Consider the following 72,089-nt stretch of genomic DNA (forward strand, 5'->3'; position numbering starts at 1 on the left):
GGGGAAGAGATGGAGCAGGTGCTTTGCAGCTTTCCTGGCCAGCTCAGCCAACCAGGGGATCGGGCTGGCCGCTGGAGCAGCACGCAGCTGCGTAGTTAGTGTATGGGTAGAGACGGCCCTGAGGAATGCAAGAAGCAATGAACTTAAAATGCAGCAAGGGAGGTTTAGGTTAGACATTAGGAAAAAGTTCCTGTCAGGATGATTAAGCACTGGAATAAGTTGCCTAAAGAGGTGGTGGAATCTTCATCATTGGGGATTTTTGAGAGCAGGTTAGACAAACACCTGTCAGGAATAGTCTAGATCAGGGGTTCTCAAACTGGGGGTCATGACCCCTCAGGGTGTCACAAGGTGGTTACATGGGGGTTGCGAACTGTCAACTCCTTGGGGCTGATAGCTCCCAGCCCCCATTAAATTAAATTACCCCTTCCATTTTTAATGTATGGGGGGCAGGGGTCACACTCAGAAGTTTGCTGTGTGAAAGGGGTCACCAATACAAAAAGTTTAAAAAACCACTGGTCTAGATAATACTTAGTCCTGCCATGAGTGCAGGGGACTGGACTAGGTAACCTCTCGAGGTTCCTTCCAGTTCTATGATTCTACAATTGCAAAGTTCTTATGTCAGATTTGAAGCTGTGATGGAATAAACTGCTAGTTTGCAAAATCTCTCTGGAAATTACCCAAACAGCTTTGGGGTCATCAGTCCTTGTTTAGAGCTTCCTTATTAGAAATCCAGTTCAGAGAAATGAAGGAGGATCTGAAGACAATATGGAGATGTTTCCAGGGTCTTTTATACCCTCTGCCATGTGGATGGAATTCCACTGTTCCAAACAAAGCCCACAGCATAGTTTGTGGAAAAGTACAGGCACAAAGTGGAGTCCAGGGTCACATGAGGAAGTCACATACCCTTACATCGCTTTGATGACTCAAAGGATCAGCCATTGCCCACTTGGAGGCTTAGGCGTTCACAGGACGAGTTTCTTCTGTGGCCCATTGTGCAAGTCAGTTGCTTTTGAGGAACCATCAACACAAAGCCGTCTGGCTTCAATGTAGATTTTTACCTGATGGGTGTTACCCCAGGAACAAACACATTTGGAATACAGATCTATAGCCAATATTAATAACTTCAGATACAAAAATGATACATGCATATAAATAGAATAATCACACTTTGCAAATCATAACTTTTTCATTGACACTTTACATGACACATTTTGTAGAAGTTTTGTTGTAGTTGTCTAACAGTGGTAGCAACAGTGATATACATGGTCACATTTCAATCATACAGCATCACAGTTGTCTGTAGAGTTCCATTGCTGAAGCTGATTTTGTATCCAGGAAGTTGATGCTAATGTTCCAGAGAGAATTTATAGGACGGGTGGTGGTTGTTGAAGTTGTGGGAGAAATCTATGAGGGAATTTGTCTGTCCAGAGGATGAAAATATCATCGGTTTATTACAAGTATATCATTGGTTTCATGGTGCATTTGTCCAGAAATTCTTGAAGGTGGCTTACGAAGAGTTGGTTTATTAGGCAGTCACCCTAGTATTCAGGGCTGTTCCCATGGTCTGGACAAAGTGTTCGTTGTTGAATGTAAAATTGTTCTGAGTTGGAATGAAATTGATGAGTGTGGTGATGTGTTTGGGGGGGGTGAGTTTGTAGATTTTCTCTTGGGGTTGTCTGGGGAAAGATTTAATGATATCCTTAAATTCCTGGGTAAAATTATTTTGTGGGGCCTCATTAACCTAGTCATCACAATTGAGAACTGCGACGGTGCCCCCTTTGTCTTCTTGTTTGATTACGATCGTGTGATCAGATTTCAGGGACTGTATATCTGTCTTCTTGGTGGTGGAGAGATTGTGGTGGATGTGATGTTTAAGGATTTCATAGTCTATTTTTTTTCTTGAAACAATCAATGTAATGATCAAGTGTGTGCTTTCGTCTGCTCCGTGATGTCTGGTCAGGTGATTCTTTCTTCTTATGATTGTCAGTGGTGGTAGTTATGAGTGGTGTCCTCATTGTTGTGAAAGAATTTGTTGAGGCTACACAATCTGTTCCACCTTGTATTTAGCAGTGACACTCTGAGTTAATTTCCCAGACCTGAAGAAGAGCTCTGTTTAAGCTCAGAAGCTTGTCTCTCTCAACAACAGAAGTTGATCCAATAGAAGATATTACCTCACCCACCTCTCTAATATCCTGGGACCTACACAACTACAACAACACTGCAAACATAAAATAAACACACATTATTTAAAGGTGAACTGTAACCCTAAAATGAAATTTGACTTAAACACAGAAATTTGTTCTATATGCCCCCAACAACTATGGTGTGGGGTCATTTAGCAGCTAAGTTTTAACTTACCTTTAAGAAGTTTACTTTCCCATTCTGTGAAATCTTTTTGAACATCCTGGCTTGGGAAAGGCATCCTAAGATTCATTTTTGCTATCAGAGATTTCACAGTTATTGTGGGTTGCATGAATTTTCTAGTCCAATGCTGCTGCAGAGTGATGCACCTTGGGCAAGCTAGAAAGTCTTGGGCAAGCTAAGGAGTATCAGAGGATTTCCCAGGGGCAGAAAAGAATGTTGTAAAAATGTGTAGGCATTTCTGTGGCCTTGTTGCCACAGCATCTTAGGCCCTGACATAAATTCATGAATTTACCAATGTAACATCCTGTATTATTACTATCCCCATTTTACAGATAAGGAACTGATGCACAGTTAAGTGACTTTTCCAGGGTCACAAAGAAAATCTGTAGCAGATCCAGGAATATAGTTCACATCTCTTGCGTCCCAGTCCAGTGCCTTAACCACAGCTCATTGTAATGCTAAATTCAACCACAGCCTGTTTCAAATACAGTGCTGGTAGTCAGACGGCCATGAATGCTAATCCTGGCTCTGTCACTGGCTCACTCTGTGGCCTTGGTCAGGTCACGTCCATCTTATTGCTTCAGGTTCCTTCTCTGCAAAACAGGGCTGATAACACCTCACAGGAGTGGTGTGAGGAGTGCTTAATTGATTGTGAAGTGCTTTGATCATGTGAATCTGTGTTTAATAAATGTTATTAATTATTTCTAATCTTGACTCCATTTTAAACTTCTTTAACCCACAACCAGATATAGTCACAAGTCATCTAGCAAAGTAAAAATGTCTACAGTTTGATGTCTCTTCCCTTCTCATAATAATGTAGTTCATTAATATTGTTACTATCCTGGTTGGATAAAGATTTAGTATTATCCCTGGAGAGGGAGAAAAAGCCTCCAAAATGCTGGTTAAACTGTCCCATATTGGAAATTGTGATTCTTTTAGAAGTTTTTTGTCTGAATGAAACAAGTCCTCCTTTCTCTATTTAAATTTCATCTTCGCTAGAAGGAAGATGCTACTGATAGTGGCAATAATCACAGTACTTGTGTCTGCTTTACAAGAAATGAATTTCTCGAGACAGCTCTCTAGGAGCTGAAACACCTGAAACACTGGCTCAACTATACATCTGGTTAAGCTACGTGCTGCATGGGAAGAAGTGTTGGTAATTTTGCTTAAGAATAAAGACTATAGGAAAGTTTAGATTCATGTATCAAAAACATCAATGTATGTGAGGATACCAGTATTATTTGAATACATACGTATATTTTAAAAATTTCTGGAAGATCAGTGGACAGATATTAGAAAAATGTATGCACATGGGCACATCCATTAATCTTTCTTAAGAATTGAGATGGCTCCCCTCACCACAGAGTGTGTGAACTGCATAATCTTTAATGTATTTATCCTCTCAACACCCCTTTGAGGCATGAGGCAAATAGGAAACAGAGAGACTAAGTGACTTACCCAAGGTCATACAGGAACTTTGTGGCAGAGCAGGGAATTGAACCCAGTTCTGCAAGTTCTATGTTAGTGCCCTACCCACTGGTGTAATGTATCTATATGAAATGAGTTTGGTTGCCTCAGTCCATTACCTAGTGAATATGGGTTTTGTGGTTTGGACACACCAGCTGGCACTGATCATCACCATTGTTAGTAATCTCAGCAGAGAGGCCAAGGATCAAATGGGTATGATGGCTGAACTCTTCTTCCTGCCAGGGATGGTCCTTCCAGGGCAGGGTTGAGGGATACTGACAGGTAAGGAGGGAAACTTGCACTGCCACTTTCTCTGCTGTACCTCCTCTGCATATCACCAAAAGGCTTCAGTCTCCAGGGTCAATCTGGCACTTTTCAGAAGTAGTAAATTGTCATCACCACCCTTACTATCTGGTAGCATTGCCCTAAGGTTCAGCATTTCTGGTCAGAGGTCTGGGGGAACTGCCATGGGATGCTAGATGTTACTTTTGAAGTTTCCACCACATGAAATCAGTAACAGTGAGGGGAGATCGTTTCTTTCACATGTATAGGTAGCTGCCCACTATAATACCATAGCAGCATTCTGGGGAAGAAAGAAATCCCCTGAGAATGTGATCTGGCTAAACCAAATAGAGGAGATGTTTGCTAAGGAGAAAAATACACAAGGGATCAGGAAGAGAAGTAGTTACATGGGCTGAGCCTTGAGGTGGTACCTCTAGGTTGGGGTGAGGTTCAGCATGGGAATACCTGCACAGTCACTGTCTGTGCTGTATGTAAACCCTAAATAAGGTAAAAGCTTCTGTTTCCACAGCTGTCATCCAAGCACCTTTTACCAGCCCCAAACAAAGATACCTACCCTTCTGCTGCAATGCCCTTTTATTTCATTTCTCCAAGGATGCAGACAGTCATGCAGCTGCAAAAACACAAATCACTCTTATCCATCTTTATTTCTGGAAGCTCTCTGAATCTGAAAGAACACTCTCACCCTGGGGACATACACACTGAAATGGGATCCTTGCCCTCCCCTATACCTATAACCCCCTTATTCTTCTGCTATCATCTTCAGCTTTAATTTGATTTGTTGATGAACATGTTGCATTTAAATGGTCAACGTTTCTTCCTGATCACTTTTTTATCTTATTACACTGCTCTGATATGGTTTGGGTTAGACATTCCACTCTGCAGGGCAGGCGTTGCCCAGCTTTTTATCTGTTATCACAGATTTGGGCTGGTCATTTACTAATCTGAGACAAATGCATGTAATAACCTATTTGTCCACAAAGATGGGCATTTCCCAGGCAATATGATTGCATCTGAATTTTGTATACATCATTTTTAAATAATAAAAAACATACAAGGAAACAGAAAACCCGAAAACAAACTGGTTCATGAATCTTTATTGCTAGTCAAATATGAACAAAGACATTGAGCCAATTATAGGAGATTGCAGTATATATCTTAAATATCACTGCATCCAACCAAAGGAATTCATACCAGCAAGTACAGTGCCTGTACATCCCCAGGAAAAGACAGGATCAGATGTATTTCATTTTGGTGGAAAAAACTGTGTATTAATTACTATTTATCTAGCTTTTTGGAGATCACCAGGCTGTCAAACACAACTTCCAGTGCTGAAATAATGTATCTGAAACCTGTTGGCGAGGCATGGACCTCCAGCAATATTATTATTTTATATATATAGGTTCTTGTACAGTACTCATTAATGTAGGATCAGCTACAGTGCAGTACTAGTTGCAGACACTGGTCAACAGCATTCCAGTAAAATAACATCACTCATCCTCCAAGAGTTCTCCAAGATACCTAGCAGTTCTGAGATTGCTTCAGCTTGTTCCTTAAGTACCTTAGGATAAATTTAATCAGGCTCTGCCGACTCTAATACATCTAATGTATCTAAATATTCTGTAATCTATCCTTTCCCTATTTTGGCTTCTATTCCTTCGATCTTATTGTTCATATTACTTGTGTTGAGTATCTGGAACCCCTTAACCTTTTCAATGATGACTGAAGCAAAATAGGCATTAAATACCTCAGTTTTCTCAATGTCAATTGGTTATTAGTTCTCCTTCTCTGCTAGATAGAGGACTTAGGCTTTCCTTCATCTTTTTCTTGCTCCTGGTGTATTTAAAGAACTCCTGCTTATTGCCTTTTATGTCCTTTGCTAGGTCTAACTCATAAGCATAAGAGTTTAACAAATCTTTCATCTGCAACCGGTCAACCTTGGCATGCGACTCCTGCCACCAATGCTTTAGCTGTCTTCTCTCTTGCTTGCTTGCAGCTCATCCACAAAAGAGTGTAACCTGTGAGAACAAATCCAGAGAAAGGGACACCTCATCAATGGTGGACAAAAGGAGTATTTTAATGTTCTACCTGACCACTGAGGGAGTAGTCTATCAGTAGAACAAGATGCTTCCTCAGAGCTCTCTGGAACCTTTCTAATTCCATTAATCTCCAAGGACGGATCATCAGCACAGGTGTTTTGGATCAAACTTTGTTTCTACAGTGCCTAGCACAATAGGGTCCTGATAGATGACTGGGGCCGCTTGGTGCTACCACAATACAAATAAATAATAAAACTTTAAAAATGGGGATTAAAATGAAAAACTGTAAAGGATTACTGCAGGAAAAGGCAGATGGAATATGATCTCCTATTAAATGTAGGTTAAGCACAGACACTTGCTCTTGCTTATATGGCTGAATAAAAATGAGCCTGTATCCAAACGCCATTGAATTTTGAGGGAGTTTGGATACAGCTCTGAACTTCACAGCTGTTCCTTTTCTCTACAGTGAGCGTAACCAAAACCTTGGATCCAAACGCTCCCAAACTTTGAAGAAGTTTGGTTGAGAATCAGGTTATGAATCTGATATCTGGATATGAACTTTACTGCTTAGCCTGCTTCTAGTTCTGAGTGATGAATAATTATGGCAGATTTAACATTAGGGATTTCAGTTCTTTCCGCTGCTTCTATGTTGTCTAATCTATCCCGTATGCATGAGGTAAAACATCTCCAGCACTGTGACAGCTATCTGGTATGTTCCTATTCAACACTGAATATCGTTTCATCAATGTTAAGAATCTTGTAATTTTAAGAGTAACTCTTTTTTTTGTGATGATATGAACAAGTATCTAAATTCATGGCAGTTGTCTGGGGCCAGCTCTGTGGACAACAGTATTTGGTAAATAATTAGCTATATGCTTTTCTTTAGTGATGATGCCATGCAGAAAGATAAGGGCATTTCTTAGCAGGGGAATATTAGGGCTATCTTATCTAATGAGAGAAACAGGTCTGTTGTTTATTATATGCAGGCTAAGATCTTGATCCTACAATCTTTGTGCACCCAAAGCTCACCATGTAGTAATCGATTTAAAGTAGGGCTGTCGATGAATTGTAGTTAACTCACGTGATTAACTCAAAAAAATTAATGTGATTTAAAAACTTAATCATGATTAATCGCAGTTTTAATCACACTGTTAAACAATAGAATACCAATTGAAATTTATTAAATATTTTGGATGTTTTTCTATATTTTCATATATATTGTATTCTGTGTTGTAATTTAAATCAAAGTGTATATTAATTTTTATTACAAATATTTGCACTGTAAAAATGATAAAAAAAATAGTATTTTTCAGTTCACCTCATACAAGTACTTTCAGGCGACATTGTAAACAAGAAGTGGGCAGTATTATCTCCTGCAAATGTAAACAAACTTGTTTGTGTGAGCAATTTGTTGAACAAGAAGTAGGACTGAGTGGACTTGTAGGCTCTAAAATTTTGACATTGTTTTATTTTTTAATACAGGTTTTTTTGTACATAATTCTACATTTGTAAGTTCAGCTTTCATGACAAAGAGATTGCACTACAGTACTTGTATGAGGTGAATTGAAAAATACTATTTTTTTTGTTTTTTTGCAGTACAAATACTTGTAATCAAAAATAAATATAAAGTGAGCACTGTATACTTTGTATACTGTGTTGTAATTGAAATCAATATATTTGAAAATGTAGAAACCGTCCAAAATATTTAAATAAATGGTATTCTATTATTAGTTAACAGTGCGATTAATTGTGCAATTAATTGCGATTAATTTTTTTAATCCCTTGACAGCCCTAGTTTAAAGTTACAGGAGATGGATATGGTTTATCCTGAATGAGTGACAGTAAAATCTCTATACCACCTTATGGTACCTTGTATTTTTTTGTATCATATTGCAGAAAAGAGTTATTCTAGAACACTTTTTAGTTTTAAAATTATATTGAGACTATTTTTGTACCCTTTGGCCTTTTAAACTCATGTTTCTTAGTTACCATGTGCAAGCCTCAAAGTGACAGAAAAATTAGAACTGGTATATTCTAAATTGATCATAAGTATTTTTTTTAAATAAATCCAGGTGCCACAATTTTATGGTATGGTATCTTGTGACCAGCTGGAGTTGAATAGTAGAGGCTTGGGATCCCAGATCCTTTATGGAGAAAGTGAAGAACAACTGAATATTAAGAGACATTCTTTTAGAAAATAACTGATTTTTTCAATAAGGGAAGTGCGGTAGGTCTAATGTACTTGGACTTCAGTAAATCATCTGACACAGTAGCACATGGGAAGTCATTAATTCAACTGGGGAAGATGAGGATCAGTACAAGCATTGTAAAGTGGATTAGGAATTGGTTAAAGGAGAGAAGGCAAAGGGTTGTGCTGAAAGGTGAATTATCAGACAGGAAGGAGGTTACTAGTGGAGTTCCTCAAGGATCGGTCTTAGGACCAATCTTATTCAATATTTCTATTAATGACCATGGCACAAAAAGAAGGAGAGTGCTAATGAAATTGGCTGATGATACAAAGTTGTGAGGCATTGTCAATAGAGAGGAGGATCGGAATATTATACAGGAAGATTTGAGTGACCTTGAAGATGGGAGTGACAGAAATTAAATGAAATTCAGTAGCACAAAATGGTAGGTCATTTATTTAGGGTCTAATAATAAGAACTTCTGCTGCCAGCTTGGGGCTCATCATTTGGAAATGATAGACAGGGCCAACGAGAGTGAAGGGCAGCCAGTACAAATTACCAGGGCCCGGTGGTCCAGAAGGGGGCCCAGGGCGCAGCTTCCCCAGCTTCGTCGGCCCTGTTTAGCCAATCCATCCTGGCTGAGGGGCCCCAAAAAATGTTTTCACTGGGACCTGAATCCACTCTCAGTGGCCCTGGTGACAGAGCAGGAGAGAGACCTGGGTGTGTAGGTTGCTAACAGGATGAGTATGAGCCAGCAATTTGATGTAGTTATGAAAAAAAGGCAAATGCGATCTTGGGATGTATTACAGGTATTTCCAGTAGAGAGAGAGAAGTAATAATGCTGTTGTACAAGGCACTGATAAGACCTCATCTGGAATACTGTGTACAATTCTGGTCACCTGTGTTCAAGAAAGATGAATTTAAACTGGAACAGGTGCAGAGAAGAGCTACTAGAATGATCAGGGGAAAGAAGGGCTTATCTTATGAGAGCAGACTGGAAGAGCTTGGTTTGTTTAGTCTAGCAAAAAGAAGGTTGAAAAACGATATGATTGCTCTTTATAAATATATTAGGGGGAGTTAATACTAGGGATGGTGAAAAGCTATTTAAGCCTACAGACAAAGTTAACACAAGACCAAATGGATATAAACTGGCCATGAAAAAATTCAGGCTGAAAATCAAAAGGTATCTAACCACCAGAGAGGTGAGGTTCTGGAACAGCCTCCCAATAGGAGAGGGAGGGGCAAAAAAATTAATTAGTTTTAAATGAGAGCTGGACAAATTTGAGTGTAATTGTATGGTAGGGGTTGCTTGTGATGGTAGGGTGCAGGGCTCACTTGTGAGCTCAGGAGGTCAGACTAGATGATGTGGTGGTCCTGTCTGGCCTTAAACTCTGACTGTGTTGTATAACCATTGTTGTTTTAAATGATGGACTTAAACAGCAGTGACAGACTAGATGTACAATATGCAGTGATTTCAGTGGGTCCAGGATTTCACCCCAGAGTTTTAGACACAGTTGTCTAAACGGCATCCACAAAATCTGCATGTATTCCTACTATGCACGGATGTATCCACAGCTGCTCCTACAAAATAGGTCATTCCTATGATTCTACAGAATGGCACAGCTGGTCATTCAGAATTCCCTGCTATATGTTTATAAAAGACATGGTTCTTCAGACATGGCAAGAGGTGCAATTATGCTAGATGCCCATCTAGCACACTTATTGGGAGGTATTTAACATTTAAAAAAAACCTAAACCCTAGCCTTGCTACCTGTTCCAATGCACATTGCAAAGGTAGGGCAGCAACTGGCAGGTCTTTACTGCCGTTTTAATACAACCCAAACAAGGGTAGATTGCAGTCAGGTTTGTTTACCAAATAAAACACACAACAATGGCTGATTTCCATTTTCTCAAGCTAAAGCCTAAACACGTGACCTGGACCAGGCTAACTGTGTAATGTAATTATAGCTTCGGGGGGGGGAAATTAGCTATCAGAGCAGAAAGGTGCTTCCTCCCCCTGGAGAGTAAATCTTTCCAATCCAGCCATTAATCTGGATTCTTCCCCCTCCGCCCAGTAGCAAATGCCAGCATGTCCCTTTAGCTCTAGGTGAGTTTTGCCCTTTTCCTGTGACCTTCCCTAGCCCGCGCTGATGGGGAGAGAAGGGTTGCTTTTCGGAAGAGGCTAAGCCTATCTGTGGGGGAGGATAGGAGGGGGAAAGGAGAGAGGGGTGTGATTTTTACTGCCCTGGTATTTTGATACTCCCAGGAGCAATGACATCACCCAGCCTCCTCGATGCGAAGAGACAAAGGCAAGAGGCAGCTGCAGAAGGAGGCTGCTGCTGCTGCTGCTGCAGAAATCACCACGGAGACCCAGCACCGCTGCTCCATCCCCTCCTGGCCCGTTGCTAAGCTGAGCGTGCCGGCTGGCTCCAAGCAGCCCTTGCCCATGCAGCCTGCCCTGGCGAGCGGCGAGGGGAAAGGGAGCAGCAGGCAACGCGCAGCATGCACTGGGGTGTTGGTTTTGCCTCCTCCAGGTCCTGTGTGGTTGAGCTGAGCCGGAATCAGAGCCTCACCCTCGGCTGGTGTGCAGGATCCGAAGAGCACTTCTCCTTTTATGGGGACATCATCGCTTTCCCTTGGCAGGATTACGGTGGGATCATGGCAGGGCTGGGTTCTGATTCGTGGTGGAAGAAAACCCTTTATTTGACTGGGGGAGCCCTGCTCGCTGCCGCGGCATATCTGCTACATGAACTCCTGGCAATTAGGTGAGAGACAGGGAGAGAGAGAGCTTGGGGCAGGATGCAGCAGGGAGTATTTGGAATAGACGCAGCAATGGGAATAGGAAATAATGAGACAGTGCTGATCTGATGGGAATGCATTGTACTCGACCTTCACCCCTTGAGAAACTGACACAATAACGACGAGCAAGGCAGAAATCAGGAGTCTTTTGTAATTGTTTTTACTGGGCATTTCAGAGCTTCACCTCTGTAAGGATTAATGTCACACCAGTAGATACATCATTCTTAAAGCCCAAGTGTCGTAGGTTCTAGGGGGATCAACCACAGGGCTCTTTTCAGAGAGAGTTTTAGCCTTATCTGGAAGCATCTGACTTGTCTGGCCTGTGTTTTAAGGACAGGGGCTCAGAATTAAACCAGTGAGCTTTAAAACAAGAACTACCTTCATCATGGACCCACCTTACTTTTAGATCTTGCCATTTTAGCTGCTTTGCAAAATTGTTTAATAGATCGTCATGTATTAAACCATCTTCACCCAAACTACCAGTATGTTTAAATAAGACAACTCTGCATAATAAACCTCGGCATAAAATTAAACATACTGGTCAGTGCTTTTTTGGGTTGCTCAAAAATCTAATATGAAAATGCATATTTAAAATGATGCAGCATCAACTGGTTATACAAGATCTCTTGGAAATAAGAAGAAGCCACAATTGTTTTCAATGTAGTATTGTCTCTGGTTATGATCTCTAGCTTCATAATGGTGTGAGTAATGGGGAGCATGAGAGCAGGAATAGACACAGGAGTATGTTTGTCATAGACTGAGATCTGAAGTAAACAGTTGCATATGGTGCTGCAGTTTGTTTACAAGGATAGTAAATCATCTCAGAAAATGGTGGCTTTAACTACTGATTTCCCAAGGATGTACCTGGAAATATAATATCCGCAACAGAAGTGATATATTACTAGTACAGTGTTTTAAAGAAATCGATGAGAACAATCTCAGGGGATTTGATCTATGTACACTATAGACGTATGGTGGAGACTAACAGTATGAAAATGGAATGGAGATGAACTTCAAACCACTATGGGCCTCGACCTGCCCTTCTTACTCAGCTAAGTCTCTCATTGATTTCAGTGAGGACTGTGTAACTGGGTCCTAACTGGTTACTATGATCGTTGCACAAGACAGCTGTTTGTGTAATATAAACAATGGCAAAATATAGAAGTGATTTCTGGATACAACATTTATAAAGAAATAAAGGATCAAAGTAGCCCTGTACTAATGAGCTGCCATGCACAACATAAGGTAAACAAAGATAACGTTGCCATTGATAACCTTTTAATAACACTAGCACTAAAAGATATATTTGCCTTATATATTTTATGCTCTTATTTTAATTCACCTTACAATAAATAACTCTATAAACATAATTCTTGGAAAATACTTGAATTCAGGTATGTTTTTATAATTTAAATTTCATAGATTGTCTTACCTCTATTCTTAGGAGAGATTTACAGAATGAAATTACTTCACATAGCCATATTTTAAAAGATATTACATTTTCTGGAGAAATGTGTAGATGTGATTTACTGGTTCAGCAAATATGTGCCATCTGCACAGGCTACTAGCAATGTTAAATCTGTGTTTGAATGTTTCAATATGTACAGTATATAAAGGGATGCTATGAATGTATTAAATGATTTAAAACCAGACATTTGAAAATATCTCAAATTTGGCAGTCAAATTGCAATTGCTAGTGGCCAAATTTTTAAAAGCAAAGCAAACTAACATCATCTCTGGCCGTTCAGAGCTCATTTTTGAGAGGTTAAAATCATCATCATCATGTTAACCAAAACTGAAGACTGAAACTATTCAACACAATGTATTATATCAAGATAGTGTGTGTTGATTCAGTTAAGGTCTGGAGTCCTAAAGGGGGTGTTTTCCAAAGGCGTAAAGAGCCAGTAAGCACCTCACTCCCTTTGAGCTTTGTGCCTAGGAAAATCTCCCTTAAAGTCAATAACCAAAAGCAGTTACCGTAAGAGAAATTTACAGGCCAGAGCAAAGAACAGATATGTTTTTAGATAAGAAATCAACAGAGATGAAGACCGGATGAGGTGGATGGAAACTGAAACACTGTTAGAGATGGCAGAAGCATCAGAGCAGAAGGCTTTTATACTAGCAGTTGCAAATTTGTGTGAAGGCACAGATAACATGCCAGTGCTAGACAAGTGCCAGAGGTGCAGAAGTGTGCGTAAAAGACAATGGGCCTTCTTACTCCTTTGACTTGCTCCAGTTTTACACCTGTACAGCTACATTGACTTTGATGGATCTCATGGAGCTTGGGTCAAATTCTGCTCTCAGTTACACTAGTGTAAATCCTTTGGAATCCTCTTGATTTGCCTTAGTGTAATTGAGAGCAAAAGTTTGGTCCCAAGTCCAGGAGGTAGATTGGAGCAAGTCCATGGTGAGCTTTGAGAACCGTGAATGGGACATTTTGAATTGGATCCTGAAATGAATGAATAGCCATTGGAGTTGTTTGACAGCAGGGGTAATGTGGCTGTGAGTCTTTGTAGATGGGAGAAAGGAGGCAGCAGTCTCCTGGATATTCTGGAGTTAGGAGAATACGGATCTTGAGAAGCCATAGAGATGAGAGTTAAAATAGTTGAGGCCAGAAGGGATGAAGGCTTCCACAGGGTGGAGTCAAGGCAGTGGGGTATTTGGGCAGTTAAGTGCGGAGGTGGTAATGGACACATGTACAATGGGAGGAGATACAAAGAACAGAGAACAAGGCCAAGGATAATGACCAGTTTACAGACAGTGGAGGTGAATGGCATATTTGAGAGCTGGAACTATGCTTGAGTTGATCATGTTCTTCAAGAGAGCCTCTTTTTTCTTTAAGACCCTTAACTGAAGGAAGTAGATTTGCAGGGCCTGGTTTTACATTGCCTCACCCCTTGTGTTGTCATTTATAACTGTGCAGAGTGCCTGAAAACCCCTGCCACAGCAAAGTCGGAGCATTTTACACTCACTTTGCTAAGGGGTCAGTAAAAGACAGACTGAAAACAGAATTCAACTATATATACAGACAATAGATTTCCAAAGGGGCCTGCACCTCGATTTGAAATTTCCAAGCAGGTCTTCACCTCCATCTGAAATTTTTTAGGGGTTTGCAAATGAAAAAAGGTTGCGAACCCCTGCCTTAGTCCACACAAGCTTGGGTGTCAATTTTAGTGCATACTAGCATTCTGCACACTAACTGGCTCGTATGAACCCTACTGACATGCACTAAAAGTTCCCCAGTGCATGTTAATATAGTCCCATTTCAAACAGTAATATGCCACCCAGAACAAGGAAACTTTTAATGTGTGCCAGCAGGGTCCACACAGGCCAGGTAGTGTGCAACATGCTAGTGCACATTAAAATTCACACCTCAGCTAGGGTGGACTAAGGCACCATGTAGACAAGCCCTAAGTGACTATATGAGGCACAAGGCAGGGGAGATTCAGGCTTCATTGCTTGCTTATTTATTTTAGTCTATGAGCCTGGGTGTATTACCTAAGGTTTGCAAGATTTTTTGGTCTCTCCAACATAGAATTAACTAAGCCTCCTGTCTGAATCCTGCTCCTGCAATGTAAGTGCTTTTCAGTGATTTCAGACTTGATGAATAAAGAATTACAATAACCTATTAAAGGGAGGACAAAATGGTTTGCCTCAGCCATTCTCGCTCCTTCATGCACTTAATATATTGATATATGGCACATGCTGTAATCTGGGTTTCTTTTAATTCTGTTTTGTTTTGCCAGGAAAGAGCAAGAGATTGATTCCAAAGATGCTATTATACTGCATCAATTTTCAAGACCTAACAATGGTGTTCCGAGTTTATCTCCTTTTTGTTTGAAAATGGAAACTTATTTAAGGATGGCTGATTTACCCTACCAGGTAAACTTGAGTGCACTGTTTCCCTTTACATTATGGTTAACTATAGTAACACACAATACTAAATGTGCAGGGGAAATATCTATCATACCCAAGAGAAGTGTATATGTACACACATAGCTAGCTAGATACACACTTATCACTATAGTGAAGTTTTGGTCTGTGATCTTCAAGGTAGACCTAACATAAGTTGGTTGGTCTAAACATTCAAGCACTATTCCAGATTTCATTGCTTGATGGCAATTGAAAATTTAATTTTGGGGGAAATGAACTTTCGGAGTAGTGCAAGGTTCATGTAATGCTACATAATGATCTGGGTTTGCTCTAAAATTCAGTGTTGTTTAGTTTTATTTAACCTACCAGGTCTGCTATGTTAATAGAGCAAATTTAAGCTGTTGCCGTTTTTTTTTCTTTCCTTTGAGAGTGTCTCTTCTCTGCTGTCCTAATAGAATAGTGACAAATCCCTCATTTGGCCTTTCATTGCAGACACTGCCCTCCTCGCTGACGAGGACAGGATTCCTTGCAGAGCCCATGAATGCCCTTTCTTAATAGTGGATAGGTTGCTGTTGAGGCACTGTCTTTCTCCATGGAATGAATCCCAAAGTAAACCAGGGAATGAGAGACAGGAGACTGGGAAATGTATTCTGACTCTCCACTCTGTTAAGTCAAGATCTAGCCCCCAGGCCACTGGATAAGCTCATGCTCCGTTGTTGCAGTTTTAACAGAGCTGTTTTACATTTTATAATATATATGTTTGTCAGCTCGCTGAGGCAGAGAACATACCTTTTTCTGCATGTAAATTTAAGATGGACTATACGAATGCTTAATAATATGATAAAAATACATGATGGTACAATGTGATATAAATGTTTGTTTTATTGGTAGACGTTTTGGGATGACTACATTATTCACAAGTAGTGGAGCCATGAGTACGTTGTGTGGTCATCTCAGATGGGTTCCAGTAACACTTTTATATCACACTGTTATGAAAATTATTTTGCTTTTGCCATGTAGCTGGCAGGATTTTTTTTTTAGAAATGTTATTTAGAGTATTTTTACTTTTATTGTTGTTGGTATCCACCCCCAGCAAAACTCTGCTGCTTTACTGATATGAATAGAATAGTGAACACGTATGGGCATCTGAGGTAAAGAAAAATGATAACTGATATCCCTTAGAACCCTTTAAGAATAACTAAAATAGTTTTTAAAAAAGTTATGTCTGGTTTTAATGTCCATTATCTTGTGATTTTCCCGCACTAGAACCAAGTATTGTACTGGAAAGGAGGAAATTCTTGGCCTCTCAAGGATATATGCCTCCCAAGTCCAGCTGGCACAGTTCACAAGATAGTGAACTTTAAATATATCTTAGGTGCAGCATGGGCAAAAGCCCCTCTGACATCTCCGACCAATTTGAGGCTGAATTGTAATTTGGGGATGAAATTGCTGTTTGCAGGGACAAACATGTTTTTGGTGGATTGTGTCTTTGCAATTGGTTGGTTAAGCAGGTTTGGAATGATTAAAATATCTCTAGTGAAGGTGGAGTAGTGGGCAGAAGGCAGGTGAGGCTGACAAAATTGCAATATAAAAGCAGCTTATCCCATGGTTCTGCAATTTTTAAAGGAATGTTACTTACCACGTATATGATACACTCCCTGGTCATCCTGTTCTAGGAATGTGTGTATTGGGGCCCTCTATGCCATAGGAGGTAGGTCTAGCTGGCAGGAGGCATCAGTGGTCCTGGTTGCAGTGTGTGATGGATGCTGGTAATGGCCAGTGACAGGGGCACTACCAAATGGGCTGGTTCAGAGTGGGCAGACCTGCCTTCCACACAGCTGGTGTGTAGATCCCAGTAGCTGTTGTGCCCTGGCACTGAATCCTGACCCATGGGAAGTGCATCGTGTGTACTGAGCACAGGCATTTTTGCAACTGCCCATTGTCAGGGGACAACCACACACGGGCTACTCTAAGAATCTTCCTTTTTGGCAGGAGGCTGTGCTATGCTGCCCTCTGCCCAGGGTCTGCTAGTGTTATCTCCAACACATGCTCCCTCAACCAGCTTTATTTTGCACTGTACTTACTCTGGACTTTTACATGCAGTTGGAAGGAAGCATGTGGCACAGTCCTCTTTCCTCTGGCCATACAGAGACTTTGCATGATTATATCTACTTTCCTACCACCACTTAGCGGGTCAAGTGTGTGTAAGGCTATGCTTGTCTCAGCCCTGCACAGGAGCATGACAGCAGTCTTTTCTTGGTGTTCTCCAGTCAGGTCAGCTGAGTACACCATGCACTCTTAGGGTATGTCTACACAGCAATTCAACATCCACTGCTGGCCCACTCATAGAATCATAGAATATTAGTGTTGGAAGGGATCTCAGGAGGTCATCTAGTCCAACCCCCTGCTCAAAGCAGGACCAATTCTCAACTAAATCATCCCAGCCAGGGCTTTGTCAAATTGGGCCTTAAAAACCTCTAAGGAAGGAGATTCCACCACCTTCCTAGGTAATCCATTCCAGTGCTTCACCACTCTCCTAGTGAAATAGTGTTTCCTAATATCCAACGTAGACCTCCCCAGTGCAACATGAGACCATTACTACTTGTTCTGTCATCTGTTACCACTGAGAACAGTCTAGATCCATCCTCTTTGGAACCCCCTTTCAGGTAGTTGAAAGCAGTTATCAAATCCCCCCCTATTCTTTTCTTCTGAAGACTAAATAATCCCAGTTCCCTCAGCCTTTCCTCATAAGTCATGTGCTCCAGCCTCCTAATAATTTTGTTGCCCTCCGCTGGACTCCTTCCAATTTTTCCATATTCTTCTTGTAGTGTGGTGCCCAAAACGGGACACAGTACCCCAGATAAGTACTCACCAATGCCGAATAGAGGGGAATGATCACGTCCCTTGATCTGCTGGCAATGCTCCTACGTATACAGCCCAAAATGCTGTTAGCCTTCTTGGCAACAAGGGCACACTGTTGACTCATATCCAGCTTCTTGTACACTGTAACCCCTAGATCCTTTACTGTAGAACTGCTGCCTAGCCGCTCGATCCCTAGTCTGCAGCAGTGCATGGAATTCTTCCATCCTAAGTGCAGGACTCTGTCCTGGTTGAACCTCATCAGATTTCTTTTGGCCCAATCTTCTAATTTGTCTAGGTCCCTCTGTGTCCTATCCCTACCCTCCAGTGTATCTACCACTCTTTCCAGTTTAGTGTCATCTGCAAACTTGCTGAGGGTGTAATCCACGCCATCGCCCAGATCATTAATGAAGTTATTGAACAAAACCAGCCCCAGGACCAACCCTTGGGGCACTCCACTTGATACCGGCTACCAACTAGACATCAAGCCATTGATCACTACCTGTTGAGCCCAATGATCTAGCCAGCTTTCTGTCCATCTTACAGTCCATTCATCCAGCCCATACCTCTTTAACTTACTGGCAGTACTACGGTGAGAGACCATATCAAAAGCTCTGCTAAAGTGAAGGAATAACACCCTCACTGCTTTACCCTCATCCACACTGACTTGGGATCATGGGGCTGCCAAACTGCATTGTAGACATTTGGGCTTGGGCTGGAGCCCAGATTCTGGGACCATCGCCCCTTGCAGGTCCCAGAGCTTGAGCTCCAGCCTGAGCCCAAACCTCTACACCACAATCTTACATTTCTGCAGCCCGAGCCCTGCAAGCCCAAGTCAGCAGACCTGGGCCATCTGTGGGTGTTTAATTGCTGTGTAAACATACCCTAAACCTCCCCTGTGCATTGTGTTTCTGGGCCTGCTGGAACAGATGTTACTGGAGGGGCTGCAGGTTACTTGGAAACCTAGCTGAAGTCTTAATAAACTTTTTAAAAGTTTAATCAGGAGGGAAAATTTTCTACCATGACCCCCAAATTGCCTAATGTTCAGTCCCTGGGGTTGAAATCTATGGGGCTGCATGGGGTTTAAAGGCAGAATTTATCCCAGCTAAACTGTTGACAGGAAGGGACAAAGACAGACCTTTTAGCTAACATAGTATTTGCTGCTGGCCCTGGAGGAACCTACCTTCCTTGTGTTTCACAAGATGCTGCTTGAGGCAGCTTCCTTATAAATATAGTCTCAGGGAGCTGTCCAACAATCTCACTGGCTGAGACAATGGAAATCTGACTGCTGATATACAAACTTCTATGGGGTTTGAGGATTTAGAGATTTTTATCTCCCTCTGCTCCCCCTCCCCAAATCTAAGCTTTTATTTACAAGGAAAGAAAGATTCTAGCCCTGCAGGTTTTAGAGGGCCCCTTTTCCAGTGTAAATTAAAGCACTGTACTTTGTTGGGTCCCATAAACATTGTAAAACCAGCAGTGCTGGAGGGACCGAGTTAGACCATGGTTGTCTCCTGACATGGTTTGTTATAGTTACAGGGCAAATGTGCCTTAGATGCCTTCTAGTACTTCTTGAGTGTACCCAGTGGGTGACAGCCCTGGCTCCCTGCACCTTGCTCTGGGTGGAACCATGTAGTCCAGTCACTCTTAGATGGGATCTATGAGTTGTAGCCCCCTTTTCCCCACTGTGCTAATCCAACAGGCCCAACTGCATTGGCACCTGCCAGCCCTTTCTTTCTGGGGACCTGTGACGAGCAAGTTGATTAAAGTGACTCAGAATCAGCAGCTTCAAAACAAAGCTGTATTTATTCCTTCCCCCAAAGGTAGAAAACATGTAGAGCAAAGGGTACAAACAATAAAAGGCCTGTATGCCTTGTTCTTACTTATGTCTTAGTCTATTCTTGCCAATTTTTGTAAATTTCCCTCAGTCCAGCTAATCCCCATCTCTGGCTGGGAGGAACAGATTGCTCACAGCACTCTCTCTCTCTTTCTCTCTCTCTCTCTCTCTCTCTTTCCTTGCCAGCTCCCACTGACACTTCCTGTTCAGTGTCTGGCCACCCACTGAACCCCAGCCCTTTTCTAGGCCCAGGGTCCTCTCATATTTGGTATCCTCCTTCTGATCCTAGATTTAGCTTTGGGAAGAATAAACTGTTCTCAGGCTTCCTTGTAAGGGATATTCCGTAATAAACAGCTTTTTCCATTGTTTCCTCTAGGTCTCCTACCTGTTTCATTGTTTTACCTTTCCTTCTTGGTTCCTCTAACAACCCTTTTTTATCTAACTCCATAGCCAAGTACCCATCATAGACAAACGCAGAGAGGCATGTACCATATTCATAAAAATAATACAGCTATTTCCCAGTTTGTCTTATGGTTGAAGTACCATTTTTTTCTTGCAGTGCTGATGGGACCTAGCCATGTGTTAGCTGTCGCTGAATCATGGTAACACCATGGCTGCTCTGCAGGAGGGAACCTTCTTTTAAGCATGATTGGGGATAATAGGAGTTTTGCTGTTGACTTGAGTGGGAACAGAGTGAGACCAACACCGAGTGCTTTTGAAGATCTAGTTTTATCTCCCGAGCTGGCACTGTACCTTTGAGCTGCAGAAGCAACTCTACTCTTTGAAGCAGCAAGGATTCTCTTTTTACCACCCTACTAGGAGTCTGGTGCTACCTAGAGACGCATCTTAGCACCTAAGGACATGTCTATGCTTTGAGCTGGGCCGTAATTCTTAGCTCGAGAAGACACACCCACGCTAGCTCTGATCAAACTAGAGTGCTAAAAATAGAGTGTATCTGCAGCAGCATGAACATTGGGAGAGATTAGCTGCCCAAGTATATACCCCTCTCAGATGGCAGGTATGTATTCAGGAGAGCTAGCCCCTCCTGTTGCTTGCACCTCCGCAGCTACACTGTAGTCCACTAGCTGGATCAGAGCGAACATGGGTATGTCTCCTCAAGCTGTGAATTGCACCTCCAGCTCCAAGTGTAGACACACCCTCAAAGAAAAGGAGGATTAAAAAAAGATGGAATTAAGCTACTGAGGAACCTTTAGAACTCAGAAACTCCAGTTAGCTGGACAATAGCAGACAGCACAGTTTTGAACTGGATCATTTGCTGCTCCCTGCAGCACACAATTTAAAGGTCACTGGAGAGTGATTATCTGGTGAATTTATCCAATGTTTCTCCCCCTCCCTCCAGATATAAGTATCATAGAGAAGCAGAAGGTGACATTTACACATCAGTTTTGCTAGCATTTCTTGCATTTAGTATATGTTGGCAGCTGGTGCTGCCTGTGTAATGTCTGTGCCCTACGGGGTGTATAGACCTTTAAAGGAGAATGTGCCTCCCATTTCTACTGTTCCTTTGTCTTCCGTCAGCACTGTGGCACCTTTCAGGCCACACAATGTGGCGAGGACATTTTTGAGCCTGCCTGACTTCTGAACCTCAAGAAGTTCACTTGTTGCTAGAATTCCTTGTCCATTTTTATTGACCACTGCCAACAAGTCGCTGTGCTATTTTGATCAGATGTGTTTGCTTGTTGAATATAAGCTTTGCTTTGCCAGTCATCCTGTGCTAAAAGTTGCCACTGATTGCTTTCTCTTCCCAAGCCATCTTGGCCTGATTGCTTTGTTGGTGTCTGTCAATGTTATAATGTAGCAAAAGGTTTTTATTCCAGGTGTTGAACTTTGATGATGTTCTCTGTAGAGTTTGGTTTGAAGGAACCAGTTTTGGGTTCAGGGGTTTTCTGTAAAATAGAATTTTTGAAATACATGGATTTTTTTTTACAGTCTGATAAAGTATAAAGGCAACAGAAACGTTATATTTATATAAGATATGTTAAGAAATAGTTTTAAAAAAATAGATACAAAAGGACACAACACAAACTGCAGTAATTGGAAATATTAAGCTTAATTATTCCTGGTTATCACTGTAAAAGGCCCCAAAATGTCTTTCAATGCAATTCAGTTTGTAAATTCCATCTACATAAAATGAGCTTCCCATGGGCTCTTGTGACAATTGCTTTGTAGATTACAGTTAATGTACTGGGGCGGATTTCTTAGCTTTGACATGCCAATACCATGGCCACTCGCTGTTCTTTGCAGTGGACTGGTTCGTAAGTGAGAGTTTGGTAAATATTTTATGACAATTAGTAGCAGCTTTAAAGATATCTAGGTTTTGGGCCTAAAGATATCTGCTTCAGAGACAGTACAATGTAGTATAAGAGATTTTGCCCAGGGATGGAGGATATCCCAGGATAATGAATAAAAGCCTTATATTCCATTTTCCTTGCTTAATCATATTGTAAGAAAACATTAAAAAAACAAACTCTAGGAAGCCTAAGATTCAGCAGGTTTTACCTGTGTAATATGCTTGTCAACGTTGTTTCTAGAATCTTAACTTTTGCATTTTCTGAGTTTAAAATGTGTAAACTTGATGTTGCATTAACGTAATTCTTTACACACACACACTCACACATGTATTATATAAAATATTCTTCATTTTTATTACTCCAAGCTATATTGATTTAAACTATTGCAGTAAAGAAAATTATGCAAATATATTTTATAAAAGCTAACAGCAAATGCCCAGAATATCAATATTTTTGGCATAAGGGGAAAAAACCCTAATGGAACAGTCCTATGGCATTTAACTGAGATTAAACCACCAGTACTGTATATCTATTTAATAAGGTCCAATAGAAACTATTTTAAAATCCTGTAGAATTTAATAAGAATGAGATTCTTTCTATAGGTTTTTTTAACCATTGTATAGAAGGACTATTAAATTCTATAGGACGGTTTAAAAAAATCTATAAAAAGGTTACCAGTTTATTTAAAATTCTATAGGCCTTTTTTCATAAGGGAAGAGTCTGGACTGAAGAGCATGGAAGAGTTGGTATTCTCTTTTAAGTTTCAAGTCATCTGTTTCTGTAGCCTTTCTGCTACGAGCCAGAACACCTTCCATCTTTCCTCCTCACTCGTACATTAGACAGATGATTCCCATTCCCTTATTCATTCATTTCTAGGTACAAGTCATGACACATCATATTTTATTCTCATATCAGGATATCTGTGTATGGGCAGAAATCCAAGAGTGGCTAGAACCAGAAGACACTGTTCCCAGCAATGTTCCCCAATATTTCTTCTAATTTGATTCAGAAGGAAGATGTGTCTGAGAAAGAACATGTATTTGTAGTGTATCACACATATATATTATTAAATGTAGCCAGGGTGAAGTGCCATCTAACGAGGATCTCCTACTGAATCTCCATCGCCACACAGTATGTTATGTGTTTGTCTATCTTCCACCTTAGTGGATTTCTGAAAGTTAAATTTTTGAGGCCTAGACAGGTTGACATTGTATTGCCAACCCCAAACCTTCAAAAATCATGAGTCACGCACCCAAAATAATTGGCTTAAAATCATAACATTTTAAAAAATAATAAATTTGAGCTTTTTTTAATTTGGCTTCTCATTTTGAGCCTTTAGGGTTCACATTTTTGAGCCTTTCACCACGGCCATGAAGGATATCTTTAAACAGAAGCTGAGATTTTTATGTAATAACAGGACTCCAGGAGCTGGGTCTTTAAGAAGAACACCAACTATCATGAGACTTGCTGTAAAATCACAAGAATCGTTAACATTGTTGAGTGTCCTTTAAAATAAAGGAAATAAAAGAACAAGAATACAGTAGCTCATACCTATGCTTTTAGGACTAAACAGACTTGTAATTAAAGAGAATTATGGTCTAATGATCTAATCACATGACTGGAAGCCAGGAATTCCTGTGTTTTACTCATTCCCTGCTTGATCTCTCTGCTTCAACATCCCCATCTGTAAAATGGGGATAAATACGTAGGTGCAGAGACTTGTTAAATTTAATGGGACTCCACACAGGTGATGGGCTCTTGTGGATCTGATTGCAGGGACCTTGGCTGCAGATGAGTGGGGTTCGCAGACCAGGAAATTTCAGGATCATAGGCAAAGACATACTTTCCCTCTCCAATGAGGGAGTGACATATCATTCCATCGCTTGGGCCTGGCTGCTTGTTGAAAGCCTGAGAGAAGGCAGGAGTACATGCCATTGGGGTTTCCTCATCTGAGCTTGAGGTGGAGTCTGGGTCCTTCCTGTTCCCTCTTTCCTTCCTGCATCCACTTTTGGTGTGGATTAGAGGTTTTGCGGATTATCTTTCAGGGCTACTGAGATATTTCATTAGTTAGGTATCAGGGTAGCCGTGTTAGTCTGTATCCACAAAAACAACGCGGAGTCCGATGGAACCTGAAAAACTAACAGATTTATTTGGGCATAAGCTTTTGTGGGTACAAAACTCAAGAAGTGCTTTTAAGATGAAGAATACTACTGTGAATAAGTACCAAATATTATTGTTATTTTGTCTATGATGCAAAATTGTCCAGAATATTGGGCCTGACCCTGTGGAGTTCTGAGTGCTTCTCCGCCCACTGGCCTTTAATTAAATTAAATCACACCATAGAAGGCATCAAAGGCACATAACACCTTTCAGGACTGGTCCCATTGCTTTGCATTAAAAAACAAAAGAAAAACAATGATGGGTACATTCTTTTGGCTAGGAATTACTTATGCTGGAAATAGGGTTTTGCATTTCCATTTAGGGTAAGGTTGTTGCTCTAGTTTGATAGTTAATGGAGGATATTGATTTTATGCTTTGGGTATTGGCACCTTTTAAAGAAAACTTTATACTGATCAAACAGAAGCTGAAGGGTGTTTTTTGTGTGTGTGTTTGTTTTTTTGTTTTTGTTTACTTGCTTCTTTTCTTAGAACTATTTTGATGGAAAACTTTCCCCTCAAGGGAAAATGCCCTGGATTGAATACAATCGCAAAAAAGTATCTGGCACTGAGTTCATTATTGACTTTTTGGAAGAGAAACTCGGAGTGAATTTAAATAAAAATCTTGGTCCACATGAAAGAGCTGTTTCCAGAGCAGTGACAAAAATGGTGGAGGAGCACTTCTATTGGTAAGCTTGCATGGTAAAGCTAGTTCTGTTCTGATCTTATCAAACCTGCTGCTGCACATTTTATCTAGAAATGAATGCTTGCTTTGTCTTTCAAATAATTCAGAACCGAGCTGTCAATTCCACAATTCTTTTCACTCTTGGAGTATTAGTGTCTCTTTCTGTTCTTTCTTGTGCCATTATGAATCAGGAGTAAACACCACTGGAGGGTGCAAAGCCATTGCAAATGAAGTTCAGAATCAGGCCCTTTGCCCATCTGCAAGTTTATAAAGAGGAGCAACAACAGGCTCCTTCACATATACTAGTTATGCATATGCAGTCCTTTCACATGTACTACTTCAGTGGCACATGAGAAGTAACTGCAGGATTGGGCTGATTAATAATAGGCTAAATTTGAGACTGTTTAATACATTTGTGATTGCCAAAAGGGAGAGAGAAAAATCCACTTTTGGGGATTAATAGGTGACAGGAATGCAATATTGTGAGCTAATTGAAGACTATATATATATTTGCATAGTCCTCTTCATTTAATAGAATTTTGTTGTTATTCTTCCACTATCCTTAAGGGGATGCAGTATTGTTGATTGAGCAAAGTAAGGTCTAACGTTCAACTTGAAGGATTTCTCTCTTTGTCTATCTGGTGGTAAAGTGACCTAAAGTCATTTAAAAGCCCATAAACCATAATATAGTATAGAACCTCACTAAATCTCCTGTTGCTAATGGTTACACTCACACTCACAAAAATGAGAGTTTGCCCACTCACCAGCAAAGGTTTAGGACTAGACACAGCAACCAAGACTCATGTAGGATGCTGCTTGTGACATCAGTGAGGCTACTGGTTGAGTAAGGCCCTTAAAAGCAGAGTGAGGGTTCCTATTATGACTTCATTGCATTAAAAATATGTATGACAGAACACCAATTCACATTGTGGGGAGTCTTGTCATAAATAATTACAATTAAACTATGCTTGCAAATAAATGAACAAAGTACATTTTGTGATGCCTTATTCTTGCTTTTTAAAAAAAAAATGAGCCCCATCCTGCCTGGGGCTGAGTGCCTCCTGCTGAGGCGTTCCACTCCTACTTGGCCAGCTGCTGAGAGGAGCAGCTGAGCACCTGGAATTCCAGATATCTTCAGTGGGCATTGTACATGCCTGATGCTTCTCAGGATCTGAACTATTGACTTCAATGGCAGTTGAAAAGGCACTTGGGCCAAGGTTCACCAATGTACATAGGTATTGTGACACTGAGCATCACAATGCCGAACTTTTAGATGCTTAGAAAATCACAGGAACACACTGCAAATCACAAAGCCTGAGTTAGGTGCCTAGACTCCAAGACACTGAACGGGGACAGAGAGGCACCTTAGACGGTGATTCCTAAAAGCTAGCAGGCTAGGCAGGAAGCCACCTAAATTAGCCATTAGGACATGCCGACGAAAAGGGTATATGTTAGGCCCCGCCTCTCTCACCAACATAGGTTCTTAAGTCTAGGTTGTAGGGAGATGTGTATCTCTACTAGTGATTCACATCTGGGAATCCTATTTGCAGTTAAGCGCCTACAGCATTTCCACAAGAAACTAGGGGAAGGAGGAGGAGCTCTCTTACAACTTTTAGCTCAGTGGCTAGGGTACCCACCTCGGATGTGGGAGACCCCTGGTTCGAGTCCCACCTTCACCTGATGAGAGACATTTGAACAGAGATCTGCCACCTGCCTTCTAGACTGAGGTCAGATTTAAAATGGCCTTAAACAATGGTCTCAGTCAGTTGATATGTCCCCTGCTAGAATAGTCAATGTCAATCCAGATTAGATGAAACAGAAGCTACTTTAAAGTTATGGTACAGCAGAGAAAGCTAGGAATTTATACATTAGCTTCTTTACACAGACTGTTCTCTGGGGTTCTGGTAAAGGTTCCTAATTAAGGGAAAGGAAAGGAATATTACTCATGGCATTCCGAATTTTTAGCTATGAATTACCAACATAGGCATCATGGTTCCTGCTGAGTCTACAGGAGAAGTCTTTTGTCTCTTCAAAATGGAATCTGTCTCCTTGATGCTTTCTAAGGGATAGTCTAGATTAGGAAGAGAGGTTGAGATTAGGTTGGAGTTGGTTAACACGTTAGGAATATGCTTGTTTACCCAGAACGATCTCAACTATTTTCCTAAACTAGACAAAATCTAAGGATCAGATCCTCACCTGGTGCAAGCTGTCATCGAAGAACCTTGAGCATCAGTGATGTACACCAGCTGAGGATCTGTCCCTAATGGTCTCCTACTTTCTTCATGCTAAGGAGCCACCCCCTTACTTCACCTTTGTGAACACCTATCTCTTGCTTTGCATAAGTTCTCAATTAGTTTTCAACAGAAAGGGGGCTTCAAGCTAGCCACTTCTGGTGACTCTCTCTGCCTGCTCCCATTCCTGACGTATGTACTGAGACTAAAGTAATTACCTATGTCTTTGTTTTAGATATGCTAGTTCCTGGGACCATTCCTATTCAATGGATTATTATTTCATTTATGTCCTAAGATTTGTATAGAAGTGCCTATCTGAGGCACTAGTACATTTTCAAAAATACACAGATCACACAAATACTTAACGCTAGTATATAACAGTCTAGACCCATTTAACCAAATAAACAACCAGCTGATGACACTACTCACCCCTCTCCCAATGTCTGAGAAAACAGATCATCTTGCAGTGTTTCCTAAAAGTCCGGAGTTCAGAGGCCTTTTATAAAGGTACTCATACCCGGGGTGTGGGGGAGGAACTGGCCTTGAGCTACAGTGGTTTGATTGCTCCCAGTACTCTCTTAAGCTGAACTCTCCTTAATGACTCTTTTCTGGATCATCAGGATATCCACTGTTGATCCCTGGTAGTTTTTATGATTGGCCCAACAGGCCTATTAGGAGTCAATGAAATAGTCAACTTGAGCGACAGTGTGAGCTGAGGCCCGTCTTAGTGCAACAGATGTGTTTGCTAATATGAAGTGTGAATTAGTGCTCAGCTTTAAGCAAGTTTCACCATTCTAATATTATAGATACAAAATGAATAGATATTGATAATAAGTACAGATACATCAGTTTATCAAGCTGCATAACAATAACATACTTTGATAAGACCCTGGGTAGGGCCAATTTTCAGTTGCCTTAACCCAACCTCTAAATTTGTTGGCACACACATTTCTGCGTGCTCAAATCATGGCTTAGTGTGAACAGATCAGGTAGTTGGCTATTTAGTTACCTTCTTTTCAGGCCCAAATTTGAGTTTTAGGGCACCTGATTTCCCCAAAGCATCCATACAAAGTGTCACAAGTCTGAGGCTGTTCATGAAAATTAGGCCTTTAATGGATCATCTGGGTCCACCCCCATTGTACTTTAACCTGATTAATATCCATATCGGCAATCTTTATATTGTTCTTGTCCTTTCCTGAACCAACCAGTTCTCAGTACTGCTCCACAATCAGTAAGTGACAGTTTAATGGACAGGTGTTGGGTGTTGAAGTTGTGGTGGAAATCTATAAGGGAGTTTTGTCCAGAGGATGAAAATATCATTGATGTATCTCAGGTATATCATTGGTACATTTGTCCCAAAATTCTTCTCCAAGTGTCCCATGAAGAGGTTGGCGTATTGGGGAGCCACTCTAGTACCTATGGTTGTTCCCATGGTTTGGACAAAGTGTTTGTTGTTGAATGTAAAATTGTTATGGGTGAGGATGAAATGGATGAGTTTAGCAATGTGTTTGGGGTGGCAAAGAGGGTTTGCTGAGGGAGGTTCTTAATGTTGTGGAGTTTGTGGAGGAAGTTGGTTGTGTCCTGGAGGAAGCTGTCCCTTTGTGTGGTGAGTCGGTTAAGGATGGTTTCTATGAGTCCCAATATTCCTTCAGTAAGAGTGCTGTGGCCAGATAGGTCTGCCTGGGTTCCTTGTTTGGGAAGCATGTAGAAGGTCCCTGGTTTGGGTTCGTGGGGAATGAGTTTGTAGAGTATCTCTTGGATTTGTTTGGGAAAGGATTTGATGATATCCTTAAATTCCTGGGTAAATTGTGTTGTAGAGGTCTTCTTTGAGTGCTGTATAATAGGTAGTGTCAGAGAGTTGTCACTTGGCCTTGTTAACCTAGTCATCACTACATTAGGTGGGTTGAGGACTATGAGTTGTCAGTTGGCCTTGTTAATGTAGTCATCATGGTTGAGGACTATGATGGTGCCCCTTTGTCTGCTGGTTTGATCATTATTGTGGTTAGATTTTAGGGACTCTGGACAGATGACTTAAACTCCCTCATATATTTACACCACAACTTCAGCAACCACTACCCATCCAACAAACTCTCTTGCGAACACTCCCACACAAGCATCAACTTCCTGGATACCACAATCAGCTTCAGCAATGGAATCTTGTAAACAACTATATGTAAGAAACCCATGGATTGTCATATCTGCCTTCATAGATTCAGTGACCACCTCAAACACAGCAAGAAATCCTATTATCTACAGTCAGACACTCAGGTACCACAGAATATTCTCTGAGGAGAAAATCTGGGATATACACTTTAACACACGCAAAACTGCCTTCACCAAACAAGGACACTCCAGCAGAGAAGTAGATCACATCATGGAACAGGCCACCCAAACACCCTGAGAGAACCTGCTTCAATACAGCAATAAGACTCCCTTCGACCACACACCCCTAGTTGTCACCTGTACCCCACACTGGAGCCCATATGGGGTATCATCCAACAACTACAACCCATACTCAATGGGAATCCGACCCTGAAATAAATATTTCTTGAATCCCCTCTTCTGGCCTTCAAACAACCCCGCAATCTTCCCAGCTCATAGTCAGAAGCTCCCCGCAGACCAGGACCCACCAACTCAAAGTGGCATCAAATCCTGCCAGAACACCAGATGCAAAATCTGCAGACATATCTCCACGACTACAATGATCAACACGCCCCACAACACGTCTTTCAAGATCCATGGATCCTACACATGCCTATCACAATGTGGTATATCTCACCCAGTTCACTGAATGCCCCAATAACTACTATGTGGGTGAAACCAGACAATCACTATGTTCTCGAATGAACTCACACAGGAAAATGGTAAAAGACAAAAACATCATATCACCTATTGGTGAATGCTTTTCAAAAGCTATCACTCTATATCTGACTTCTCAGTCCTCACCCTGAAAGGAAACCTGCAGAACACTTTCAGAAGACAATCCTGGGAGCTTAAATTCATATCTTTGCTAGATGCTGAAAATCACAGTCTCAGTAAAGACACTGGATTTATGGCCCATTTCAACAATGTATATAACCCACTAACCTCCCTTTTTGTCCTATGACTACAGGGTATTAATGGGTCACCTGGGATGGTCCCTTAGAATATGTACTAATTACTGATGCTAAACTATCTGTTCAATCTTGTATTTAGCTGTGACATTCTTAGTACCTTTTCCAGACCTGAAGAAGAGCTCTGTGTGGCTCAGATGCTTGTCTCTATTGCCAACAGAAGTTGGCCCAATTCAAGATATTACCTCATCCACCGTATTTTTTTAAAACTGACTTACCTAAATCAATTTCAGATTAAAAAACTTGCCTTGCCTTTAGTAGACCGGCTCTCAGAATACTGAAATGTGAATATTAATTCACTGAATTAATTTCAATTTGATTAATTGAAAGTGTCTCTGGGTGCTCAGTTCTGAGAGTATTGTATAACTTGGGCTTTTATTGCAACTTGCTTGGCTATTAAGCCAAATATTCTCCTTTTACTCTTAGCAAGAAATATCCTTGGTGGCTTTTTACTACATGTTAATAGAGTCATTAAAATGAAGAATTTGTAAGCTGTTTCCTAAAAAGATTAGAAATGGACCCTAGTGAGAAAGTAGGTGTAGTGTCAGGGGAATATTGAACTCTGCTTCTGTCTGGGTTGCAGAAATTTGTGATGACATGAAAGAAAATGTATAGGAGCGCCCAAAAGGATTTTGCTCATTCTCTCTCTTGTATTAGTTGATCAGTATGTACAATGAGGAAATCTCATAGGCTTTGAACTAATGATAAACTGAAGTCATGTTCAGAACAGGAAAAACTGGGTTCTGGTGGCTTTTGCTGGAAAATCCCAGTAAAGTGGAACAGTTAACCTGTAGACAGTATTCTACACTATGTGACATTTCAACATTTCTAACTAATTGTATGAGGCGGTTGTGCCTCCATCAACCAGCTTCCAACATGACCACAAATGTTTAAGCTGATTTTATATTTTCCAATTTGGAAATTACTCAGAATACCCAGCACATATTGTCATAAACACCCTGCATTTCCCAGACACCCGAGGCTGCATCTGCTCTTCCCACCTCCTCCTCCGATGGATAACTCTTTTTTAAACCACCTGCTCCTGCTCCCACTGAAATTGGTGACAATAATCCTATTGCCTTCAATGGGAGAGGTGAACTGTTCAATATTTACTTACAATGACTGTCACTTTCCAAATTAATTGTTCCTTTTCTCACAAGCTTCTTCGGCAAAAAACTGAAATTCTCTTTAATCTGTTGGAAGAATAATAAAGACCAGCAATTCAAGTGAGACCGGGAGATTTTTGACTGGCAAAGCAAATTTAATAAAGACTCCTTTTAAAAGAATACATCTTCCATTCAACCAACCAAACATATAGATTGAAATACTGCAAAGTCCCTTTGAAAACATATCTCATTCAGGGTAAACCTGCACTTCATAGGAGGATAACATACAAAAGAAAACCAACCTGACAAAGCATAAATCTCTTAAATAAATTATTTTTCTGTTTAAACCATAAACCATAATACATTTCAGAGGAGAGTGGAGGCCTCTGAAACAAATATCTATTACAAGAATCATCATACTGCAGCAAAATGATTCATTTGGCAGGCTTCAGCAGTGCACAGTCACTTCTTAGACAAAGTAAAAATAAAGCATAAGCCAAAGGGAATGGATAGGTAGGAAAGGTTTGTCTAATGTGTACCAGTCTTTTATTAACACCAGATCCAGTTTGCACAACACTTTGCTGGGATAATCTAGGGCCCGGATCTGCAACCAGTATTTCTGTTGAGTGGTACTTACTCCCCTGAATTTCAATGATCTCAGTGGGACTACTTGCATAACTAAGTGCTATGCAGTGTGAACAAGTGCTTCAGAATGAAGGCCAACATTTAGTATTCTGGGCAGGGCTGACGGGTGGGAGGAAGCCGGTACAAATTACCAGGGCCTGGCGGTCCAGAAGGGAGCCTGGGGCCTGGCTTCCCCAGCTTCATTGGCCTTGTTTAGCTGGTCCGCCCTTGGTGGGGGGGCCCGAAAAAAAATTTTCACTGGGGCCCAAACCAACTCTCGGCGGCCCTGATTCTGGGTGATATTCCACATTCATACCAAGATGTATATTTTACCACAGAGCTAGCTTTCCATCAGGCCAATAATCCTCAGGGCCTCAAGACTTATGCAAGCTCTTCATCAAACCCTTTTGCGGGCTACTTTGTAGAGGAGTTGGGGGGTCAGTGCGCTGCACAGTTATAACTTGTTTTCACCACATTCTAGGACATTAGCTTATTGCCAGTGGGTGGACAATCTCCATGAGACCCAGAAGATGCTTTCATGCTGTGGCCCCTTTAGTGACCTGCTGAAGTGGATTCTGTGCCACCTAACAAAAGGAATTGTGAAACGAGAAATGTACGGCCATGGCATCGGCCGCTTCTCGGAGGAAGAGATATACAAGCTGATGGAAAAAGACATGCGGTCACTAGCAGGTCTCTTGGGTAATGTACAACCCGTTATATTCTGCACAGTCACGTTTTGCATAATTAGATTTACTGGTAATGCTCTCTGCCAGGCTGTTTAAACATTACATTTTGTTTCCAAACTATATGTACAGCCTATCATGGCACTATCATTCCATGTCTGTCTTCCTAGTTAAGAGGATGTCACTTTTTTTCTTGCTGCCATTGTACATGTATATTGCCAAATTCTGCCACCAGAGGCATACACTCATCTCCTTTTATCTTCACTGGGAATTCTTTGTGTGTATGTATGAGGGCAGAACTTGGCCCAGGGCTTTTTAACAGCAAATATTTGTAAAGCTGGTGTTTGAAAATCACTTGAAGGTATTATAGTTGTTTTGATGAGTTGAGAATTTGATTGATATTAACAAGTGAGCTGTTTACTAACAAGTTATAACAGTTATTCAGTTGGCATTCAAACTGGGGGTTGAGCTGCTGGTGAGACATGGGTTTGTACTGTCAGAGTGATGGTGTAGGACTTGTTTGTTGCAGCAGGTGGACCTTTAGAGTATGTATACACTACCTGCTGGATCGGCGGGTAGTGATCGATCTATCAGGGATCGATGTATCACGTCTCATCTAGACACAATACATCGATCCCTGAATACACTCCCTGTCGACTCTGGAACTCCACCAGGGTGAGAAGTGGAAGTGGAGTCGACGGGGGAGCGGTGGCCGTCGATCCCGCGCCACAAGGATGCGAAGTAGGCAATCTAAGTCGATCTAAGATACGTCAACTTCAGCTACACTATTCTCGTAGCTGAAGTTGCATATCTTAGATCAATTCCCCACCTCCCCCCAAGTATAGACCAGGCCTAGTGACAAAACTGAACCAAATTAGTGACCACATTAAAAGATTTTTGGTTTCCTCCTTCAAAAAAGCTAGTCTACACCACTCATCTGCGCTCACTTCCCCATCCCCAGCCCCTTAGGAATACTATTCAGTTGACTGCTTGATATAGCAGGAGTGATACTCTGTAGTAGAAAAGAAGAATTTTAGTTCCTTAATCTTATCCTTAATCTTTCCTCTGTTTCATACGTGTATTGTAAAGTTAATAGGGTAAAACTTAATCAAGTTAGCTCATGCCTAGCTGTGTAGGATGAAATCCTGTTGGAGCAATGTTGATATACAAGGAATTTAAGAAATGCACATCTTTTATTTATTAACAATGCTTTTTCCACTCTTGATTCTACTTTTCATAACATCTTTTCCAGCTGTTTGCTAGCTTCAGCTACATCATTCTTTCTCTGGGATTCACATTACGAATCATAGAATTTAAGGCCAGAAGAGACCATTATGTTATCTAATCTAACCTGTATATTGCAGGCTACTAAATTTCTCCCCTGTAGTGAGCCCAATAACTTGTGTGTGACTAAAGCATATTTTCCAGAAATGTACCCAGTTTTGATTTATAAACATCAAGAATCCACCACTTCCCTTTTCAGTTTGTTCCAGTGATTAATCCATCTCACTGTTAAAAATTGGAGCCTAATTTCTGACTTGAATTTGTCTGGTTTCAGTTTCCAGCCATTGGTTCCTATTATGACTTTCTCTACTAGATTTGAGCCCTTTAGTACACGATATTTTCTCCCTGTAAAGGGACTTAAACTGTGTAATCAAGTCACCTTTCAATCTTTTTGATCTTCTTAAGTCTCTCAGTGGTATTTTCTGTAGCCCTCAAATCATTTTTATGGCTCTTTTCTGCATCCTCTACAATTGTACAACATTCTTTTAAAAATAGAACTGTATGCAGTATTCCATTCTCACCAATGCTCCTACTTCCACTCACTGCTCCCCTGTTTGTACATGGAAGAATCGCATTAGCCCTTTTTGCCATACCATCGCATTGGGAGTGCATGCTATTTATTATTATTTTATTTATTTGAATGATCATAGTGCCTAGGGGCCCCAGTCATGGAACAGGACCCTATTGTGTTAGGCGCTGTACAAACAGAGAACAAAGATGGTTCTTGCCCCAAAAGTTTATAATCTAAGAATAAGACAAGAAACAACAGATGGATACAGACTGACCAGCAAGGAAATACAAGGAAACAGAGAGAGTATTGGCTGGCATAGTAGGCTGAGGTTTCAGCACACCAGCTATTCTAACCCATAAATCCTTTTCAGATACACTGCTTTCAGGATACACTCTCATTCTGTAGGTATGGCCTGCATTCCTTGTACCTAGGAGGGTGACCACCTTTTCAAAAGGCAGAAGCAGGATACATGCAGGAGCCTTACCCCCTTTCTGGCCACACCCCTGCTCCTCATCCCTGATGCCCCGCCCCCTGCTCCTCCTCTTGCCTGAGGCCTCATCCTCTGATTCTTCTCTTTCCCTTGAGGCCTTGCCCCCTGGCCAGGCCAGAACCCTGAGCTGGGCTGTGGTAAGAGCAGCCCAGGAAGCCCAGACTGCTGTGGGAAGCACTGGACCCTTCACCTGCCCTGAGCTATGATCATTCTTTGTACCTAGTAGGGCCTCGAGGCGATGAGGGGCTAAGGCCCACCTCAGCTTCCCCTCCAGGAAGAGACTGGCACTGCTCCTGAGCTTTGGGCAGCCATGGAGTAGCACTACAGGGAATCCAGGACAAATAGTGTCCTGGAGTCATTCAGCCTGGGACCAGGACTTGAACCCTGCATTTCAGGACTGTCCTGCCTAATGCAGTACAGGTGGTCACCGTAGTACCTAGATGTGCAACTTTTCATTTGTCTGTATTAAAGTGTATGTTGTTTGAATGGGCCCAAGTGATCCATGTCACTCTGCATGACTGCCCTGTCTTCATCATTATTACTACTCCTCCAATATTTGTGATCTACAGATTTTATCAATAGTGATTTGATATTTACTTCCAGGTCATTGATTAAAATGTTGAATAGCATTGGACTTAATCCCAGTTCCTTGAAGAACCCCACTGGAGATACCCCTCTCCATTAATTATTTCCCTTTTATGACTACTTTGTGAGATCTGCCAGTTAGCTAGTTCTTAATCTGCTTAACATTTGTTTTCTTGATATTACATAATGCTATTTTTTAATCAGAATGTCAGGTAGTACTAAGCCCAATGTCTTAAAGTAGTTTAAACTAATTTTATATAACTGTTACTATATCTATATATCTATATTGATATAAGCATGCAACTATATTAGATAACTTTATTGCAGTTATCTTTAGCAACCAAACTTGCAATCTCATCAAAGAATGAAATCAGGGCTATTTTTCATAAACCCTGTTGACTAGTATTAATTATATTCATATATTTTAATTCTTTTTCAATTGAATCCTATATCAGATTTGTATTGTTTTGCCTGGGATTTATGTTAGGCTGTCCAGCATCTGGTTACCTGGATCATCCTGTTTGTCTTTTTTGAATATTGGCACATTCCAATCTTATGGAATTTTCCTGGTATTCCAATATTTATTAAAAATTAACATAATTGGTCTAGAGATCTTCTCAGCTATCTCTTTTAGGACACTTGGGTGCATGGTTATCTAGGGCCTGCTAATTTTAAAACTTTTATCCCTAGTAGAGGTTGTCTAACATCCTCTTCACTAGAGATGTGTGGAAAAAGGGAATTCTGTTTTGAAGAGGATTTCAATATTTTGAAATTTGGTTTAATTCTGATTTAGAAATTTGGTTTCATTCCCTGGCTGAGTTCCATCATCTAGACTGTCTCTAGAAAAGTTCCAATTTTGTTGCATAGGCAAATTCTGAAGAGGGATTGTTTTGCTAGAATTGTGCTGACCAGCTCTACTCCTTAGCTGATAATGGTCTGGAAGGTTCTTCATCATTGTCATTAGTATATCATCCTCCTTCTTTCCAAATATAGAACAAAAATATTTATTGAACACTTCTGCCTTTTATGTGTCATTATTAACAGTCTTACCCTTTCCATATAGCAATGGATCTATACCATTATTAGGATTTATTTTGTTCCTAACATACTTAAACTCCCTTTTATTGTCCTTTGTCCTGCCAGCCCTGGATTTGCCCTGTTGTCTTTAGCTTCCCTTATCATTGTTCTGTACCCTATAACTTCTGATTCATATTGATGATATCTTTCTTCTCTTTTCCCCATTTGTTATATTTTGCTTTTTAAAAATTTTCTAATTGCAGCCCTCACTTTGCCACTGAACCAGGATGGGCTTGTAGCCAAAGTTTTCCTCTTTCTTGATTTTGGAAATACGGCTTTTTGGTCATTTGATAAACTCGTCTTAAAGAGCTCCCAATTGTCATTCACATTTCTGTCTAAATTTGTTCTCCCAGTCATTTTTGCCCAAATTTTCCTTTTGAAGCATCATGAGTGTGTGTATTTCTGGTTGGAACTGTCTTCTGTTTGCCCATATTGAATACAATCAGGCCATCATCACTGGTTCCTGGGCAACTGCAAACTTCCAGTCCAGAGATTAATTTATCATAAAGAAGTCCAAAATAGTTACCTTATGTTGGATGCAATACTTTTGGTGTTAGAAAAGTTATCATCTACAATTTTTCCTACTAGCTATGTGAGACCTCCACCATATGTCTTCCAAACTGTGCTTCTCGGAGTGCAGTGGTGGCAATATTACTTCTTTCCAAAGAGTGTGTTTAGAGGAGATCTTAGCAGATGTGCGTTCACTACTTCTGTGGGAATGCCACTAATTGGAAAATCAAGTGGTCAACAGGGATCTCCTACAATATTCTGCATTCCTTCCAACAGCTGGACCACTATGTAAATAAAGATACATCTGGCCTTATTTGCAGAGATTCACAGCTCCAGCAGCTGATATTGAAGACAGCTGCAAAGCAGGCCACGTGTAAATTAAATGAATAAGCAAATTAGAATTGGTTGAACTATCTATTTTGAATTTAGCCCTTGTTGGGTAGCTAATCAGTTGTAAACTTATCCCAGCATTCTGGGAATGAATTCATTATTCGTAAGTAGAGGAAAGATGTTTCGGTGGCTAGCCGAGGACTTGGGTGAGTATCACTGGGCTCTTTGTTTGTGAACTAGTTGCTAGGATTCATTTATTTTTCCTAAAATGGCTTTAATTTGTTTAGCAGTTTTGTGGTGTTATAAAATAAAGCAGTGTCTCCCTCCACTTCCCCCAGTTTCAAAATGCTGTTGGGTCATTCTCTGCAATGGAATGACTTAACTTTCCACGTTGTCTTGTCATATATCTGAGAATGATACATTTTATAATATGCCTAGGCACAGTGTGCTGAATTAAGTGCTAATCCTTATTTCCTAGTTTATATAGTTTGAAATCAGACCCATAATCAAGCAATAAGACTTTACAGACACTTCTCCTAGCTTATTATTGCAGATCTTGGGTAATATAATAAGTAAGGCATCAGCCAGAAGCGCATGTGAATAGCTGCTTGAGAAGCACAATAATCCTTGGAAGTGCAGTGTCAAATATCTTGTTGTAAAAGTTTATTTATAAATAAAAATGAGGCAAAATGAATTTATAAATAAAAAACAATCAGAGCTTGACATTATGATGACATCTGGGTAGCCAATCAGAAAACTCTATTTGTGATCTAATCTTTTCTTCTAAAACTGGTTGATCACCTTTTTGGTTTGGTTTGTTAAAGTGTCAGTATAACAGCATGATAGCAGAACACACTGAATGTTTTTAGGACACTGGTGGTTTGCATGAAATTTGTATTCTTAATAATGAACAGAGTGTGACCCAGGGTGCCTATGGCAACCCTCACTGAAAATGCCAAAGTCAGGGCAGGCTGCAAAAGAGAGAGCAGATATTCCCCAAACTGGTGGTTAACACTGAAGTTAAACTCACTAACGAGTCACAAACTGTACCTCTGATCCCCCACACTGGTTATCAAGAAGCAAAGAAAGAAAGAAAGAAAGAAAGAAAGAAAGAAAAATTACACAGCCCCCTTTCTTGCATTCCAGTTCTCTGGCTCCCAATCAGCACATAGGTCCAGTACAGTGAGAAGTTATTTAAAAACTCTGCTCACTATACACAATATTCTTCTGACCCCAAACAGCCAGCAACATTACCAGGTCAATATTAGTTTGGATCTTATCCAAAATACCACACTGCCAACCAATCCTGTAGTGTCTCAAACTAAAGGTTTAATATAAAGAAAAAAGAGAGAACAAGAAGGGAGTTGTTAAATGATAAAGCACTCAGATATATACAGAGACTCTGTAGTCTATGTATCAGGTTCTGAACAGTATTGGTGAGTTTGCTGGCTTGAAAGTCCCTCTGGAATACATCCACAGCTTGGATGGGTCTGTCTGTCCTTTGTTCAGAGCATCAGTTTGTTGCAAAGTTATCCAGAGGTAAGATGCAGGAATGAAGAAAAAATGGAGATGATGCAGCTGCCCTTTATATTCCTTTTGCCACGTGGCTTGTACTTCCTGTGTCCCAAACACAAGTTTCACAGCACATGGCATGGAAAAGCCTTAGGGTTCTCCGCTCACATGCATACCACATGCCTTGCTGACTCATAAGGTGTAGTCCCTGGCCTTTCAATTGGGTTCATTGTACAGCTGATGGGCCATCGAACAAGCTAGGTAGTGCTGATGCCAATCTGTCTAGGGGTGTCACCCAGAAACACAGTACAAGTTTGGAAACACAGATATACCCTACATATCTATAACTCACAATACAAAGGTGATACAAACATATAAACAAGATTATCATATTTAGTGAATTGTAACTTTTCCAGGGATACCTTACATGGTGTATCTGGTAAGATTCATTGCACTTTCATAATATTGGTATCAACAGTATCATAAAGTCTCTCCCATATTCCATACAGTGTCACACAGAGAAACACAGAAATTTACATAGTAGTTAAAGAGCAACATAAAATACTTTATCGGAATGGTCTAATATCACTGGGTCAAATTTTGGCCCTCCCGTTTGTCTTGTTGAATAGTACCTTGCTCCCCAGGTGTTATTCCCACTAATTTTAATGCAGTTTTTTGGGGCCCTGGTCAACGATAGGGTGTCAGAATCTGGTCCTTTGTCTTTACAAAACGATTCTCCCTATGATTGACAAACCCTATCTAGACTTAATTTTTTTCAGCTGATACAAGTGTCATTCAGGCACTACAGCACTGGGAGCCATATAGGCACCTAGACAGAGAAATAGCACTGCTGCAAGAGTTCTCCTTAGTGTGTGGATATCTTGGCATAATCACCTAGGCTGGGATTTTTAAAGGTGCATATTGGAGTTAGATGTCCAGCTCCCAGGAAATTCAGTGACAACTGCTGGGTACCTAACTCCCTTAGGCTCCTTTGGAAAATCCAGTCTTGGAGGCTGATTGTGTCTGCATCTCTACACAGAGGAGACCCCCTACATTGTGGCTTATAACCTTCCTATGTGAAGGGAGGCTCAGCTGTCCCCCCAGCAGCATCCACCCCCAGACTTCAAAAAAGGTTCTTGGTGTACTGTCCCACATGGAAGAGACATTCACATTCTGTTGGTCCACTTTGTAATGGAGATCCTCCTTTAAGGGACAGTTGTTGCTAGGGACTGTGTGTGGGGGGCAAGGTGGAGAGACAGTTCTGAAGATCCAGAGCTCCCGTGAAACCAGCGCAAAGGGTCCTGGCCTCCTGCTGATTCCCTGGGGTGAGGGGTATCCATGAGGTTTACAGTCTAACCAGAGATGAAAGTAAGCTGGTCCGGTCCGTTAGGGCGTACTGGCAAGAGCCAGTACACAGCTGACTGTACCAGCAGGGGGAAGCTTCCCTGGGCTGGCAATTTAAAAGGACCCTGACCTCTGGACAGTAGCTGGAGCTCCTGGCCCTTTAAATTGCCACCAGAGCCCCGCTGCTGGACCTGTGGAAGATGCCGCGGCCAGGAGCCCCAGGGCTCCAGCAGCGATTTAAAGGGCCTGGGGTTCCTGGCTGCTGCCTCAGCTACCGCTACCATGGGGCTCCGGCAGTGATTTAAAGGGTCCGGGGCTCCCAGCTACTGCAACTGGAGCCTCAGGCCCTTTAAATCACTGTTTAAAGGGACCGGGGATTTAAAGGCCTCACCCCTTCCGGTTGAGGCCCCGCACTCCTGCTCAGGAGCCCAGCCCTGCGTACCGGTAAGTCCTTTAAGTTACTTTCGCCCCTGAGTATAAAGCCATAGTATGTTCCATAGAGGTGCAATTGCCCTGACCCTTACAATTCAATAAAAAGCTCTACTGGATTCCCCACCTATCTTCTCCCTTCCATGAGTCTTCCCACAGGAGGGGGCAATTGGTTCTTGGTTCTTAATTAGAAAAACTCAGGGCAACAGTAGGAGGATTAAAGTGCTGCCTAAATCCTAATGCAAAGTGGCTGCTTGTCTTGAGTTGATTTTGAGACTGTTACAGATCAGATTACTTTGGAGCCCCTTTTGCAGCATGACAAATATGCACTGGAACAACAATATTTATTTTTAGCTCCAAAAATAGTTTCCATAAAGGAATAACTTGGCTGCTGCCCAGTCTCTCTATGTGGAAGGGGTGGAAATATTTACCTTGCTTGGTTTGAAGCTGAGCTTTACTCCTCACCTGGTGGTAGAGTAATATTGCAAAGTTCTGAAGCAGACTTCAACATATGTGTGGTGTCAGTAAGTGCATGCACAGAATAGGGTCAAAGTCGAATTTTATATAGCCCCTTTTGTACTGAAAATATCCCAGAAGGCTTGCAAAACAGCAGATTAGTAAACATTACAGTTCATGCTTGCTTAACTTTGGACACCAAGGACTAGATCGTCAATGGTTGTAAATCAACAGAGAGAGATCAATTTACACTACATTAAGATGTGGGCTAGGAGCTTTTTAGTCAATTTTTCTTACTAGAATTTTCTTCTGCAGTTTTCAGAAAGCCCTTCCACACAGATTACTGCCAGAGATGCTACTTTTATCAGAAAGATGGTATAGTTTGTGATCTGCTGTATTGTCTATATATCTTAGGTATTTAAATGGCCCACATTATCAAACTGTCTTAGCACTGATCTGTAATGAATGTATCCTCAGAAAACACTGGGAAAAATAAGGAAATAATGTTAGTTCCATTTTACAGATGGGGAACTGAAGCATAGAGGGATCAATGGTGGTATCCACACAGGGACTTTAGTAGATTTCTGTGATTTCGTTTACAGTTGCAAATGAGCAAGAGATTTTAATGAATCTGTTAACTGGCCACCCAGCTGTTCTCAGCTAGCAGTATACCACAGGCATCATGGCCGAGGTGGATTCTGAGTAGGGACTTGAGGGCACTGGCTTGGAGTCAGCACAGGGAGCGCATTTCATGCTTATGGGGCAACAGTGAAGTAAGTGCACTGGTAATTATGGGAGGTGAGCACTCTGAGAGATGCAGTTTAAATTATCTTTGTGGGGCAGGGTGGTCTCTCCTTATATTGCACTTGTCCTAATCCCTGTGGAGAATTCTGTTTCTCTTCTTTTTAATTATCTAAAATCTTAAAGGAGAAATTCTCAGGGAAATTCTGATGGTCAAGAATCAGGTTTCTTAACATCTCTTGGGGCTAGATCAGGGATTGGCAGCCTTTGGCCTGCGGTAAGCACCGTGGTGGGTCGGGCCAATTTGTTTACCTGCCGTGTCTGCAGGTTTGGCTGATTGTGGCTCCCACTAGCCACGGTTTGCCGCTCCAGGCCAATGGGGACTGCGGGAAGCCGTGCAGGCCCAGGGATGTGGAAGCTGCGATCGGCCGAACCTGCAGATGCAATGGGTTAACAAACCGGCCCGGCCCACCAGGCTGCTTGCCAAAGGTTGCCAATCCCTGTGCTAGCTTGATGAATGCTAGCATGAGTATAAATTGTAGTGTAGCTATGATAGCTTGGGCTATGCTGGCATGACTCAGCTGTGCCAATATGTACTCATGGGGTTCAGGTGGATTTGTACTTGGTGCGGCTATGCTGTGATGCAGCAGCTTGTGCTACTGTGGCTACACAGTCTCAGTGACCTAGCCTGAGTATGTGTATGTGAACTGTGAATTGCCCCCGAGCTTGTAGTGTAGATGTAGCCTCAGTGATGACTTGCCTTATGGCTCTGCTGTAACAATGGCATGTTGGGAGTGCCTGCTTACACCTGAATCCAGAGTCCAAGTAGCCCATGCAGAAGTGTCAGGGGATGTTTTTATTTCCTTTTAATCCCTTCCTAAGGCATGTAGTCCTAGTTACAGTTTTGTTTGCATTTGTTTTTAGGGATCTGAGAACAAAATTTCAGTAGAATGAGGTTGGGAACCCCATTTCTCTTCTCACATGTCTGGTATTATGCTTTAACGGTCTGAAGAGATCTGCTGAGATTTTCTGTCTACCCGCTCCCAGCTAGGAGTGCTGCAGGTGTGAGATGAGGCCATTGGCAGGAGAGTAGGTGAATATAATAGTCACTACCTTCCCTGGCTGTACCAACATCTACATACAGCAAGGTGGACTGATTTCAATCAAAGTGATTTAAGAATGATTTAAGCCAGAAACCAGGAAACCTTGATTTAACTCACCTTGTTTTGCATTTGTACTTTTGTTATTTTCCTAAAGAAATGTTGGATTCTCTTTGATCTATAAACATTAAAACATGTTGATTTGCAACTAGAGATAGCCTTTAGACTAAATTTGGTACTCTCTTTTGTTAACCATGAGGATGCACTATATCTGTACATATTTATTTAATAAATTATATAGCTTAACACACATTTATTCAGATTCTTAATTTTTGCATCTTATTGTGTTAGAAAATAGTGAATGGTGCATTTCTTATTTACGGGATGATGATGAAATTTTTACTCATGACTTGTGTCAAGCTGCATTTGGACAGAAATTTGAATTAAATTAATAATGTGCAAAACCAACATTTAATAGTTTTTATTAGTTACTTGTTTTTCTTAGGTACTTATTTAAGTTTATTACAATATGTTTTGCATTTAAAACTAACTGATGTAGTAAAAAAAGCAGAGCAAGTATTATATATAGTTAGTGAATTGAACTGATTGTTTCTTGTCACAATGTCCTTCCAGGTTTCAGGCTTTGTCTACACTAGCACTTTTGTCAGTAAAACTTTTGTCAGTCAGGGATGTGAAAAAACATACCCTGACCGACAAAAGTTTCACCAACGAAAGCACCGGTGTGGACAGCTCTGTGTTTGCAGGAGACGCTCTCCTGCCAACATAGCTACCACTGCTTTTTAGGGGTGGTTTAATTATGCCGGCGGGAGAGCTCGCTCCCGACAGAGTAGAGCAGCTACATGGGAGACCTTACAGCAGCGCAGCTGAAGCGATACAGCTGTGCCACTGTATGGTCTGTTGTATAGACAAAGCTTTAGAATTAGTAGATCTCATCCTCTCGCATCTAGTTTTTATTCACAGATTGGAAGAAGAAAACAAGCTTTCCTGATTTTTCAACTCTCTGTTGTTTTCTAACATTTGAATGAACTTGTCATTGAACTGAACTAGTTGAATAAGTTGAAATGAAGAAAATATTCACTCTGCACCTGCAGAAGAGGCTACTGTTGTAAAAAGTTGGCTTAGGCCACGTCCAGACTAGAAATTAAAATCGATTTTAGATACGCAACTTCAGCTACGTGAATAACGTAGCTGAAGTCGAATTTATAAAATCGAGGTACTCACCAGTCTGGACGGCGCTGCATCGATGTCCGCGGCTCTCCGTGTCGATTCCGGAACTCCGTTCGGATTGATGGAGTTCCGGAATCGATGTAAGCGCGCTCGGGGATCGATACACCGCGTCCAGACTAGACGCGATATATCGATCCCCGAGCAATCGATTTTAACCCGCCGATGCCGCGGGTTAGTCTGGACGAGGGCTTAGCACTTCAGCAACACTTGCTGCTGGGGTGCTTAGCTAATGACTTTCACTAATTCACTGGTATGACTTTCTTTAAAACTTCAGCAGCAAACATCATTGGCTTAATATTATTTTTTCTTTAATTTAAATGATTTTAATACATTATGGTAAGCTTAGGCCTTAAGCGAGGCTGTCATAATTTCAAATAGATGTATTTTTTAAAATAAAAATATGTTTAAATGAAAATACTCAATTTAAATTAATAAATTCTGATTTTTAAAATTTTATTATTGTTTTTTAAAATCCACCCTGAAATGCAGCATTACTTCCCAGCATAACACTGTTCTGGACTTGAGCGTGAAGCACAATTAAATTGTGTTCAGTTCCTGGCATTGGCAGGTAAAATGGGATTTTAGCCCATGGTGTGTAACTGTGGTGTTGGGAACAACTTTTGAGATTTGTACAAGATGGTTCAAGACTAGACACAATGTAACTACCACAAAGACATTTGCCGTATTTCCTGCTGCCAAGAGGGATTGTTTACCTGAATGTTCTATTTAGACAATGGACTTATGTAGTAACTGGCCTTTTTATAAGGAAAAAGTGTTCAATTTTAATATTCTCTTTGACTTCTTAGAGGAAGTTGTCATTCTCTGTTATTCACAAAGCTGCATTGCTACGATATAGGACACTTGAGTAGTAGAGTGTACAGCTTTGCTTAAAGTGGTTTAATACACCTAAAGCTAGTAACCCCAACAAACCAGAGCAATGTAAACCAAACCGAGGAAGACTATCACTGAGAAGTGGGATGAATAGATTTGGATGATTCAGATACATACAGTATTGGATATACCTTTCCTGATGATATTTCTGAATTTTTTTTCAAAAGAATCTTCTTTCATACCTTACTGTGTTATGATTATAATTATTTATTTGTATCGTAGTAGCACCTAGGAGCCCCAGTCATATAGACCAGGATCTTTTGTGCTAGGTGCTGTACAAACAGAACGAAAAAGACAGTTTTGCCCTACAGACCTTACAGTCCAAGGAATGTGACTTTTACATGTGACTGCCATTTCAGTTCCATAAGAAAATGTATGACAAAATGCCATTACTTAGGGCTAGCTCCTGCTTGTTAGGTACAGCCTGGGGAAGGGAGCAGAGCACTATAGCACCTCCCCAGCAGTCCACATAGAACTGCTCTTTAGTGGCTTGGGTGAAATGACTTACTGATCTCAGTTTCATTTCTAATGAACTAGTGTCCCCATCATACTGTTGCACCATCATTGGCAATTTCAGCAGAAGGACCAAGTGACTGAGGGGACTGAGAATAAAATAACCTATTAATCCCCCTGGATTTGAAATCCAGATTGTAGGGCATTTCTGGGACAGTGTAGGGAAGGTTCCGCTGCTCCTTCCCATGTTGTGCCTGGTCTGTGGATAAGCAGAAGAATTTGGACTCCAGGACTGTCATTCTGGTACCTTTCACAGGCAGTTTAAATTGCTGTAAAACTTGTGGCTGAAATGGGGAGGTGTTTGTGAGATCTAACAGTACTGGCTAGAGCCAAGCATAATGTGAGTAGGCATTTTGCAAACTTCCTCACCAATCCAGGGGCATGCAGTAGCCTGGAACTGCAACGCACTTAACTATTCCAGCACTAGGCCTCTTTTGAGCAGAAGTCGCCAATCACACCCAATGGGGTGATGGTTTGGATCTGGACGAATATTAAGTAAGTGCTCGGTTGAAGTCACCCACTCTCATTTTCACGTGTAATCTGAGGAAGGACCTGAAACCAGATCTCCACTGGTGAAAGACTAGTGCAGGATACCCATGGGCTGCCATGGGCATCCTTTCAGCAAAGATGTTAATCATGGATCAACTTTGATTTTTTCCTAACAAGAGGAAATCACACATTCAGTCACCACTACTGATAGCACTGAAGGCCCTGAATGCAGCAAAACTGACTCAGTGTGTATTCTCTGCATGCCATGGTGGATTCTGCTACTTAGTGCATAGGGGATGGCAGAAAGAAGGGGAGCAGACGGCCTGGTGGTTCTGTAACACTATACATCAATTAGCCAACTTACTTGCACAGGATTACATAGCAGTAATGGAGTCCATTCCTGGGAACCTTTTCTGTGCCCAAGCCAAAATTTGGCCCACATGCAGTTGCTAAAGCATAAAGAACCGGATATTTTTGGGGAGCATACAGGCTGCCAGTCAAATTGTTTCAGTAAGACATATGTTAAAAGATGCAGTCCATATTTATAGTTAGGGGAGGTACCTGCAGGTCCATAACTGTTCACCATTTTACCATTTACAGGTGACAAGAAGTACATCATGGGACCAAAGCTTTCCACTCTCGATGCCACTGTCTTTGGGCACCTGGCTCAAGCAATGTGGACATTACCAGGGACTAGACCTGAGAGACTAATCAAAGGTAAGACAATCTTAGAGATTTGGACATTTCTTTTCGTTGCATTCTCTGCTTGTAGGCCTAGGGCAGGCTTTCAGGGAGATCTCATTATAATATGCAGGAGAACACTGCCAGGATCATATGACATTTAAAGACAGAATGAATCTAGAAGTTCAGCTACAGTGTCCTGTCTTTTGATGTAGTCTGTAATATTGTTTTTCCATCCAAAGGTGCCTTCATTTTCTCCCATGAAATTCTTCACATTAGTTGCTCCTATTACTGTACTTGGTAGCTTACATACTACAGCAAAGTGTTTGACAATGAAATCACTATGGGCTCGATGCTGCCTCTCTTGCTTACACTGAGTAGTATCATATTCTGCAAGTAGTCTCAGTGAAATCAGAACCTTAATCACTAGTGCAGATACAGGAAGAAGAAGGAGCCCATCTTGACTTTTGGATCCCACCTTTCATTGGTAAGCTGAGCACATTTGATCTGGAGTCATAGACACATGATAAATTTGAAGGCTCCCCCACCCCCGAGCCATTTAACATAATTTTTCAGAGCAAAACTTCATATTAAAAAAAGGGTGATAGAATATAAGGGGGGCATGGCATGAAATAGTTTTAGTAGAAGAAGGATAGAATCCGGTCCTATATAAGGGCTAAATATGATAATAAATTTGGAGGAACAGAATCAAATTTGGAATTTTAAAAACACATTTGTAAAGAGTTTTGAGATCTATTGATGAAAAACACTGTATATAAGAGCTAGGTATTATTATTGTTGTTGCTATTATATGCTTCTCTTCTATGACTTTGATCTCTGAAGGATCTCAGGCAAAATCTTAGAGGACCCATGAATTTCAAGAACTAGCCTTATATTGCTTGAAACCCAGCTGCCCTACCAAAATAATCAGATGGACACTCTCATCCCCTATAATACGCTCCAGTCTGACTCCCCCTAAGCAGACAGCTGCTCATGCTATGAAATACTGCACACAACAAGTGTTTTTCCTGGATGTACTGTTGTGTTTTGTCCTTCACTGAGGTTTTTATAATATCTTCATAAATATATAAGGAAAATACTTTCATTCCATCGTTCCATCCCTAATGTGTACAATACCTAAAGGTGTGCTACAATGACCATGTAAAAATTCGGTGTGTCAAATGCCAAATTTATCTTGCAAACAGTACTGCCACCTTGTGGTCCAAACCCAAAATTTGCCTTCAATTGCACAACATTCTTTTAATAAATACATAGAATACGTATGGCCAAATTCTGTCTTTGGATGCCAGGTTTGTACAAAATGCATAACAAATTTTATTGTGACAGATTTATAAAATAAGTAATCTTTTTCCTGTGAGCCACATTCATGAAGATTAATTCTAATTGCTTAACTTTATAGCTACACTCATACATAATCTTTTCATTTTGACTCTGCTTACCACAGGTAGGTTAATCAAGTCACAACCATTTGCTTTTTTCATTTGACTGAACTTGTAAACGGTACCGTTACTATGTTTGATCGTATCTTAGCCTTTTGGAAAGAGATCTCTAATGTCTCCCTGGAAACAAGCCAGGAAGATTTCTTTTAAGACAGCGCCTGTGAATTTTCTTTGCAGTGAACATGGTCACAGGATTAATGACTAGGAGTATTTACATTGGCTTATTTTACTATGTTGCAGGTGAACTGATTAACCTTGCTATGTACTGTGAAAGAATAAGGAGGAAATTCTGGCCAGAGTGGCACCAGGACGACGATAACACGCTGTACGAATCTGAGGAAAGTAGTGAAGCTAGCAAGACTCACACCCCATTGCAGGACTTCAGCTTTTATTCAAGGACAGAAACATTTGATGAGGAAGGGACAGAGAACAGTATTTCCCAAACCCCTGACACGGATTATACTGGACAGTCTCTCTTTGATTCTGATGTGGACATGGATGACTATACAGATCATGCACAATGCAAGTGATGTATCCAAGCACTTCTCCGTTTGTGTCAGAAATGCCATTTCTTGGGACCAGTCCAGCTTTCCCACATTCATGCCAGTGTGGAAGAGATCATTGTGCTTGACACATTTCACATGCTACCTGGACTATTTCACCCTTATTTCATTTTGTAAATCCATTCAGATGGAGCCTAGGTTAAACAATTAGAACAAAAATAGGCAAACAAGAGATCCATAGGGTAGAAGGATCTTAGGGCTACATATTGCTCCCACTGAAAACAGATTCCAAAATAATGTGAGTAAACCTACCACAGGTAGAGCAGAGAGGTCACGAGAGCTGCTTTGTGTTGAGTTTCTCATCATCACAGCAGGGGCTGACAGAAAGGGAAAAGGGTTTATTGGAATTCCCCTCTCCCTCCTTGGTAGGCAGTGATTGCACTGTATTAATGCAGCAGGATGCCAGGGCAACTTTACTCAACAGCTTCTTGCACTCTGGGTTTGTACGTTACACGGGAGTGTGTATAGGAGAGGAGTAGGGGTTTGGTCTCCAGTGCTTTCACAGATTGTCCGTCAATAAAGGCAAGAAGAAAATGTGCTCATGCAAAAAGCAACATTTTATAATTCCTATTCTGTACAATAGCTTGAAATCTTTCAGTTTTATAACTGTTTTAGTTGAAAGGGAGACTTCAAAGTATTTTAAATTATTACCTAACAATCCCCTAGAAGATTGTTTAGGAGTCTTGGCTAACCCTCATCTCCGGTATATATACTCTGCCCGATCAAATTCCCCTTGCAGTTTCGATTATGTCAAGTGTTCTTTCCACTGCAAACTGTTGTTTGGTCTTGCTAGATACTGTTGAGTTAAACACCTAGAGTGCACCTCCCCAGAGTCAACTGCACAGGAGTGCTGGACACTTCAGTCTCTATAGCAGGGATCGGCAACCTTTGGCACGCATCCCTCCTGGGTAAGCACCCTGGCAAGCTGGGCTGGTTTGTTTACCTGCTGCATCCACAAGTTTGGCCGATCGCAGCTCCCACTGGCCGCAGTTCACTGCTCCAGGCCAGTGGCAGCTGCGGGAAGTGGCAGCCAGCACATCCCTCGGCCTGCACTGCTTCCCGCAGCCCCCATTGGCCTGGAGCAGTGAACTGAAGCCAGTAGTAGCCCCGATCAGCCGAACCTGCGGACATGGCAGGTAAACAAACTGGCCCAGCCTGCCAGGGTGCTTACCCTGGCGGGCCACATGCCAAAGGTTGCTGATCCCTGCTCTGTAGTTTTTGTGTATCAGTTGGCAAAGTTTGCGAAGCACTTTGGAGTGCTGCAGGGTATAAGACACTGTGTAAATTCAAGATACCAGATCCTCAGAAGTGCCAGAGGAGAACTCAACATGGGAAGGCTAGGTAGGTCATCTACATTGGGTCTAGGGCACCTGACACACTATCTGTAACCAGGTAGGTGAGAGTGGGTAATACAGTGGGTGGCATAGTATAGCTATGCCAGTTCTGTAGCCTGTGTAGATTTCCCCATGCCAGACTGGATGCTCACACTGATTTCAGGCAGAGAAAAAGCATATGAGGAATTAAAGCATGTCAAGGTGTTTGTAAATATATATAAGAAAAATCATATTTTGGGCCCACAAACCTTGACGACATCCCTTTAAATGTTTTATGCCTGGCTTTCATGGTTTAAGGAAAAAGGTGTTACATGAACAGGACCACTTTGAAACATTATTAGTCATGTAGCTGATAAATAACTTGTTCCTGTATCTTGTATTCTGGGCAGCTAATAGTAAAAGGGGCAGTTGAGGACTCTTCTCATGATTGTTATTGCTTCTCCTAATACTGAGAATTCAAAATTAATGGCGGAGTTTCCCAAAGCTTTAAAAGAAGTTTAATTTTTTGGGCATCTTTTCACTAATTGTGAAGACTCCCTCTAGCTCAGAAGATGCTTATTCCGGGGAATCACAGAGCTAGCTGTGGATCCGGAATGGAAGAGTCACAGTTCACAAGTGGAGATCCACAGCCAGCCTGGCAGCTGCTCCTTGTGTTTAGGTGAGAACAGCTATTATGAAGACAGCTGATGGCTTGCGTAGCGTGGGATGCATAGTTCTGTGTTTGTTTCTTAAAATAGGCCAGACATTCTTTTGCAGTCATGCTTCTATCAAATATTTCCAATCTCATGGATGAGTACTATTCAGGAAATGAATCTGAGCTACAGTTGATTTGCAGATGATGGGAGAGGAAGGTGCAATCCAAGCATTTAGGAACCTTGTCAGCAAACTAAGCACAAAACACAGGACACAAAGGGTAAAGCCTTGGGACCAAAAGGACAGATATGCTTGGTCAGAAACGCCTTTGAAACCCCACAGATCATTTAACCCAGATGTTACCTGAAGAAATTCAGACCTTGAACTCTGACTAAAAGAATCACATTTGACAGGGGAATTTTGTTCCTTAAAAATGTCAGATGTGACTCTGGTTTGTATCTGTTTTGTTTATATATTGTTTTAACTTTCAAAGCTCTAAGGCAGTGTTTTTTCAACTTTTTGATGTCAGGAGCTTGAGTTTCAGGTATCGAGTACACTGCTGAAAACCAGTGTGTCACAGCAATAAGCTACTGTAGCTAAAAGATTAACCTGATTTATAAGGTACTTGCACCTTCCCCAGTTGCAGAGGCTGACAAATCTGCCTGTGACTGTGGTCCATCATAAAGGGAAAGGACCCAATCTAACCAGAAGCCTAAGAGTTAACTTTCCCCCTCTAAATTCATGGGGTCTGGTTCTGATCCCACATTGCTAGAAACAGCAGAAACCACTGAAATGAGGGTAGTTAGACTGATGTAAAACCAGTGAGAGAGCAGCATTCTGTCCATCATGTTCTTAGGTATCTGAATTCTTCCTAATTCCTGACCTCAAGCCTATCTGAACAGAATCTCCCTTATAACTGTATGATATATTCTATACCTTGATAGAGAACTAGACTCATTTTCATTCAGAATGCCAAATAAAAACCCAGTTAGAGGATATGATTATTGGTGTCTTCCCATCTCTGGGGAGAGTGAAAAATAAAAGGACTCTGGAGCCTTTCTCTACAAATGACTAGAATGCTAACAAGGTTCTCTGCCCCCACTGTTGTGCATTCTCATGCATTTTGATGCTTCCATACGTACACCTTGGAGAGAGGTGGCTGGAGCAAAATCATTAAAAAACTCTGTCATGTCTTGTGACAAACACTTGCTGGAGGTGGCCTTTAGATATTAGAAACCCCACACAATAGCAGGAATGGGAGAGGGAAGGAGATTCAACTTAGATCGCTGATTCTGGATATCTCCAGTACTTAGAATTCTGTATTACAGAGGCAGGCAAACAGCGTGGGGAGAAAAGGCCTGAACTTACAACTCGTATTCATGTGAGTAAAACTTATTTATGCTAGTTTTCCAATGGAAGTCACAGACACAGTGCCCTCAGCTAGAACGGTGTAAATCTGGACCACCTCCCTGGGTTGAAACTGGTCTAATAATATAGGGCAATATTTGGACCAATGGTCTGCTGTATCAACAGGTTCACGTGAAATCAATAGGGCCACTTGAATAAAAATTGTTACTCTTAGAATTGCAGATTTAGTCCCTAAAGAAGGAGGAAGTGTATTTAAGATAGAAATATCTCCCACTGAAATTTAGGTTGGAAAAATAAGTTGTGCAACGGTCACTTTATGAGCTAAGGTTTTTATTTTTATTCTGAATGTCCAGAAATTTTCCAGTGAAGGCTTAACTTGAAACTGACAAGCACAGTGACACATTTCGTTTTAGAAAAGTAACATTTTTAAAAGATTTGTAAGGATCCAAAGAGACTACAAATGCAGCAGCCCTTGTCAGTATCAGCTGCGATTTTCTAGCTGCACTGATTTGTTTATGTATTGCTCAGTTGTGTGAATGTATTTACAACACAGGCCATACCTTTTGTTTCTTAGGAGCAACTCACGTTTTTTTTAAAGGAGGAGGTTAGTAACATTTTCCTCATCATGGATGCCCTGGAAAAGTGTGCATTCTTGTGTTGCTTACAGTATTATCTTGATTTAAAATTCAGAAGAAATTGCAGAAACAATGTATGTATGTTAAATATACACATACATCATATTTTCAAGGCATGACAGGAAATTTTTATCCTAAATTTAGCCTGTCCAGAAACAAATATCAGCTGTTTTTCCTGCTAGAGCTGGTCAAAAAATATTTTGTTCACACTTTGTTTTTCAGTGGAAAATGTGTTTTGGCTAAAACAAATGCCTCTTCACAATAAATATGTAAGAATAGTTTTGGTTCAAATCTTTAGTTTTTTGACAAAAAATGAGAAATTAAACATTACATTTTTACTTTCCTGCTTCTTTTTACAAAAAAGGGAGAGGAAAAGTCCCCCTGCTAAAATGTTTTGGAAATTTTTTGTCAGAAATGCAAAATTTTCATTTCCTTCAAATTGTTTCATGGAAAATAACCTACCTCTTTTGACCAGCTCTCTGATGAAATATATCGAGTTGAAAACCATCAAAGGGGTATTCCATTCCCCTCCCTTCTTCTGTGTTCTGTATAGTTAATCTCCATTTTGTCCCCTGATTTATTATCCTTGCCCTCACTATTGCAAGTGACTCTTGTTCTTTGGCTGAGGAAGCATGGCGAAGATTCTCTATGGAACTTCTCAGCAAAGAGACACAAGGAATGGATCTAAGGGCCTTCAACTCACTCTGAAAACAGTTACTATCTTCCAGGATCAGACAATACATGCACTGCCTGCATAGCAGTCACAGTCCGTGCTGGTTCACAGTGCAAGAGATTGGCCCTGGGAATCAAATCATGGATCTCTAGGTCTGTAATGTAGGATACTGAAACTGGGGCAGCCAGAGTATTCTTTACTAGAGGAGTATAACGGATTAGAATTTTGGATTACTCATTAATCTATCAGTATCCATCCCTCTGAATTTGATTGTGGCCCAGATTGTGCCCCCTCCCTCCCGGTCCATATATGGAAGAATCCTCCATACACGGATCTCCCCTCTTCTGTACAGAAAGAGGGCTCAAGTAGGTGCTGCTTTTGCTCCACCCATCCCTTCCCTGGCTGCTGTAGAAGGATCTTTATGCTGCATGGGCTCTGCAGAGGAAGAGGGAGTGGAATGATGTGGTGTTTCCTTTCCCAGATCTTACAATGGAAAGAGACAATCCGAGCCTCTGATCTCACACTATTTTATATGAGTGTAACTCCATTGACTTCTCTAGAGTCACTCCTGATTTATATCATGTAAATAAAATCAGAATCTGGCTCTTTATTTTTATTTTGTTATAAGTCAGAGCATTCGCCCCCCCAGTTTTTTTTAATAATATCACTGTCCAACTGTTAATTATTATTTTAAGTTTTTCTTTTCCATATCTCGCTTGTGCTCTGCATCCATTTTTGCCTTAGAAGTCATGGTTCCTGTTTTCTTGTGTTGGGGTGCCCTCTGGTATTTATTGTTGGAACTGCTGGCTCTCTGTTGCCTCCTGGGGTCTGCCTAGCAACAGTGCCTTTTTTTCTTCCTCTAGCTAATCTTTTAAATGTAAAGTAAACCAGAAAAACCACTTTATTTGCATGTGTATTGTGCTGGGTACTTGACTCTCAATGGGAGTGCTATAGTTTAACAAAAGACCCTTAATAGTTCCTTGCTTAATATGCAAGCCAAACTGCAACCAGAGAACAGAAAAAAAAATTCTCTCTGGCTCTGTTTAAAACCACCCTTTCTTTCTGCATAAAAGCCCTAGCAGAGAAAAAGAAAATAATATTCCTACTGGCTTCTGGATTCTTGTCTTTCCACACCACTGCCACTCATGTCATAACTGTCCTACTCAGATCTGAACCTTAGAGTTCAGAACATGAGAAGCTAGCATGAGACCTCCAAAGCTTAATTACCAGCTTAGATCTGATAGCGCTGCCACCAATCAGGAATTTTAGGGTCTGATACCCTCTGGTCCCCCCAAACCTTCCCAGGGGACCCCAAGACCCAGATTCCTTCCCTGGGGAACCTCCAAGACTCAGATGCCCTGAGTCTCACCACAAAGGGAAATAACCCACTTCCCTTCTCCCTCTTCCCCTCCAGGTGTTCCCTCCCTGGGTTCCTGGAGAGATATACAGATTCAAGCTCCTTGAATCTAAACAAAGGGATTCCACCCTCCCTCCTTCAAGTCCTTGAAACACAAGTACCGAGAGATCTAATCTCTCTCCCCCCTCACCCAGAGGGTATGCAAAATCAGGCTTAGTAAATCTAACACAAAGAGATTTTCCCCCTCCCTTCGTTTCTTAGCCTTAACCAGTGAAAAACATTCAAACAGGTCTTAAAAGGAAAGCTTTGTATAAAAAGAAAGAAAAAGGACATAAAATTGGTCTCTGTATCAAGGTGACAATATACAGGGTCAATTGCTTAAAAGAAAAAATGAATAAACAGCCTTATCCAAAAAGAATACAATTTAGAACATTCCAGCAACTACACACATGTAAATACAAAAAAAGAAAAACAATATAAACCTATTGTCTTACTATCCTTGTACTTACAACTTGGAAACAGAAGATTAGAAAGCCTGGAGATTCCTGTGGTCACTCTCAGAGCCAAGAAAGAGAACAGACCAAGAACAAAGGACTCACACCCAAAACTTCCTTCCACCCAGATTTGAAAAAGTCTTGTTTCCTGATTGGTCCTCTGGTCAGGTGTTGTTTGTTACCCCTTTCCAGGTGAAAGAGACATTAACCCTTAGCTATCTGTTTATGACAAACCCTCTGAGGAAGATGAATACATATTTTTAGTCTTTTTTTCCATCTGGCAAATGGTGATTTGCTTCTTACTTTTTGGTTGTTTCTTGTTTAACAGCAATTGCAACTTCATATTATATAGCACCTTGTCATGCTGAAGTGGATTTGTTTATAACCATTAGCACCATCAGCAACATCAGCAGAGCCCGCTGCTTCTGACTACAGTCAAGAGAGGAATCATACACTGTTGTTTTTAGAAGTCCTACAAAAATCTGATGAATGTTGTGCTATGTTTAAAAAACAAATCAAACAATGTTTAAAAACTGGAGGACTGTCTTCATCCAATTATAACCCTGTAGGTCATGCATTTTTATCTTTAAAACCTTGACAGTGTTCCTTTGAATCCATTTTCTCTTTGAAAAACATTGCCTGAAAATTTTTTTAGCAACAGTTCAGACACAAATTTCCTTTTGTCAGTGGTGTCTGCTCAAGTAATCATGACAGTTTCCTTCTATTTCCATCGAAAGGATTTTATCTGTCAAGTAATAAACCTTATGAAATGTTGCCTGGGGGAAAAACGTGTTATGTGGAAAGATCTATGCAGGGGTGCTCAGCAAGTGAAATTCTCTGGAAAGGGATGGACTAAAGTGGATCTTGACCTTAGATGTTGAAATAATAATAATCTGAGTCCTTTGATTTTTGACACTAGAGCTACTCTCATTGTAAGAAGAAAAATAGTTGTACATCATGCAACACTATGGATTTGGCATGAATACCCCATGGATATGTTTTGTATTCATCACATTATGTTAATTAAATGCAAAATTATGTTGCATACCCCAGTGTTTGGGAGGTGGAAACAGATGTACATAATACAGCAATGAGTCACACATATGTACATTGGTGACTGCAGTTTAGAGGAATGTCAAGGTAGCTCTATCTAATCATCCATAACATCTCGTAGACAAAGTTGATGATGTAGACCTTTGAAGCACCCAGTGACAGTATGTACAATGTCCAATAGCTTTGTAGTGCCATAAACTGTAGGTATTCTTTAGAGCTAAATAGACAAAGAAGATATTTCTTTTGATAGGTGTTAGCTATTATGTGAGGAGGTTATTGGGCTGTCCTTTCGCAAAGATCTGTGTTTGTTCTGGAGAACTGTCGGTGTGTTTATTAAAGGGTGTTAGACCTGGTAGGAGACTTTTGGAAATGGTTTTTGTACAGATAGCCTCACATGGAGTTTAGTTTTAGACTTATCAGTGAGCTGATGCTGTCAGATACTGTGTGCCTTCAATTCCAGGTATAGATGGGGTTGTCCGTGAGAGCAGGGGCTGGACTCACTGACCCAGGGGGTCCCTTCCAGTTCTATATGTCCTGAGTTCCTATCTTATGTTCCAGATTAAATCAGTAAGAGCTGAAGGCACTCTCTGTACCTCACAGAATCAGGCCCAGGTGTGGGTGGGATGGGAGAACTGTTCATTCTGGTCTTCATTTCTTTGCCTTATCAGAGAGAGACAGCAGTTTTGAGGACTCCTTACTTTGATAGTCATCACGGAGGGCCTCTCTTTCATTCCTTTTCTGTAGTCAGTCATATAAAGTGCTTTTTATTTGCATAGATTTTGAAGTTCCATGATTTGGTACTGGGAAAAGAAATGAAGTATGTGTGTACGGCACAGGAATCTTATTGCAGAAGAATGTTTTATGTGATATGTATTGTGCTGAACCTCTAAGGCCAAATCCTGTTTGGTCTGCTTATAGTTTAGTCTGTTCTGCATAACACAGGCCACAGAATTTCACCCAATAATTCCCATGTCAAGCCCAACAATGTGGGGTTGAACTAGAACATATGTTTTAGAAAGACATTTAATTTTGACTTAGAGTGAAATCCTAGCCCCATGGAAGTAAATAACAAAACTCCCATTAGCTTCACTGAGATCAGGATTTCACCCAAAGGTTCCAAGAGATGGAGAATCTGTCATATCCCTTATTACACTATTCCAATGGCTAATAATTCTCACGGTTAACAATTTGCCTCCAGCGGACTACTCACTGGAGTATGACAAGCAGGGTTTAGCCCTTACTTTTTCTGCTTCACTGATTGTAATGGTATTCTTACAGAACAGTGTGTTTGCGTGTGTGTTCCTCACCTCTCATTATGATTTGTTATTCTGACTAATCTTTCCTAGAATGTACAGGTTGATATTTTCAGGATACTTGAGAATTGCGGGACCCAAAGTTTTTATAATTATAATACATAATCCAGCCGTGTTATGGACAGAATAGAGCAGTAGTTCTCAACCAGGAGTCCAGGGCCTCCTAGGGGGCCTCAAGCAGGTTTCAGGGGCCCAGGGCCCAAGCAGGGCCAGCATTAGATTTGCTGGGGCCCAGGGCAGAAAGCCAAAGCCCTACTGCTTGGGGCTGAGACCAGGTCCCTGAGTGCCATCACCTGGGCCTGAAGCTGAAGCCTGAGCAATGTAGCTTTGTTGGGGCCCCTGTAGCATGGGGCCCCAGACAACTGCCCTGCTTGCTACCCCTTAACACCGACCATGGCTTTTATATGCAGAAAACAAGTTATTGTGGCACAGATGGGGTGTGGAGTTTTTTATAGCATGTTAGGATGGGGGAGGATCAGAAAGAAAAAGGTTGAGAACCTCTGAAATAGCGTATATGTGTGTGGGAGGGTTACAACTGATTATACAGTGCACAAAAGTTTACCAACATAATGAAGTAACATTCTGCTAATTGGGGAATCTAGTGGTATAGCTGCATTCCATTGTTTGTATGTGAACCTACATGAGACAAATTATTTTAGCATCATTACTACTACTAGTTTATAAAGCCATATTTAAACTTGTACACTTGATTGTAACATAAATTTAAATTGTGCATTATGTTGATCAATGTATATACAGATGAAAATCTGTATATTTGGTCTTAATGCGGTATGTAATTGATGTGTAAATGATAACAAAAGGATATAAAATACTTTGCTGTGCATGTCTTTATTCAGAATAGCGCTGCAGTTTGCAAATCTTCATTGTCTAACTATTTACATTAGAGGAATCTCTGAAGTGCTGACATTTGGTATGCATTTAAATGATCCACTTATAGATGCATATATAGATGTGTGTGTCTGAGTTTAAGGTAATAATCTAAGCCAAGATCCTGCAAATGCTTAAGCAGTATGTACCTTGAAGCACAAGAATAGTTCCATTAAAGTTAATGAGTGAAATCCTAGCCCTGTTGAAGTCAATGGGAATTTTGCCATTGACTTCAGTAGGGCCAGGATTTCACCCAGTGGCACTACTTATCTGCCTAAAGTCAAGCACATGCTTAAGTGTATGCAGGATTAGGACTTCAATCATAGAGAATGAATTTTTCAAGTATTCTGGTTACCCAGTGGAATTTCAACCTAATGCATTTAAATGGGAAATAGAATCTGGAGAGATCCTCCTCAGACAGTGTTTTATAGTCCAAGGCTAGAGAAATCTTCCAATTCCCCACTGCAAATATACTGCTGTGGGTAAAGCGGTTGGGAGCTCCTTGAAACCTACCTTCCTCCCTGTTTCTGTGGCAGTTTCTAATCCAGCTGGCTATAGGAGCAGAATACATACAGGGCTACAGATTGGAGTTTAAGATCATCAGAATGGCCATCCTGGGTCAAACCAATGGTCCATCTAGCCCTGTATCCTATCTTCTGATAGTGATCAATGCCAGGTGCTTCAGAGGTTATGAACAAAACAGGTAATAAGTGATCCATCCTCTGTCACCCATTCCCAGCTTCTGGCAAACAAAGGCTAGGGACACAATCCCTGCCCATCCTGACTAATAGCCATAGATGGACCAACCCATGCCAACCCATGCTTTGTATCTTGGCTCTTTCAACACAGCTTAGCTGTGAGGATGTGTTGCCTGACCCCACCAAGCCTCCAATGGATGCTCCTCACTCTGAGCAGCACACAGACTTTGGGTGGAACAGGGAGCAATATGGAGCAAAAACCAAGAAAAAAAAGGAAAAATGTGAATGTAAATTAGACAGCAAAAATTGAGAGCAAAATATAAGACAAACCTGGAAAAGAGCAATGGAGACAGAACAGGAGAGAAGATGCGGAGACAGAATGGACAGAAAGCAGTAGGGACATGTCAACTGTTCCAGGCATAGTGAAATGGGGTACTGGGGCAGCATGGGTGTCCATCTTGAATCTGTCACAAAGTTGTTCTTCAACAATAGAGGTTGGGAACCTCTGCCCCAGGCAGTCCCTACAAACAATGATCTGTGACTAACCAGCGGAGATCACTGACATAGCCTGTCCCACCACCACTATTGTAATTGGATGATCATTACAAAGTAGTTTAAGCCATGATATTAAGTGCTGTATCAGGATTCAGGGGTATGGAGCTGAACTTTCCCAGTATCTGGGAATATTTGGAGCTGAGGTCTTGGGGATGCAAGACTGCACCTGTCTCTTTAAAGACTTATATTCCTAATGAAGTAGCTAAATAGTACTGTTACCCGCACACTCTAGGACAGTGGTGGGCAACATTACCCTGATGGGCCATGAGACAGTTAATTTACATTGACCATTGGCAGGCACGGCTGCTCTGCAGCTCCCAGTGGCCGCGGTTCGCTGTTTCTGGCCAATCGGAGCTCCAGGAAGTGGGGACCATAAAGGCAAAATAATAAAGAAGTAGATATTTCACACCCACAACTGCTGATAAATGATTCCTTGCCAGACAGAATGTTATCAAACAAAGTTTTCTTTAAACATCTTAAGATCTGTTTCTTTATCTGGTGGTGGTGGGTACTATTAGGACAGGATCGCCTTCTTAACAGCCTGATATTTCATTGTTTTAATGTAATTTAGAAGGAATGTGAGGATGTGACTTTCTGCCTCTTGGCTCATGGCTGCTGTTGTCCTAATATGTCTGCAGAAAAAGGCCTCAAACCTTACAGTACCTGGATCATTTCTTACAACTTCCTCTACAGCAATAGAGCTTTCTGAGGAAAAAAAACCATAAGAATCAATTGTATAACTGGAGAAATTGCCCCCCTCAGCCCCCAACTTCCTCATTCAAAAAAGGCTGAACAGTTTTGGATTAAAATCCACCCTCGCATCTTGGGTTAAAAAGATCAAGTTGCATCCTTATAAGCAACTAGAAATCCCTACGTAAAAGGATAAATGGACACAAATCAGATATTAGGAATGGCAATATACAAAAACCTGTAGGAGAGCACTTCAACCTCCCTGGACACACAATAGCAGATTTAAAGGTAGCCATCCTGCAGCAAAAAAACTTCAGGACCAGATTCCAAAGAGAAACTGCTGAACTTCGGTTCATTTGCAAATTTGACACCATCAGCTCAGGATTAAACAAAGACTGTGAATGGCTAGCCAACTACAAAAGCAGTTTCTCCTCCCTTGGTGTTCACACCTCAACAGCTAGAAGAGGGCCACATCCTCCCTGATTGAACTGACCTCGTTATCTCCAGACTGATTCTTGCTTGCGTATTTATACCTGCCTCTAGACATTTCCACTACATGCATCCGACAAAGTGGGTATTTACCCACAAAAGCTTATGCTCCAATACATCTGTTAGTCTATAAGGTGCCACAGGCTTCTCTGTTGCTTTTTACAGATCCAGACTAACACGGCTTCCCCTCTGATACTAGAAATCCTTAGGCAACCATAGGACTCCAGCTAGGATATTGTGTAGGAACTGTACAATGATATAGTGTGGAATAAGGATTTATTGGCATGATTATATGATGTTTGCATTATTCACAGCTGACAAAGGCCCAGAGTATATACAGGAACATTCTGTATCTGCCAGATACTTTGCCAAAATACATGGAAATGCTTCTGGCATCAGTCCTGCAAATGCTTACACATCTGCTTAACTTGACTTCTGTGTCATATTAATCACATGCATAAGCATTTGCAGGACTAGAGTTTTAGATAATTTAAACGCAGCAAAAAGTCCTGTGGCACCTTATAGACGAACAGACGTATTGGAGCATGAGCTTTCGTGGGTGAATACCCACTTCATCGGATGCAAAAGCTTATGCTCCAATACGTCTGTTCGTCTATAAGGTGCCACAGGACTCTTAGTCTGGATCTTTAAAAGCAGCAAACATGGCTACCCCTCTGATACTAGATAATTTAAAATGATTTTAGTGTGATTGCTTCTGTCCTGCTCTGGAAACCCAGATAATTTTTTTACTTAACTGGGAAAGAAATCTCCCATCCACTACAGGCCCTTTCTAATGATATAAAGTCCCCAGTACTCCTTCTACTTCTGCAGAACTAATCTGTGTCCTTTCTGCATCTCCTGCCAGCCTAGTTTGCAGAGGAAAGGAGGAAGGATTCCATAAGCCGTGGAGGTAGTTTGCTGGGGTTTTTATAAATGTTTTTAGTAGTAGTTGGAACAGCTCAGAAGTCCTGACTGTTGGAAGAAGCCCTGGTTGAGATGGATTAGTGAGGAGAAGACAGCTGAGGTAGTCAAGTGTGTATGATAAGTGCAGTTTACTGGTTGGCTCTGTAACTGATCACATGGATGCCACATATGTGTGAACATGCACATAAAAAGTGGCTTACACCACCTCAGTTTGGCTGTCCTATCACACAGGTCTCCATTTAAGAGTTTACCTTTTCTCCACCCTCTGGCTCCCTTTAAGAAGGGTTCATTAATGTACAAGCAGAAGGATAGACTGCCCAGGCTTGTCAATCTGACCCAATCAACTTTCTTTGAGGAGCCTCTCCCCCACCAAATGGTCAATAGACTAACTCCATCAACATGAGTCAGTTGACTAAAGAACATTAAAAAATCAGCCAGGTTCAAAGACCTACCCATTCACCTTTCCTACTCCTAATTATCATAGCTTTCCATGTGGGAGGGGCTTACTCTATACAAACCCTATACTCCATTTTGAAATTTGTCTCCCAGACAAGCATAACTCTGGCAGAGAAGCAGCCAGCAGCAGGTAAGATTCCTTTTCTAGTGGGGATTGGAGCCACACGCTGAACATCTCCAAGGGAGCAAAGGTAAAAGAGAAATTTTATTTCTTTGTGTGGGTCCCTGGAAGTAGGAGAAAGGGCAGACAAGGGCATTCTCACCAACTGCAAAAATCACAGAACAGCACCCAGAGTATTGTGAGACTGACTTAAAAATCATGAGATTTTAAGTAAAATGTTAGGGTTCTTTTAATTTGTTTTATGAGTTGTGTGCCTTTAGTGTTCACGTTTACAAGCTTTTGGCTACCACCATGAGGTCTAGAAATGTAAGTTTTGTTGTATCTGAAAGCTGAGATGCTCCTATAATAGTATGACTGGTAGCTAGGGCTTTAACAAAATCATCAGCTCCACAAGACCTAATGTCATAAGAGTGAGCAACATTGCAAGATGTCAGGGACAGAGCTGATGAGGGCAGGAACCGTGTGCACCCTCTGCCCAACTTATTTTCTCCCAATTTCTGTGGAAAGATGAGTAGGGGTATAAAAAGAAAACAAAGGAAGAAAATTGCTTTTAATATTCTTCTGGGATGGGAGTATTTCAGCCTCAGTGCCTAAAAGTCATTCTTCCCTGTTTTTTGTTTTTTTGACTCTTTACCAGTCTCATCTAACAGTTCATTTCTCTTTTCGGTGCCAGTTCATTTCTCTTTCTCTGCTGCTGATTAACTCATGAAGTGTATTATTTTATTCTGTTGTTTGGAGCTTACCGTTGGTATGTGAGAAGCTCATGTGTTGTCTCATTCATGACAAATTTTCATCTGCTAGAGCTAGGAAGGCTCTAAAGTATAACCACATAGCATTTTACTTGTTCAACTATCTCTATAAGCTATCTGTAATTCTGAAAGCACCCCAAAGTAAGATGTTGTAGTATCTCTATTTTTCACATGGGGAAACTGAGGCAGAGAGGCTGAGAGAGTTTCCGAAGGTCACACAGCAAGTCAGTAGCAGAGCCAGGATTAAAATACAGTACTTCCTGGTTCCAAGCTCAGAACTCCAGTCACTCTATCACACTATCAGTACAAGTAACCTTACAGCAAAAACTTTCTGTTACAACTGTCCTTAGCAGTTCAGATGTAATTTTTCATTTGCACAAGTCTGATACATGTTTGGAAGGTTAGAGCACTGTGTTTAGCCAGATACCCAAATATTTATATGCTCAGGCTTGCCCTAGTGCTGTCTGACTAATAGTTATTACTTCAGATATGCCCTGAAAGTCAATGTTTGTTGAAAACAAGCATCTATTTTTTGTTTAATGTACATGTGGTAACAAATGCAAGCCAGGAAATATTTGGCTTGCTGTTAAAATTCAGTTGATGCTTTTAACTGAGGACAACTTGCAGAATACCAAATGGTGGTGTCAGCCTAAGGATGGAGTGAGGAGCTTCCAGCTGCCTTATATGCTATAGATGGAAAAATAAAGTGGGCCAAACTAAACCCTAGTGGGAGATACTCCTTTAGTCATAAAACTTGGTTGAGATGTAAAATCATCACTAGACACTGTTTATGTAGCTATGAATAATTCTGGAACTCACTCAGAATGAACAGCAATCTCTGAAAACCTATTTAATAAAATGATTCACAACATTAAATCCTTTAGACAAGTCAATAAAGAAGGCTGTGCAGACTTATCTTTTATTGAAAGCATTAATAATATTGTTAGTTAATCTGCCAGTATTGCCACAATGGGCTTGAAAATGTGACTAACAGAGAAAAAGCAAGAGAGAGCCTCAGTAATGAATGAGGTGATTGCTAACTAATCTTTTCATAATTTTGGAACTGGCTGAAAAGATGGATACAGGTCAGACAATTATTAATCATCATAATAATTTGTACTTTACCTGTGGATCTCAAAGTCCTGTTCTTAATGTTTGCAAAGAAACCTCATGGCACTGCTGCAGGATTGGGAAGGGACATATATGTAATGTGGAAATCACTTCAGGTGTTACTGAAAAGTATCCACTTCTTTGGGGGAACACAGCAGGTGAGTGGGGTAACACTAGCTTCTGATGCAAAGGAGAATACCCCAAAGACCAGCTGTCTGTGGGGCTGAGGACTGTGGATAACTTGTGATCTTTAGGAAAAGACAGTCTTTCAGCCCTAGTGACTGCTTTACATCAGTTAACATTTTCCACCAGAGGGGCACTGCAGCATGATTTCTCCCCCTTGCGTCTCCCTCTAGTGGTTCAGTGCGGAACTGTCTGAAGAGAATCGAAGGGCTGGTTTTTAACTTGAATCCTAACAGCTGCATTTTACCGTGCAATCAGTAGATTGCAAGACTGATCTTAATTCAACTGTGGAATTACTGAGTGAAATTCTATGGCCTGCATTATGCAGGAGGTCAGACTAGATGATCATAACATTCCCATCTGGCCTTAAATTCTAATGCTTCGTGGAATGTATCTCTTTTTACAGTCTTTTATTAGTTTATTTTCTTCTGTCTGATGCTCTTCTCTGGCTAAATATTTTTGTTTTAGCTATCACATTTTTAAAGCTCAAAGAAGCGGTAACTAGTCTGCCAAACAGTACACAGGTAACCCACTAGTCAGTGTGTGTTATGCATTCCCCTCTGTGTCTGAGCCACAGAGGATGACTCTATCATCACTGACTTTAAGAATCTGCCTCTTTAGCTCAAGCCATAGAAACTCATGCTTTCAGCTCTGGAGGTCCCCAGTTCTGTCTTTCTTGATGGTGGCCCTCACATAATTACGTAGCTAGGAACAAAGCAAAAGTAAATATAAAGTACACTCCATTTAATCTGTATGTGGAAAATAGGCATATTTGATGTTTAATAGAGACGATTCACAGGAAGCCAATTTATTCCCACTAATATTCAATGGGAAAGACTCTTACTGGTGAATATAATGCCACTTTGTTGAGTTGCAAGATGCAATCCTTCCCTATGAATATCAAGAAGATTCACCAGTAATATGTGGCAGAACTTCTGAGATCCATTCCTATCCCCATTGAGTTTAGAAGCACTGCAATGACTTTTAGCATTTAGAAGCTCAATAGCTGCACCCACCCCAATGGCATTCTTAAGTTCTCCAGGGATAGACATAGAGAAACTCTGGCTGCCATTTTAAATCATTATTATTACTGCAGAGTTTAGAAGCTGTTAAGTGTAACCCTTCTGCCAGGTGTTGGCAGTAGTAACAAGGGCCAGACTCCAATAGCAAGTGGTCTCTTTAAACTAACAACCCACTACCTGGTCAACCTCCAACCCATCCCCCAAATTTCTGGGGCACCCTTAATAGGCAATATTTCCCCACTCACAAGCACTGAGTCTGTGTCTGAAACAAGGAAAACTTTATTACAAGAAAAGGAAACACAGCATGAACTTGGAAAAACCGAAACAATCTGTCCATATGAATGATAAATAAAATACTCCTCCACAGTAACTTTGGGCCGTAGTCCATTAACTCAGTTCTCCACCTGCCAGCGTGACTGCCCAATATGTAAATGTCCTTTACTACTCATTTGCTAAATCCCATTCATGGTTTGGTGTCAGCGGGTAGCCTAGGCCCAGAGTCCTGAGGTGCACTTGAGCAGGCCTGTCTCTCATTCTGAAACTCCATCACCTACCGCAGCTATAGTGTTTTAAGTTTTATTTAGTGCCTGGGTGGGTAGGTGCTCTAGAATTCACTTGGTAGTGCTGCTGTCCTCTGCAGCTTCAGCAAAGAACTGCATCTACATTATTGCTCCCCACCCCAAAGAGCCATTCCAATAGCACAGGATCCACACTGGAGAAGAACCAGTAGCCTGCTAGGACCCATGAGCAGAGTCCTCGTCACCAGACACACACTCCTTGCTATAAGGTAGGAGCCCTTTTCCATTTTCTCAGTTCAATTCAACTGTCCAACCAGTTCTGAGTTTGTGCAGTCATGGTGACCTCCAAAGTGTCACTGGAGGAATTCTGGGTAGAAAGCTTATGCCATCTTTCCCTCTGTTTACCAATAAATGGTGGCAGAGAACCCTTTCCCCTCTGGAGAGTCCATCCCTCTCAGCTTATGCAAATAAAGCAGATTGTTCTTCTCCCTCTTCACCAGCAGACAGAAGAAGAGAGCTCCCTGCCCTCTAGGATTTCAGCCACAGGATTTACATACGAAAGGCTGCTTCACTGGAATAACACTCCATCCATCTAGCTTACTCAGCTTATATTGTCTAGTAAATCCTGTGTACTTCATGACAAGCTTGAACTACAATCTGCAACAAGCCTCCTAGATTCCGCAGCAGATTGGAAATTCTGTGGCAGCTTCAGACCAATTGTTTAAATATTGAAATTTTCTGCACACCAATAAAGATGAAAACCTTATTTTTCCCATTATATTTATTATTTGTATTACTGTAGTGCCCAGGAACCGTAGTAACAGACCAAGATCCCATTGTGCTAGGTGCTGTAAAAACACAGAACAGAAGAAAGTCTCTGGACCAAACAGCTTACCATCTAAGTACAAGACAAGGATACACGGAGACAGACAGGGGAATACAAGGAAACAATGAGACAATATTGCTTAGCATGATAGGCAATGGTATCAGCACACCAACAGCCTAGCTATTGTCAAGTTATTTGTAGGCATCACTGCCAAGGAAAGTTTTAAGGAGGAATTTGAAGGAGGACAATGAATTAGCTTTGGGGACATTTATGGGCAGCTCCTTTCAGCTGTGAGGGGCAGCATGGGAGAATGCAGGAAGGTGCTTGTTTGAAAATTTAACAAGTGGGAAATGGATGCTGGCATTATGGGTCGATTGATGGCTGGAGTTGACATCTTGATAGTGAAAGACAGATGATAGGCTGCATGGGGATAGGCCATGAAAAGCCTTGAATTGAAGACAAGAAACTCATGTTTGATATGCTAGAGAAGGGAGAGCTGTGGAGGACTGCAAAGAGAGGGGTGAGATGGTCAAAGAGATGGGCTGTGTCAGGGAATGGCAACCTTTGGCACATGGCTCGCTAGGGTAAGCCCCCTGGTGGGCTGGGCCGGTTTGTTTACCTGCCGCATCAGCAGGTTTGGTCAATCGTGGCTCCCACTGGCCGCAATTTGCTGCTCCAGGCCAATGGGGGCTGCGGGAAGTGGCAGCCAGCACATCCCACAGCCCACGCCACTTCCCGCAGCCCCCATTGGGCTATATACCAAAGATTGCTGATCCCTGGGCTAAGTGAATAATCTTTGCAGCAGCACTGTGAATAGACATGAGCTGGGCGAGATTGCATTAATCAAGACCAGAGAAAAGGATGTTGCAGTAATTGTGATTAGAGGCTGCATTTTAGCCATGCAGAAAGGATAGGCAAAATTTAGACATAGCTGGGTTGTGAGGACCTATAGAGAGGTCAGAAGCAAAAATTACACCCAGGTTATGGGCCTAAATGATGGCCAGAATAGTGTAAGGTGACCAAACAGCAAGTGTGAAAAATCAGGACTGGGGGTGGGAGGTAATAGGAGCCTATATAAGAAAAAACCCCAAATATTGGGACTATCCCTATAAAATCGGGACATCTGGTCCACAGTGACTAAGCAAGGAGGCAGTGGAAAGGGCTGGGAGGGGGAGTGGTGGATTGATGAGGAGATGACAGACAGGCTGAGATTTTAATTTGGACTGAAGGAGACAGGTCTGGAGTAGAGCGGTAGATCTGTGAGTCATCACCATAGAGTTGGAAGATGAATTTGCATTTGCGGGTGAGATTACTGGAAGATGGGCATAGAGGGAGATGAGAAGAGGACCAAAGACACAGCCTTGTGGAAACCTTCCTCCTTCCCCCCGGAAGTTAGAGGAGGGATGAGGAAGATCCTGCAAAGGACATTCTGAAGGAATGAGGTAGGAAGAGAACCAGGAGAGGACAATCACAAGAGCCAAGGGAGGACATGATCTAATGAAGAAAATTTTATGGTCTGCAGCAGTGATGCTGAACATTTTTACAGTGGGGGTGCTGAAAGCCAGTGGTCCCCACCCCAAACTGTTTATCTCACACCCCCCTTACTCCTGTCCCTGCATGAAGGTGAGCTAAGGAGAGGGGGAAGTGCACATCATATTTTGTCAGTTTACTCAGATCCTGTGCAGAGAGAAGTGGAGGCAGGAGAAGAGGAGGGTTTGAGGGTGAGTCAAAAGTGGTAAAAAGGCAGCTAGGACTGTGGTGTGGGATTCAATTAAGTTGAAGGAGTAGTGTTGTTTAGCTAGAAAGATGGCAGAACTGAAAAAAGAGAGAATGAATTTATAGTGGAGAAAGTCAGCCTGATGATCCCATTTCTGCCAGAGACATTCTACAGGGGGAAAACAGGAACAGAGGAAGCAGATGTTTAGAGTGAGCTAGGGCTGGAGGTTTACAGGGTGGTCCTTGTGAAATGAGAAGAGAGGCAAAAGCATCAGTGGTGTAGAAGAGTGACGGAAAGAATCAAATGCCATACAGATGGAAGAAAGGGAAGAGAGGGCTGAGAGCAGAGGAGAAGTTCATCAAAGCTGAGGAACTGAAGACATGGAAAGGCTGAGTGACAGGATGTGGAGGGAGAAGGGCTGATGGGTGATACTAAAAGAGACAGTGGGAAAGTCAGAGTAGGGGAACTCAGCAACAGAGATCAGAGACAGCAGTGCTATGTGAGGGCCAAGTCAACTGAATAGCCCTTTTGGTGAGTGGGAGAGTTGAACCAGGGCTGCATGTTGAATGAAAAGGTGAGAGTGAAGAAGCATGCAGCTAAGGGGTGGGATGGGTCATTAGCGTGAAGCTGAAGACACTGAGGATAGGTGTGGGAGGTTATGAGGAGAGGAAGAGAGAGAGGCAGGAGCTGAAATCAGAGAGGAATGCTGATGGGGAGGAGTTGGATGAACAGCAAAATGGAGGGGGAGAGGAGAGAAGTCAGACGTAGTGCTGTTCAAAAGGAGAGAAAAAGGTAGGAAAAGGGATGAATTGGAAGCAGCAGGAACAGAAGAGTCAGACCTAACATCTCCACCATGATCTGATCTGAAGCAGGGAGTATAAGGGCAGCTGCAGAGGCAATGTCAGATGAAGGGACCAGGTCTCTGGGAGAGCTAGGAGCTGGAGGAAGTGAGATATGAAGAGGTGATAGATGGCTGTGATCACTTCAGATATGGAATGGGCATTCCAGAGACATCAGGACAAGGGGAGCAGGGAATGGCTAATGAGGAGGATGGGTGTGAGGATAGGAATGGAGGCATGAGAGGGGTGGAGATGGCAGCAGCAACTGGAGTGGGAGGTGGAGAGGATGGGGATGAAGGGAGAGCCTGAGATGGGGCAAATGCCATTAGAGGTGAGGAGCAGGATGTGGATTTGGGATCTAGATCTGTCCTGGTAGGTGGAGAGGGGACGAAGAGCGGATAGAGTTGGAGAAGGGATGAGGGTAATTGGGAAGGGGAGATGCCCCTGGGCAGGACCCAGTACAACTCATTGGTTGGGGACCCTATAACATAAATCTGCAGCAAGATGTATTCTGAAGCAAATTTTACATCCATGGAATTGTATATACAGGGCGCTGATTATAGCAGCATGCTTGCCACTCTGGAGTGGAAATGCCCTTTTGAAAGATTTGCATGCATGGTGCGCATTAAAGGACAAGACAGAAACACAAATGCGTAGAACACAGGAGGAGAGGAAAGCAAGTGGGAAAGAGGTAACCCCAAAGAAGGCTATTTGGCTTAATATTGGTCACCCAGCTAATGGTTTATCAATTAATTCTTTGTAACTTTTGTGAATGTTTGATATCCTTGCTATCAGTGCAGCATTTCCATACATACTGAACAAGGGCAGTATATGGCTTTCAGATACGCCCCTAAACAGGAGCACTAGTGTGGTTGGTTACAATATTAATCCAACCATCTGTAGCTGATTCTTTGTGTCAGAACCAGAGACATTCATTGAACTTCCCTGAACTCAACAACCCCTGATTTTGATCTGGCAAAATGAAGATCTGAATAAGAAAATGTCTGAGAAACCAAAACCTCCCGCAATTTGGCTGGCCTCTAGTTCTCACCTTATATGTATTTCTCTGAGACTTGGAAGTTCCATTTTCAATTGTAATCTAAATCTATTCACTTCATCACCATATTGCGGGGTAACAATACTTAACACTTATGTAATGCATGCCACCAGCGTGCAACTGCGAATGTTAGCTAATACATCCTTGCAACATCCCAGTGAGGTATTCTCTCCATTTGATAGATATATCTATTTCAGTGTTTCCAAGTGACTTGCCTGACATCATAGAAGGAGTCAGTAGCAGTGGAAGGATTCAACAGAGGAGTGTATACCTTCTAGGCCTCAAGCTACTTAATAAAATCTCTTAATGGTCATATTATATGAGATGTGGGTGGTTCCATTCTCTCAAACAGCCTTTTCTCTGTCCTCCCTTCATCAATATTGTATTTTGATAGATCAGGTTGAAGAAAAAAAAATCACACCAAAAAAATTCAATATGTTAAAGTGACTTTCATGCCATATATTTCAAAAAGGAACAGAGTTTGGCTTATTTGAACATGTGAACTTTTTATATAAAATTTTCATTTAGAAATTTTTCTGTCTTCAAATTTTTCATCCTGCCCCCCATTTTTCTTTTCCCTCTCATTCTTCTTGCCACTGAAAGGGTAGGAGAGGATTAAAGCATAAATAAATAAGAAAATAAGAAGTCTAACTTGTCTATTTTCCAATTTAATAAAACAAACTTTGCTTTTTTGCAAAACTATCCAATTTACTCCCACTGTAATTTAGAGCAACCTAAAGGCTGCTCTTAACTACAATGGCAGCAACAGTCATCTTGAGACCATTCTGTTAGTCTAGCAGTGCCAGATCTCAACATACTCCAGGTAGGCCCTGGACTGCTCCAGAATGCACCTTATGATGGAGTGGGAGAAGGTGGTGTAGAGTTGGCTGTGTCAGATTTACATCGTCAGGGGTTTATCCAATGTAAGGGGAATCCCCAGTTACTTCACATGGCAGCTATCCTTTTTTGTGCTACCTGAGCATCTGGAACAGGAGTGGAGGATCTGACCCTTAATTTCCATGTTTGTAAAGACTCCATTTCTATTAATAGTGTGTCCATTGTCTGGCCTTCAATGCCAGTGATAAGTGAAAGAATTTCTAACCATCAGAGGAGTGAATTTCTGGAAGGAGCCTTCCAAGGAGAGCAGTTGGGATAGGGATGGTGGGAGGGAGCGGGGGAAAAACCTAAATGGCGTCTAGACTGAGCCTGAGAAGTTTAAGGAGGGGATGGTATGATGGGACTGCCTAAAATGGGATGGGGCCCATCTGATAACTGCCAGTAGCAAAAATCCCCCATGGCTGGAGATGCGACACTGGATTGGGAGGGCTCGAAATTACTACAGAGAATTCTTTCCCCGGTATCTGCCTGATGGGTCTTGATGTCATGCTCAGGGTCTAACTGATCACCATATTTGGGGTTGGGAAGGATTTTCCCCCCAGGTCAGATTGGCAGAGACCCTGGTTTTTTTTTGCCTTCCTCTGTAGCGTGGGTCACTTGCAGGCCACAGAATCTCACCTACCCACTGCTGAAACAGACTCA

General features: G+C 41.4%; 1 protein-coding gene across 2 annotated transcripts; it reads left to right on the forward strand.

Moving 5' to 3' along the window:
• Window positions 1-10,658: 10,658 nt before the first annotated feature.
• Window positions 10,659-49,813, forward strand: FAXC (failed axon connections homolog, metaxin like GST domain containing). 2 transcript variants are annotated; one of them, XM_050949314.1, is made up of 6 exons: window positions 10,659-11,121; window positions 14,902-15,037; window positions 24,685-24,881; window positions 32,433-32,650; window positions 46,745-46,861; window positions 48,526-49,813. In XM_050949314.1, the coding sequence occupies exons 1-6, from the start codon at window positions 10,859-10,861 to the stop codon at window positions 48,813-48,815; spliced, it is 1,221 nt and encodes a 406-aa protein (XP_050805271.1). In that variant the 5' UTR covers window positions 10,659-10,858; the 3' UTR covers window positions 48,816-49,813. The 2 variants fall into 2 exon arrangements, with proteins under 2 accessions (XP_050805271.1, XP_050805272.1); XM_050949315.1 differs by lacking the exon at window positions 10,659-11,121 and adding an exon at window positions 11,886-12,400.
• Window positions 49,814-72,089: the final 22,276 nt, after the last annotated feature.

The sequence above is a fragment of the Gopherus flavomarginatus genome, chromosome 4 (assembly GCF_025201925.1).
Source record: "Gopherus flavomarginatus isolate rGopFla2 chromosome 4, rGopFla2.mat.asm, whole genome shotgun sequence".
Taxonomy (NCBI): Eukaryota; Metazoa; Chordata; order Testudines; family Testudinidae; genus Gopherus; species Gopherus flavomarginatus.

What these genes read in the sequence shown, in the direction of transcription:
- FAXC (XM_050949314.1), top strand. Translation starts at nt 10,859, where the DNA reads ATGCACTGGGGTGTTGGTTTTGCCTCCTCCAGGTCCTGTGTGGTTGAG. An exon ending in GTCACTAGCAGGTCTCTTGG is followed by an intron (nt 32,651 to 46,744) that starts GTAATGTACAAC and finishes TACCATTTACAG; the next exon opens with GTGACAAGAAGTACATCATG. An exon ending in ACCTGAGAGACTAATCAAAG is followed by an intron (nt 46,862 to 48,525) that starts GTAAGACAATCT and finishes ACTATGTTGCAG; the next exon opens with GTGAACTGATTAACCTTGCT.